The sequence below is a fragment of the Ananas comosus genome, linkage group 11 (assembly GCF_001540865.1).
Source record: "Ananas comosus cultivar F153 linkage group 11, ASM154086v1, whole genome shotgun sequence".
Lineage (NCBI taxonomy): Eukaryota > Viridiplantae > Streptophyta > Magnoliopsida > Poales > Bromeliaceae > Ananas > Ananas comosus.
In genome coordinates, this window is record NC_033631.1 from 6,310,251 (window position 1) to 6,382,339 (window position 72,089).

The 72,089-nt window shown below is 39.0% G+C and overlaps 2 protein-coding genes across 2 annotated transcripts; one reads left to right on the forward strand and one right to left on the reverse strand.

Annotated features, from left to right (window-relative positions):
- LOC109717112 lies at window positions 26,157–26,687 on the forward strand. Its single transcript, XM_020242788.1, has one exon. It carries the CDS (start codon window positions 26,157–26,159, stop codon window positions 26,685–26,687), a length of 531 nt encoding a protein of 176 aa, XP_020098377.1.
- LOC109717113 lies at window positions 49,950–50,507 on the reverse strand. The gene has a single exon (XM_020242789.1). The coding sequence runs from the start codon at window positions 50,505–50,507 to the stop codon at window positions 49,950–49,952; it is 558 nt and encodes a 185-aa protein (XP_020098378.1).

Here is a 72,089-nt window from a genome sequence, read left to right on the forward strand (position 1 = left end):
TTGCTTCTCCCCGAACCAAATGATACCTAAAAGAATATAGATACAAATTTTGCTTCCTACGAGAATATGTGCTCCTATTTAAAAATTTAGTTCTATTTATGTTGCACTATCTTTTTGGAACAAGATAGCTCATCAAATACTTCCTTTGAATTGATAGTTGTTATTACTCAACTTATAATGATCAAAATTTGTTTCCTATATTAGATTAGCCTTTTAGCAACTTAGACTAGTGCTAATATCCTATTTGAGCTTATCCAAATTACAATATTGGGAGTTACTTTATTTCTTATGAACTAAGGGCATGTTTGTTTCAACGTAAGTAGGCTTTGGGTGGAAGTGGACTTTGGGTTGAAGTGGAGTTTAGGTGAAAATTAATTCACTTCCGCTGTTTGTTTCTAACTGTGGAAGTGCAGTTCTGTGAGTTCTGTTGTTTGTTTGGTAGGAAATAGATGACGTAAAAAGTATAGCTCTCCACCCTCGGTATGTTTACCTTCGAAGTGATATTATTGTCTATTTTGTAACTTAGTGAATAATAAATTATAATAAATAAAAATTAATATAATTATATATCTATATAATTATATATTATAAAATAAAATTTTAAAAAATTATATTATTTGTTTGCATATAAATTATAATAATGTAACAAATAAAATTCTAAAGTTAAAAAATTATTAACATTTAACAAATTCATTTTTCATCATTTTCTAAATATACAAATTAGACAAAAAAATATATTAAAACTTACTTAACCAAATTTGATCACATTACCTAACCAAATTTAACAAGTTCCTTTGCCTCTTTGCACTTCACTGGAATTGACTTCGCCCCGTAGGAGGGCGAAGTCAATTACCCTATTTTGGGTGAACTCGACTTTCGGCCGTAATAAAATTACGGCAAAATAAACAACGGAAGTAATAGTTTACGGCGTAAACAACTTCCCCCCTCTCCACTTCCCCCTCACTTTCACTGAAACAAACACACCCTAAGTGCTGTGTTAGATATATTGTACGTCTATTAGAAACTCAATCGGAACATAGTAAGTGTCACACCCCAATAATCCCACATCGGATATGAATAGAGATGTGTTTGGGTATATAAGAAACTTAGACACTAGTACGTAATAATAACCGGACTTAAACATTTTAGGCCTGTGTTTGGGCCTAACGAGTTATTGTTGCTAGTGGACTGGGTTGTTACATTTGGTATCAGAGCCAATTCACCAACTGAAAATGTGTGACGAGTCTCGAGAGAGCCAGGGTATGAAAGATAAGGTGATAGGGGTGATAGGCTATGCCGGAGTCTGAATGATAAGGTGACCGGCTATGTCAAGGTCTAGATGACAAAGCTAGTGAGACTCGAGTCTGAATGACAAGGGACCAGCTATGCCAGGATCTTGATGATAAGGCTAGCGAGACGAGTCTCACATCGTCTGGTGATCTTGGGCTGTGTGTGTGATTGGACTGATGAGGACGTCAGGGAGTCTGTCACACTCCAATATTTCTATATCGGATATGAATGGGGATGTGATTGGGTATATAAGAGACTTAGACACTAGTAATAATAACCGGGCTTAAACATTTTAGGCCGGTGTTTGGGCCCAACGAGTTATTGTTGCTAGTGGGCTGGGTCGTTACAGTAAGTTTTGGCTATTTTCATGTTTTGTTTTTGCAATGATATTTTTGTTCTTATATTAGGTTTCATTTGTTAATTTAATACCCGGCATTTTACTCATCAATATTCAGATTAATTCGAGGTAAGTGATCTAACGCTTGTTAGTTTATTTTGGCAAAAATTCTAGTAATATGTTATAAAAACAAAAGCTCTTTTGTTTAGATCCTTTTTTTAAAAAAATGGGTTGAGTGTGTTCACATAAATTACAAATTGTTGAGAGATTTCAAAAAGGCTTTGAATCTTATTACTATATAATTTCTAAAAGTGTGTACTTTTGATATTGTCCTTATTTGATAAAAATTTAATATTCGATAATTGCTCTATTTTAATTGACTGGGTAAATAATTTTAAAATATGATGTATCTTGGTATATTGCTATGACTATTGTTTACCATGTCGACATGAACTTTGTAATAGAAGCTAGCTTCAATTTTGTGATGCACCATTAAGTGCAATTTTGTAGGGCGTCTTTAGGTACAATTTTGTTATACGCCTGCGGGTGCTATTTGGATACACCTTCAAGTGATTTTGCCTTGCGATCGCGCCTTGGGGTGCCTTTGATGTGTATTTAGGATCTTTGCGAACAGGTCGCTAGTTACCAGAGACTTTTGTTTAATTTAAATTCTAATAGAATAAGAATGCTTTTGTTTAAATTTTATTATTTCTTTATCCTTTTGTGAAATATATTTATAAAACTCAAAATTTTAAATGAGACTTTTGAATTTTTCTAAACTCAGTCATCTTAATATTTTTGGTAATGAAGTTATAACTGAGTATTTATTAAATAGTTTGTTTATGTACTCAATTCAACCAATGTGGTGTATGTGTCGCTTACCCATGCATGTATGGAGTTCGATCAGCTTATAGGCGATGGGACCGAGTGAACGCTAGATGCTGAGATTCGTTTATTTTAGAATTATTGTTAAAAATTAGATAATTTAGTTAGCTTAAACTTAACTTGTGATTGACATTTAATATTTTAGTTTTGTTAGAATTATTACTAAATTTGGTGAATTTAGTGATTTATTTGTGGAACTTTCAATTATGCATTTAGTTTTGTGGATTCAAATCGGATTGATATTTAACTTAAATTCGTGATAGATTATTTTACTCAATATTTGCATGATTTGTTGCCTTGCATAATTACAGATATGCGGTGTCTGTTATATCTCAAATTCGGAGCGTGACACTAAAGGTGTGTTTGGCTTGAAGTCGGACTCGATATCGGAATAGGAATGAGAAAAAGCTGGAAACAGAATCAGAATGATTTATTATCTCATTTTGTTTGGCTTACCACCTGAATTGGAATCGGAATGAACCATTCCTATTGTCGATGTTTGGTTTAAATAGATATCAGAAACATAATCAAATTAATATGACAATTTATCTTTATAATATATTAGTTTAAATTCAAACTGAAAATTAAATATTAAAAATTTACATCCAAATTTTAAATGATGTCAAAATTTTAAATATATGTTTTAAAAAAATTAAAATTTGAAATTGAATTGATAATTCAAAATATAAAAAAACAATTTCAATTTATTCAAATTCAAACTGAAAATTATAATTTAAATTTCAATTTGAATCCATAAATTTAATTTAAATTTTAAATAAAATTTGAATAAAACTTTAGATTTTAAATTAAATTTAAATTTAAATTTATAAATTAGATTCGAAATGCTTGATTGAATTTTTAATTTTTAATTTAAGTTCGAATTAAAATTTAAATTTATAAATATATTTTTAAATTTAAACTTATGTTTTAATTAAAAAATAAGTTTAAAAAATTTAAATTTAATCAAAACAAATTCATTCCGTCCTAGGCCGGATTGGAAAAAGGAATAATTAGGGGGATTCCCATTCACACGAGAATAAGAATCGGAATGAGAATTTCACATATCAAACACGAATAAATGGATTCGTTCATTTCGATTCCGATTTCAGTGTAAAAAAGGAGCGAACCAAACACGTCCTAAGTATTCTTGCAAATTCCACTTCCAGAAATTCTCAAAAAAGTCATTTAAAGTGTGACACGAAAAGCGACTAGTGCTGCCAAACTTGATTTTCTTCTCTCTCTTGGAACTCCAAAATCATTCTCGAACGCATGCAATTTCACACGTAAACCCCTCATAAGCCAGGATTATAATTGAATCCCAAAAATAGATCATTTATTGCATTTATAGAGTCGAATTAATAAAGTAAGCCCCTGATTTACAAAATTTTGTATTAAAAGAACCTCAAGTTATACATTATAACATCACTCCCTTCTTACATGAGTTTCATCCCTTGAACTTGCTATATCATCCGAAAACAAATTTGGGTATTGCTTCCATATAAAAGACCCGAGCTCCCAATTAGTCGCCTTACACTTTTTGTGATCTTCTCGTTACACCTTCACATCAAAGCTCAGATCCTCTTGAAGCTGAATCGAAGTAGATCGACCTCTATCTTAATTAACTTGTTTCTAGGGAATAGTACTACTCAAAGGATATACTCAATAAACTCTGCAGGAATTGTCACAAGAGTAGGGCGTCGTTGCTCCTTGTATTTTCACACATGGCTTTAAAGTGTGATAGATGCTAATCAGGGTTACTAATGTCAATGAATAACTTAAATTTAGACGCTTGATATCCCTTTGAAAAAGGTACATTGCCAAATTCTAACAAGTAGGGATAGGGACTGAGCCAGGATTTAAGCTGCGAAGGGGCCAAGAACACACAATACATTAATCTTAAAAAATTATTATAAAATAAATTATAACAAAAAACCGATGTACAAAAAATAAAAAATGTTTAAAAAATTTGTGTGCCGGCTCAAATTCAAATGTGCTCGATGTACTAGATTTTTTTTTTTCCCAATATGTATGATTATAGAGAACTTCTCAACCCACAAGTTTTATGAGGAGAAATTTTGTGTTAGACACACAAGTTTTATAAAAAAAAGTATTTTATCCTGGTAAAGACAAAAAATTATAATATTTTAATATTTACTATGCCTAATTATTAGGAACTGATATATAATTTTTAAAAATATGAGGGGAGCCATGGCCACTATGGGCCTCAATATAGCTCCTTCACTGGGTAGGGGGAGTCCATTTCTTTTTGACTTTGGGCTTTACTCCACTATTGTTTTAATTTTATTCCTAAATTCATTTATTCCAAAGCTTTGTGGGCTTTTTTTTTTTTTAATTGAATGAGAAGAGAGTTGGGATGTCAATGGGTATGGATTACCCGAAATATTATCCGAATCCGAACGGGACGGATTTATTCGAGCTAAATGGGTATGGATTCGATTATGGGCATAAAAAATAAAAAACCCGACGGATATGAATACGGGTATGGATTTTGTATTTACCCGACCCGAATCCAAACTCGACCCAAACCCAAACCCAAACCCGAACCCGAACCCGAATAAATTATATATATACATACTTTATTTTTATTTATTATATAAAATGTAAAATATTTAATAATTTTATCTCTTACATCTTCATTCAACGGAATGGATTTTAAAACCCGCCGGGTCCGGGTTCGGGTTTCGGGTTTTTGGTCAGGTACGGATATGCGTATGGATTTTTAAAATCCGCCGGGTTCAGGTCCGGGTACGAATTTTAATTTGGTTTTCGGGTTCGGATTTTTAAAAATCCGACCCAAACCCAACCTGTTGACATCTCTAGAAGAGAGTTTAGGATATTTCAGAATCATGTCTTCCCTACCTATCCCTATCTCTTCGTATCTAATTTTCTATCCACCCTTCTAATTTCTTCACAAATAGCTTGTAGAGAAGTTCACTTATTATTACTTTAAATTGTAAATTTTTGCCTTAGATCATGCATGATCATATCTTAAAAATTACAAAATGAAGTAAATTATATTAGAAACTAAACTAATAAAAATATAATTGTTATACTTTCGTGCATCGCATGTCACTACAACAGAATTAGGTTATAGGGACGCATGTTTGGGACACTTTTGAGTAAGTGTCCCATTTATACTAAAACTTAAAAACACATCTACTAATGCCTAAATATAAAGCCCAATCCAACCAAAAATAAAAGATTACTCTACTCAACCCACCACACCCAGTCCATTTGGCCCGATTACAAACAGAAAAGAAAAAAAAAAGAAAAATTAATTACCATCTTTTCTTCTCTCTTCACTCAATCCACTGAAATTCTAGACGAAGAGCCTTTACTGTCGTTCTCCTCTGCCACCGCAGCCAACGAGATAGAGTTTCGGCGGTTGCTAAATACTTAAATAAGTGTTGATAAATTAGCAGCACTCTTTTAGGTTATAGCGACACTCTTTAACTGTCACTATATACCTAGCGACCCCACATATAGCAACACTTTTTAAAAGTGTCGGTAATTTTAGCTAGCAGCACTTTTTTGACATGTACCTATATTTAAAAGTGTCACTATAGACCGTTTTTGTTGTAGTGTGTCTTACTTACTAGTATATATATTTGATTGACTTAGTATCATAAGAATTCTAAGCAATATGAGACTATAACCTGGATTTGAATTTCTCATGAGGATTAACATACCAAACAAAGGTCTGATGCTTAGCAACGACAACAAGGGAGCCTTTTCGTTTATATAAATATAAGAAAACCTTTAATTTGCCCTTATGTGATTTATGGTATTTTTATTTTGTCATCTTGTAATTTAATAAATTTTACTATTTTACACTCTAGTTTTTCTTTGTATTACTGTAAAAACCTGATTTTTAGTGAAATGCCATAATACTATATATAATGTATGAACCATACAGTTGAGTATGCTTTCATGTCGGTTAGTATATAGGAATAAATTATCTAAACCTCATATTTTACTAACACGTATAATAAGAATACCATCTCGATGTTAGAAACAATGCTAATGATAATTAGATTAGGATTTGATTATTTGATTTTATCTATTTTTAGATTTGGTTATTTAAATTGTGATTAAGATGAAATCTAATTGGAGTAGAATTTTGTGTAATTAGTTATATACAGAGAGGCCGGGATCATTGTGGCTAACGAAGCCAAAATTGTCTTAATTTATTAGTGCTCCCCGAAGGATGCCAGTACAAACGCATGCATGTATTATGGTGTGCTCGTTAACTTTTTCTTCAAAGTTATTTTAGTTTGCTTCCACCAAAACATACAAGATATTTTTATTTCTCTTTTTCTCTTCTCTTGATCTCTATATAGCACAGCAAATATATAAAACGTATTTGTCGGAGGCCCACCACCGTAATAAGTGGTATTCGAACTAAGTTTTCGAGAGAAGGTATTGATGGCGTTTAACAGCGCTAACGGAGTTGCACGAAAATTCCCGATATTTAAAGAGGACAACTATAATTTTGGGTGCATAAAGATGTAGACGTTGCTGCGATCCCAAGATTTATAGGATTTTGTAGAAAAAGAATGTAAGGAAGCAACGGGAAAGAATCTAAAAAAAGGATGCTTATTTTTTTTTTATTCAGCAACTAGTTGATGACTCGATATTTTTTCATATTGTCAATGCTACTCGATCGAAGAAAGAATGAGATATATTGCAGAAGGAATACCAACGTAACGAAAAGATACTCAGAGTTAAGATTCAAACTTTTTAAAAAAATTTGATACTTTATTTATGCAAGAAAATAAAAATATTCACTTTTATTTTTCTAGAGTTATAGAATTAATTATTTTGATGCGTACCTATAGTGAATAGATTACTGATCAAATAATAGTTGAAAAATTTTTAAAAAGTATGACAAAAAAATATGATGATTTAGTTTCTGTCATAGAAGAGATAAAAGATTTATTTAAATTACCTTATAGTGAACTTCTTGATTTTCCTTTAGCATAAGAAAAATGAAAAGATAGAATTAAAATTTTTTTTGAGTATTCTTTTCAAAGCAAATAAAAAACAATGAAAATGGTGGTGCACATACTTCCAATCGTCAAGCTTTAGCATCATGCGGCCGTGGCAGAGGTCATGGTCGTGGTCGTGGCCGTGGTAAAGACTGTGGCGGTAGGTTAGGTGGTTTCAACAACAGAAACGGTAAAGAATCAAGTAATCAAAATCAGAGAACCTACGGAATAACAATCAACCCCAGAATCCTAAAATTATTTAACGCTATTATTATGAAAAATTTGGCCATATCGAGCGGTTTTGTCGATTGAAACAGTAAAACGCTGATTTTGCTTATAGAAACAATGAAAATGATAATATACTTTTTGCATGTCGTTTATTATAAAAGGATGTTAATAATATTTGGTATGTTGCTAATGATTATAGTAGTCACATGACAGGAAAAGAAGGTATCTTTATTTATTTGGATAAATCAGTTAAAAGCCGTATGGTGATGGGTGACAGCTATGTCCATGACTTGCAGGAAAGAGGTACAATTGAGGTACATATTTTTGGAATGCAAAAAATAAATAATATCTTATATGTTTCAGGATTAAATTCCAATCTTTTTAGTGTGGGTAAATTTTTTAAAGAAGGTTATTTGTTTATTTTTTTAAATTCTAAGTGCACAATTTATAGAGATAAAAATAAAAAAAATTTACTTTTTGAAGTTACAATGACAGAAAATAAAGTTTTTTTTTTCTATTCATGTTGCAATGAAAGTAGTGCTAGATGATGATTAATTATGGCACTATAGATATGATCACTTCAGTTTTAAGGGGCTTAATCTATTATATAGAAAGAATATAGTTGATGGTTTATCTTTGGTGCATAATAATGGTTCCGTGTGTAAAAGTTGTGTGCCAAAAAAGCATCACATGGACTCTTTTTCTAGAAATAGCAATTAGAGAGTCAAAAAACTATTAGAATTGATATATGAAGATGTATGTGGGCCGATGCAGTGTGACGCCTCGATTCTATAGTAGAAGCCCAATGGGACGTCAACAAACCCACTGAAAGGATAGAGTTTTCCCTGATCGATTGAAGTATCAACAAATTAGAATAGGTATTCAAATCCGGTATGCTACATGCATATACCATCGCTCAGCAGCAATTACTACTTTGTGGCTTTTATGGATCACTATATGTGAGGACTGAGAATCTTTGCCGAGTAGCTAAATACTCTATTAATAATGTTTCTATGTGTATTTTAATTTCTTAATCACTCATCAATTTAAAGAGGAAAACGAGTTAAGATGAAACCGTTACGCGATTATTACTATTCACTTAAGTGAATAGTAACTCGCGTTTGCGGTTGAGGCTATTGGATGTAGATGGCTTCTGATATGTAGCGAACTCTATTTCATGTGATCCAATAGCTCGTTTTCGATGGTTCAACTGTGCCGGAATTAATGGCACTGACAGATTTTATGTTCGATGAACGATTTTTTAGAAAAGTAGCTTTTATCACAGATAAGGCAGTTTTTACTCATTGTTTTTGCTTTTTAAAAGCAACTGGTGCTCCGTTTTACGTGAAAACGCACGGGCAGGGACCATTCTATGAGAAAATTATATTGGAGAGGGATTAGGCTGCGATTATTGAGAATTGGGGGATTTTTGGAGATTTATTCTTGGACATATATATATATATATATATATATATATATATATATCGCATAGTTCAAGTTTCTGTAACATCTTCCTCTGTAGTCTGTATGTACGTTTCAAGTGAGAACAACACACGAAAACTCACACAATAGGAGCCTCAACTGAAGAGGTAAGCAAACTTACAGTGAGCATCCAAGTAGCATTCTCGACCTCCCGCGGGTTTGATTTCACGTACCGATGGTTGAAGGTGCAACCCGAGTGCATGTCCACTTTGTGATCGTCCCTCAAGTGCGCGACCAAGAAAGGGATATCCCCGACAACAGAGCATTCGGATCCGGCGTAAGGGCAGTTGTACGGCCTGAAGTTGCACTGGGCCTCGTGTTTGAGCTTGCTGTAGTACGGGAAAATTTCNTATATATATATATATATATAAAATTAGGCTGGAATACTTTTAATAGCACCAATGACTTGGTGCTGTTAAGTTTTCTGCCCTTTGATTAAAAGATGTGTGGTTAGAATGATGTGGGTACCCTAGGGTTGAGTAGGTGGTTGGTTGAATAGTATAATTAAACGGATGAAAATGATAAAAAGAAAAATCTAATGGCAGAAAACTTGATAGCACCTGTAGTATCCCTGGTTTTTGGGTTGCCCGTGGATTTCAGCATCTGAGGCTTGTCGACACATCTGGAGAGTGTCGGGACAAGTTCGAGTCGTTTTGGCGCGAAATGGACGCAAAACGGACTCAGCATGACGCAAGAGCAGAGTTTTGACATTGGAATTTACAAAGTGCAGATTTTCAGTGCTGAGTACCGGTACCACGCATGGGAGTACCGGTACCCCAGTGTATTTCCTGAATAGACTACTCTCGGGTTTGCCAATTTGGTGCTGAGTACCGGTACAGCATCGGGCTAGTACCGGTACCCGGTGTGCGAGGCTGCGGGCTGAGAGGCCGAGTACCGGTAACTAAATATGGTACCGGTACTCCAGTTGTATATTTGAGTTGGTGAGGGGCCTTTTGGTCATTTGAAGTGGCGTTGATTTCTATCTTTCCCCACTACTTTATATACGTGTAAAGAGGCAGGGAGTGAGCATCTAGTTACTACTTCCTCTCTCTCTCTAGGTTTGACCCGAGCGTGATGGAGGCCACGGCTTGAGCTCGAATCGACGTCGACGTTGCGCCAGGGAGCCGTTCGAGTGCGCGAGCGTGGCGGTTGCATCGTTTGGAGGCCCTGCGAGCGCGGGTTTTTCCTTCTCTTGACTTCGCACCATAGTTGAACTAACTTTTAGAGGTGGGCTGAAGTTTACCGAAATCGTCGGAATATTTTCTAAGTTTTAGCATCGTCGACATGTATTAATTGTGTAGTTTCTTGCTAGTACTCAGATTCATGGATTAGTGTTTAAATCTGAATTTGGAGTTAAGCTAGTAGTTTAATTTTACATGTTGGACTTGGAATTGACTTAGGAGAAAACTATTAGATTCTACACTGTCACTTTCTGAAAACTACCAAATTTAGCTTTAGGAGCTGTAGTTTGTTTGTATCGCCGCAGTTTGTACGCGGTGGATACTCAGATTAGTGTTGGATGAATTTACACTTGTGCTGGGATGCCGAGCTTATTATACAGTTGTGTGTAGACTATTTCGGACTGTCGGGTGCCGTCGCGGTTGACGGTAGACCCAGATTTCTGTTTTTGCATCAGATTGTGCCAATGGCACGTGAGCTTTGATTTGGTTGTTAGACCAATTAGACCCATTTACTTTGATTAGAGCCTGTGAGAGTCTGATTGAGCTCGGCAGAGACACGCTTGCATACTCGGTTGGGTAGCGCCCACGAGTGCCACTCCGGAGTAAGGTTTTGTGCGTCTGCGTTGATGTCGTAGTGTCCTGGTTGGACTTGCTCTTCACCAACAACCCCACGTGGTGGTAGTTGGTGTAGCTTGGGCAGGCGGGACGGGTGCGTTCACAGTCCCTAGTGAGATTGGGTCAGAGTTTGTATCATGTTTACATCTACAGATAGCTAGTATTGATTAGCGATCGTATTGTGGCATATAGCTGTAGGATTTGTATCAGCTTCCTTTACTATTTTTCTGCATACTTTCTGTAGACTTAGTGCTGGAGCCGTTGAGGTCGGTAGCGGTACCTACTGAGAACTACTTCTTTTTGCAATAGTTCTCACACCCAGTTGGTGACCCCTTTTTGCAGAGCCATCTTTTGTGGCTGCTGCTGTTCCTAATACTGATCGTGGAAAGGGAGTTGCGAGTTAAATTTCTTCCAGACGAGTTGCAGGGCTAGAGGAGTACATTCCACAGGTAGTTTTGGGGTATTTATGTACATATGGTTGTTGTTTGGATCCGACCTCATAGGTCATCAAACGATAAGAGTAACGAACTAACTGACTAGGTCACAAACATGTCAAGTAGTGGATCTGAGTAAACTATAATCATCCGTCGACAACTAGCCGACAATCCTACCCCTCAGGGTATACCGAACGTATAGGTCATCGAACAACAGAAATCATGGAACTGATCGAATAGGTCACAAATACGGGATACTAGAATCGATCGACTAAGTCACTGATCTCACAATCAATCATAATTCTGCTCTACTCCTACTCATGATACTAGATATGAAAAATAATCGAGTAGAGTAAGATATAAACAATATGGATGCAAGGTTCAACATATACTATGCAATAATAATAACAGAAGAGTGAGGGTAAGAAACCATCACCGAGCGTGCACCACTGTACTGACGTCGGATCGAACTACCCACCTGTACAAATACGGTGCCTGTCTCTCGTCTGTGGAAGAAGTATCAACCGGACCTAAGAAGGATCCACCGGGTTAGTGTCTAACCCACAACTAAGAAATACTAAATCATAATCCCACTAACAAACCCACGGAGATCGGTTTCCCAAACCGATCGCCGTAACACGCCGAAAGTCCCGTAAACCTCACTGGAATTCCGCCGGGACCCACGGACTGTCCCGGAACTCACCGACTCGTACCACGAGTCACCCGCTGCCACTAAATACAAATTTACGTGTGAGTTGGGAGCAAAGACCTTAACTCACTCCAAAATGATTATCGTCGGATAATCGTTCTGATCCGGGTTCCCGGAAGTGTCTATTTCGACACCGGAACCCACCGTCGCTCACCTGTCATTCCTGAACCCTCGAAATGACACGGGTGACCAGCCAACTAGGCTCAGCGACAAAATAAATCATCCTGAGACACCGTCGGAAGGATTCCGAACCGAGCACGCGTTCCGTCGGCGGATTTCGCCGAAAAACGTGCCGAAAATGCATTTTCGATCTTCGCAAAGGTCTCCGGCCTTGGACAATCAGTCCAGAGGTCACCCACAGCTCATCCATGCTGCCAACAGCAGCCGCAACAACCCAAAATGCATAAAAGCCCTCCCGATTACCCAAAATCGCATTATTTCATGCAATTTCGGCGCTTTTATGGTCCGTCTACACAAACTAGAAGTCATTCAGCCAAACCGAGACACCTACTGACAGGTCTCGGCGTGCCGGAGGCCGTGCTCACCTTTCGGAGCACTGCCGGCCACTGTGGCATGCGCACGAGCGACACGAAATTCAGCAAAGCAGCGCGCACAGCGCTTAAATCACGTCAACTACACAAACAAGGGCATGTATGACCCTAACGGAGGTGAGCATTGTGTTCAGAACGAAGCGAGGATGATCGTGCTCACTTCCGGAGTTATTGGAGTGTCCTCGGATCACCGGAAAGGTGACCGGAAACTCCAAACTACAGTGCTGGAGTGAAAACAGTGCATACTGGAGTTGTGGGAGCTAGGGTCGGTCGCCGGCGGCCGGACGGCGAGCACTCCGGCGGGGAATGGGAGAGGTCGGTCCGAGAGGTTCGGGGAGGGTGCTGGCCGGCGGCGGGCGGCAACCGGTGGCGCGGCGGAGGAGATCCAAACCCCGAACTAACTCTCGGGTTCTACGTTCACGGCGGCGCCGCGGTGGTCGGAGGAGCCTGGGACGGCAATGAACCGTCGCCGGAGGTCGAGGGGGAGGCGGCACGCGCGATAATGGGCAGCGACGCTCGGAAGCCGTGGGGGCTCGGTCTCGGCCCGCACCGACCCAGGGCTGCCGCAGGGTGCACGAGCGGCGACAGGCGGCACGCGAGGACAACTGGGAGGCGCGCCGGAGGTCAAGGGGAAGGTGGCGCTCAGACTTAGATGACATTCCTGGGTTGCCCTCAGACAGAAATGGAGGAGGTTGGTGGATTGGTTGAGAGAAAAGAATGGAGGGGGTGGCCGGGTTCTAGTTTTCCGGCGGCCGGGCACCTTCCGGCGGCCGGGGTGAGAGCATGGCTAGGGCAGGGCTACTCTGATGTCGGCAGGGTAAGTTTGGCTAAGGAGAACGCCAAAAGCTAGGGTTTCCTCATGAAACCCTAGTGCAACTACTATATACATATGTGCATTTTGCAAGATAGTCCTCCCAGGGGTAGTATTCTCAGTCAAGTCCCTCACAGCGCGCATATTTTACACATACGCACCTCTATGTCCGATCTCACGCGATTCGGCACATAAAATATAAGGGTTTCGCGCGAAATACCAAAAATGCCGCTTTGACCTCTTAGCGAAAACTTTGTGATTCCCGAAGATCCGTCCGTCAGATTTCCGAGCGGATTGCGCCAGCGCGATCAGCACCACGGAGACAATAAACCTACGATTTTGGTTCACATCGATCGGTGACGGATTCGCGACGAAACCCGTCCGCTCTCCAATTTCCAAAAACCACACACATATACCAATATGTAATCCCACTAAATCCTAGATTCAAATTCAAATTTGAATCTCCTACCTAGTAGGTACATGTAACATCCCTCACCTTACTCTAGGTCACATACACGGAGCACGAGGAGTCTTATTATGCAAGAACAGCAAAGAGCGAAAACCCTCTTTTCAATAAAATCCCTTTTTCTCAAAAATCATGCATCAAATCTGAAATCCGTCAATGCCATTGGTTCCAGAATAACTGAACCGGTCGAAACGAGCTATTGGATCGCTATGAACGGAGTCCGATACACGCTGAAAGCCAACTCTACTCCGTGGCTTTACCGAAAAACCGGGTTATTATTCACTTTAAGTGAAAACTAATAATCGCGTAACTTCTCCGTTTTAGCTCATTTTCTCCTGAAAGTTGACGAGTGCTTATGTAATTAAATTACACACATAAACCTCATCAACAGAAAGTTTAGTAGCACTGTAAAAATCTCAGTCCTTACATCATTCTTCTCTCTCTTCTTTCTCTCTGGGATTTCCATCTACGTTTCCGGGATTTTGGAGTGTGGATATAGAAGAGGACTCTGGTAGCCCTATTTGATTTGCATCTGATCTGTGTCCGACGCATCAGATTCGCAACGCAAGGCGTAGGCGTGGGAGAAGGCAAGATAGTTGGGAGATCGAGAAGCATCGAGATAAGGACGATCTAAGCAGGGTAGTAAAATAAGCAACTCGATCTGATTTCGGTTCCTAGATATGTTTGATATCCAGTTTGTAAGTTTTCGCTGCCATCTAATTCCTACAAATACAAAGGAGACTCTGTCCGTGTAGGCAGAAGAACTTGTATTTGCGGCAGGTCTATACGTCACGTGGGCCGAACTATTTCAAAAAAAAAAATTCACAACTCTGATTTATAAAATGGTATTATTTTATGTAAAAGCTCTTATCAATTAGAACCTGGGGCGTGACACTATAGCTGGATAACTTGAGTATATTTTATTAAAAATAAATTCCAAGCTTTTGATGCTTTTTAGAAATTTAAAAATTTGATTGAAAACAAATCTAGTTATTATTTTAGGACCCTCTGTATAGATCGAGTAGGAGAATTTATTTCTAACAAGTTTGAAAATTTTTTTGAAGTTAATGGTATCCACAGGCAGTTGATAACCAGTTACATGCCTCATCAGAGCGGTGTTGCAAAGTACAAAAGTCAAACTTTAGTGGAGATGACAAAAAGCATGTTGAAAGTAAAAAGGCTCCCGAACAAATTTTCGGCAGAAGTGGTATCTACTATACCACATATTCTCAATAGAAGTCCAATTTCGCCGTTGGATAATATTACACCTTATGAAGCATGGACAGGTTGGAAGCTGAATGTAAAACATTTTAAAATTTTTGGATCAGTTTCTTTTGTTTATATTCCATGGCAAAATAGGCAAACATTGGATCATTATAATTGAAAGTGTATTTTTGTGGGTTATAGCGAAAGAAGTAAAGCCTATTGATTTTATAATCTTGCTACTAATTCTTTAATTATAAGTCGTGATGCTATATTTGATGAACAAAAAGCTTAGGATAGAGCACAAAAGTGTAGGATAATCCACTTCCGATACTCGAAAATGAAACTGCAACTAAAAACAAACAATGGTGAAAGTACGACAAGTACAAAAACAACACCGCCAGCTTCACCACAGAGTTCACTAGAAACTTCTCTAGAGATAGCACCAAGAAGAGTAAAATCACTTACTAAAATATATGAGCAGTACATGTACTCACAATTTGGTGAACTACAAACCTTCGAGGAGCAGCAAAATTCGATGATCGGTGTAAGGCCATGAATGAAGAAATTGCGTGAAGAAATTGCGGCGCTAGGAAAAAAATAATACCTAGGAGCCTGTTGAGCCGTCCGCAGAAAAAGAAGTTATCGTGTTGAAGTGGATATACAAGGCAAAATATAAACAAGAAGGATTGATCCAGAAAATAAAGGCGCGACTTGTTGCAAAAAGTTATTTATAGCAGACAGGTATTGATTTTAATGAAACTTTTGCACCCGTAGCTAGATTTGATACTATTAGAACTATTTTTAGCTTTAGCTGCACAAAATAAATAGAAAGTTTTTCAATTTGATGTTAAATCAACCTTTCTTAATAGATTTTTGGATAAAAATGTTTTTGTTGAGTAATCACAGGGTTACACAGTTAAAGGATAAGAACACAAAGTTTACAGACTACGGAAGGCATCATATGGATTGAAATAGGCTCCACGAGCCTGTATAGTCGGATTGATTCGCACTTTATTCAACACAAATTTTTTAGAAGTGAGAGTGAACCCACACTTTTTATTAAATCTCGAGGTATGGAGATTTTGATTATTTGTCTTTATGTTGATGATTTGATTTATATCGGAAATAGCACAGAACTGATCGATAAATTTAAGTATGATGATTGATGAGATGATTGATTTTGGTCCCTTGAGTTACTTTTTAGGCCTAAAAGTAAAATAAGGAGATAATGGAATTTTTTTTGTCGAAAAAAAAAAATCTGGGTGATTTGCTTGAAAATTTTAATTAATATGAAAGACTGCAATCCCATGCAAAATCAACTACGTACAAATATGAAGCTATTATTGGATGATAGAGAAGAAAAGATAGATGCAAGTTTAAACAGAAGTTTGATTGGAAGCTTGCTCTACATTAGTAACAGTAGACTAGATATGGTGTATGCGGCGTCCTTATTGTCGAGATTTAAGCCCAAGCAAATACATTGGGGAGCAGCGAAAAGGATATTGAGATACTTAAAAGGAACAAGACACCACAGGCTATAGTATACCCATTTTTACGGTGCGGGTACAGTATATCAACTATTCAAACTCGATCCGATCCACGGACACCTTTAAAATAAAGAATAAAATATCCCAATACAAGAAAGGTACATCACTTTTCATGAGCACAAGAACCATGAAAAAGCTATCATACTCCATTAAAAGTACAAAATGGCATACCAAGCAATATATAAGACATCTTGGGTGGATATGATCCATATATTATTACAATACACATGGGTCGAAAACATACGTAACTATCATAATGTAATATGAACTATACACCACTACACCGACCGTTCCTAACGCAAGTGGCAAAGGGCTTGGTCGTTGATATATACCCACCCGAAATCCTAAATTTGAATCCTATTTAATTCACATTTTCAACTAAGTTTATTAAAAAAAAAAAAAAACGAAGCGAATAGCATGCTACCTTTCTCTCTCTTAGAAGAAAAAAGAAAAAAACTATTGCAATACTCATGGGTCTGTAAGTCTTATTGAAATTGATCCCTCAACTTCACCGCGTCCGCTTCCGCGTCCAGGTCCGAGTCCGAGTCCGGATTTAAAAACTATTTTGGATCCTACCATTAAAAGTTCAGATTCAGGTTGAGTCTAATTCAGGTATAGGCATAAAAAATTCGGATTCATCCACAAAGCTTTAATGGGTAATATTTTTTTATTCATATACTATCCGGGTAGGGTTCGGATAAGGTATGGAATAATATCGGGTATTTTAGACAGCTTTTAGTCCACACACACTGGGGCCGAAACGGCTGGCCGGCTCGGTCACAAATCTGGGTCATGCTAGGTCGGGCCTAATTTTTGGATTGTTGGCCCAGCACAGTACCCCAGATTGGATAGCATGGACCGTACAATGCCAGTCCAGGTCCCGTGCAGTATATACATTTGTTTATTTTATAAAATTGTATTTTAATTTTATAAAATTCTAAATAATGAAAAATGGCCAAACCCAGATAGAAAAATCTAAATACTGGAAGGGTATTTCAATCCAAACACAGAAAAAGGAGTTAGTCCGGCCCTTGGGAAACCCCAGCTTGGATTCTCAAGAAAGTTCAAGAATTAATTTGATCAAAGATCCCATTTGGCATTCACACTTATTTTACCTAATAAATAAATGGAGTTGGACTTAGAACATATAGAAATATACTTCTACGCTTTTCGGTAAAACCGAAAAAAAAAAAAAAATTATCTCGTAACCAACAGACTCTCATATGCACAATACGATATTATATATGAAAATAAACAAGGTACAATATCTCTGCAAATCCCAAGTGAATCATAAAGCTTTGTTTGGCTCGGGAATTAGTAGAAACTAGTTATTCCAGTGATAGGTATAAGTATGGATTTTTGCAAGAATAAGGGTATTCTTTTATTTGGATGAAAATGTGAGTATAAACTGAAACTAGAAAAATTGTGTTTGGATGGTTATTGGGAATAAGAGAAATAGTTGATAGTTATAAATAGAAAATAATGATATTACCTCTATAATTGAATTTAAAATTTATAATTTTAAATTAAAAATTTTAACTTTTAAATTTTAAAATTTGAAATTAAAATTTAAAATTTTAGTTTTTAAAATTTTAATTTTAAATATCAAATTTTAAATTTAATACCAAATTTAAATTTGAAATATATAAAATCTCAAATTTAAAATTTAAAAATTAAAAATATCAAATTTAAAAATTAAAAATTAAAAATATATCAAAATTAAATAAATTTAAATTTAAATTTATTAAAAATATTAAATTTAAAGTTTAACTTTAAAATTTAAGAAATTTAAAATTATAAATCTTTTAATTTTGAGATTTATAAATTTAAAATTTAAATTCTATTTAGAAATCTCTCTGTGTGGGGGGGGGGGGGGGGACAAGTCTTGTTCCCACTATACCGGATTTTACCAGTACAAATCCAGGTATGGTGGACAAGTGTTCCACACACCACCACCCACCCAAATTTTCGTTTGGGTACAAGAGGGGGAATAAGGGAATCCCATCTTTTGTACTCAATCCAAACGCCCTCTAAATTTATAAAGGGGTTCAGCCCAACGAAAAGGAGAGATCGGGCTTGTTTTTTTTTTATAAGTCTTTTCTAATTCTTAAAATTTAATTTTAATTTGTTAATATTAGTATATTTTAAAATAATTGTTTAAATTTGAATAATTAAATTATAATTGTAAACAGAAAAAAAAAGAATATAAAGTATTGAAGAATCAAAAATAGTGGTCTCAAACCGCGCTAGCCCATTTGAGCCATGGCGTGTACCTGATTTAGAGTCTACTTCCATTGCTTAAGTAGACATTTTTTGAAGAGGCATTTAATGATAACTTCATCGGGATCATCCCTCAACTACAATACAAATAACCAATCGTCCCTAGAGCAAGTGGCAAAGGACTTTGTGGTTGGTACCCGAGACTCAAGTTCGAATCCTATTTGATTCACATTTCCAGCTAAGTTTATTTCTAAATGAAATAAACGAAGTGGGTAGCATACTACCTAACTCTCAAAAAAAAAAAAAAAAAAAAACTACAATACGTACAAATAGAATTTTTCAACTAGAGTTTTGTACTTTTTGTAATGTTACAGGAATGACGGCTAAAAATAATAATAATAACTCCAAAAGAGTTCTTTTCTACAACAGTAAGCAGAGATATTAAATTGGAGTTTGTACCTTAATTAGGAATTTGTACTCTCATATTATAGTTTTTTTGTAGAAAAAAAATTCAGAATTTTTCTTCTTAAGAGAGCTGGTTTTGAAAAACCAACAGTAAAGAGATCAAAGCCATAAGATTTGTGTGTTTATTTCACATGATTTTCATACATGTACTCTTTTGCGTGTATGAGTGAGTGTTAAGTACAATATTTAAATCATTTCCTACCATATCAATTAACATATTTTTTCAGAAAAAGATAGCATGATGGACACAGATCAATTAAGATATTGAAAGAAATAGATAATTTTTTGTATATATTTTATTTCTTGATGAATAATGTTTCTTGTAGATGAAAGTTACAATGCAGCAACTCTCATATAGAATACTACTTGTATATATGAGTGATCATAGGTGGTAGATTATTAGTTACACATGATTGGAAAATTTGGTCAACTAAGATATGAAAACAATCACGGTCCATTATTAACTATCCATTATTAGAAAATTTGATCAATTAAGATATAAAAATTATCACAATCTATTAATAGAAAGGAAGTATGATAATCAGAATTATAGTAACTAAAGATAAAATTACTGTAAGCATAACAGGTATTTCATCCGCATCATGCATCTTAATAAATACTTGATCCATATTATCTCTACGTTAAGAAGGCATTTGGTTCGATAAAATTGTATGTCATTAATATAGATAAAATTGGATGTCATTAATATAGCTACACGTATTTTGTTTAGTAGAATAAACTAAAAATAGTGCAACAACAAATAATTTGTTTGGTTTCATGCAGTTAGCTAGGAATTGTATTTATAAATTTTATCAATTTATCTATGTAAGCAGTGAGATTTCCCTAATATCAAAGTAAAAAAAACTTGTTTTCATTTGAAATAAAGGTGATCACCAGGTGAGTAAGCTTACATCTTCTTTTAAAACTACAGTTGGAATTATGATCAATTTGCGTGCAGTTCCAACTAATTTAGTTAAGCTGCCTCATGCATTTCTAATAACAGTAGTAGAATTTAGCAGAGCCAAATCAAACACCGTAAGTGAATGTGCATACGATCATAAGTGTAATGCAATAATTATAATGACATGCAACCAAACAGATTCTGAATTTGAGTGCGCTCTTCATCGAAGCAGAACTGCACTTAATCAAAAACTGGCGTAGAGCTGCCGCGAGTGCGGGCCTACCACTGCTGTCCGCACCGCGCTGGTGGCAGTCGTTCCTTTCTGCCAAAAGGTTTTTGGTCCACTAGAGCTATCCTTATCTGAGGATATTACGCAAGAAGCACACCCTTCCAAAAAACGTCGTCAACTTCACGCATGTTTAAATATCTAGTTCGATTCTTTTTTGCTTTTCATATCTTAATAATTGCATCTACTTACACTGTATATTCATATTATTGTCGTTGTTATTTTTGAAAGATAGTATTAAATTATGTGTTTTTATCCATCTCTACACGGTATTTATGCTTTTTTATATATATATATATACTTCCATGCACTATATTTTACTCTCAAAGACATCATTTATACCATACATGATAGGAAAACCTAACAAGTGTACGGCAGCCTCCTTCTCACTTCAGTAGGGCTGGCAAACGAGCGAGCCGGCTCGCGTTCGACTCGTGTTCGGCTCGATATTCGGCTCGCTCGAGCTCGACTCGAAATTAAATGAGCCGAGCTTGAACAAAATAAAAGGCTCGAAATTCATTTCAAGCCGAGCTTGAGTATTACTCGGCTCGTTCGAATTAGGCTCGAAAAGCTCGAATATATATATATATATATATATATAGAGAGAGAGAGAGAGAGAGAGAGAGAGAGAGAGAGAAGAGAGAGAGAGAGAGAGAGAGCAAGGCTACTGTGTTATTAGGAGCACAGCAGTCTGTGCTCCTAACTTTCTAAACATTATCAAGTTTGATGGATAGTTAGAATAGAGAGAGAGGAGATATTGAGGAGAAATTGGATGTTCAATTCTTTTCTTCTTGAATTTTCTCTTCAAATCTCTTTCCTTTCTCATTCTATACATCCATCAAATTTGATGGTGGTTAGAAAGTTAGAAGCACAAGGGCTGCTGTGCTCCTAATAAGCAGTAGCCTACTATATATATATATATATATATATTTATAAATATAATGTATTTTAATTATATATAGGCTTTAATTAATTTGGTATTATAGTTGGCCATAAATTAACCCAACAAGTACAAGCCATACAATTGAGCCCAACTCTTAAATTTACATAACACTCTCTCTCTTTCGACTTTCACTGTTGCACATATCCTAAAACATTATAACATTCAAATTCCAAATCCCTAATTCCCCCCCCCCCCCTCTCTCTCTCTCTCTCTCTCAAGACCTCACCCAGTCAGGCAGTCACCCTAGCTCACATTTCTTGCAATTATTTTGTATTATTGAACTATTGGACATGTTGCATCAAATTGTAGGTAAGTTCTATAAAATTAAACTATTGATTATATATAATGTCGAGAATTTCAATCGGGCTCGTTTAGAGCTCGAGCTCGGCTCGACTCGAAATTAGCTCGCTCGAGCCTCGGCTCGAATTAATTTCAAGCGAGCTGAGCCTAGATTTTAGGCTCGAAATTAATTTAGCCGAATTTGAGCTCGAATAAGCTCGCCGAGTCGGTCGTTTCCACCCCTACACTTCAGTGGGTCCGCTTTTTTTTTTTTTTTCTCTCTCTCTCTCTCACACACTCTCTCTCTCTCTCTCACACACCCTACATCCTTTTTTTTTTTTCTCAACATTTTTTCTTTTTTGTTTTTGTCACTACCAAGTATAAAATTTTATCGCATGAACCAATTCTATTTTTTAATAGTTAATATAACAAAATTAAAATTTCATATGGTGTAAAAAAAATTATATACCGAATGTATAAGGCATGCTTATATACCACCCCTGTGGTTTCACACTTTTTCACTTTAGTACCTTGTAGTTTAAAGTGCATCAAGTTTGTATATTGTGGTTTCATTTTCTCTTTTCATAAGCTCCTCCATTAATATTTCGTTAAATTATATACAAAAAAATTTCAGATGCTCCACTTAGGTTTATCGAATATTCACTTTAATACTCTTTAGTTTAACTTTGCCCCTGATTTAACGAAAATTAAAAGATAGTAGAATGAAAAATAAAAAGAGAAAAATGAAGCTACAGGGTACTAAATTGATACACTTTACACCGCGTGATATTAAAGTGAGAAAGTGAGAAACCACATGGTTAGTATTTGAAGTTTTTCCTAATAAAAATTCATGCACAAAATTTAATAGATTTTTACCTTTATTCTATATCCTCAGTTTTACATTTGTTTGGGTCTAACAAAATAGGGACATTTTCGAAATTATTGCTGCAGTCTAGAGACAAATTATTGTTTAATTTATTTTTTAGATATGTTTTGCAATATATATTTGTTTGGCTCTAATTGTTCTATCGCTAGCTGGTAGACAGAAATTATTGCTACACCCGGTGTATAAGACATTCTTATATATATTCTTTAATTTGATTTTAACTTTAATATAAATATAGTTTAGCTTTAACAAGTCACAACTATCTAATATAAGACCTCCAACTTTAGCTTTTTAGTAAAAAAAAATTATTTATAAAATAGGTATCAAAACTATTAAATTTAATTAAATTTTTAAGTAAAATTATTAGAATAATTAAGTATATAAATATTAAAAGTTAAAAAATATTAATAAAATAATTATTTTTTAGAAAAATTTGTATATTATATTACAGTACAACAAAAAATCTATTCCAGATACGAAGAAATGATGATCGTGATGTGGAGCAGTTATATCTTCGGTTACGAGAATATGAAAAAATAGATATTGTGAACTAAAATATTATTTTTTCTGCTGCATCATGCGAGCCCTTAGCTAGTTAAACTATGAAATCTCTATAATACTGCAAATACATTTATTATTTTAGAAAGAAGCTCCTGAAGGGACCGGCCCTGGAGTTAACAAGCACAACTCAAACCCACATAGCACACGAGCGCAGCAAGAACAGAATCTTTCATAGACGTAAGAGACGAGAACAATCGTAGGAAAAATAAACATGAAGATAACAAAATAATAAAGGAAACAAGAGATGATAAGAACACAAGATTTACGTGGTTCGGCCAACCATGAGTCAACTTACGTCCATGGGCAAGACTATTAGGATTTCCATATATTGTGGCCCAATTAATCATATTTAATTTAGGATTTGCTATATATAAAGGTCAATCCTAACAGATTTAGAACTACTTGATATGGCATATTTTATCCCTATCCCATCTATTTCAAATTTAAATAGAATCCTAATCAGACTTTGATGGAAAGTCGATTTGGGCTCTATATAAAGGGGTATTGGTGCTGCCACCTTCTCATACGTATTCTGGTGAAGAATTATCATCGGTTCCACACCATACGGTAGAGTGCCTGAGATAGGAGGAGAAACCAAATCACCCAAGTTCGGTTTGTGACTTTCAGATCATAGCCGGACTTCACGCTTCTACAGATTGATTAGGAATTTCTTCTCTATGGCGCTCTGTGAGTTATTTATCGTATTTGATCCTGGATTTTGGTATGTATTTAATTTGTTTCGTATTTTACATATCTTGAAATTTTATCAATTGGTATCAGAGCAAGGTTGATAAATTAAATATTATATGTATTAAATAATTGGATCAAATTATGATAAATTTTGAGTTTTCGTAATAAAAGGTTTTACAGTTTTTGATCCTAATTAAGATCACACAACCGTATAACTTGTGTATGGAAGGATTTATGTAGTGATTCATTCTTTAAAATTTTATAAAATATTACACATTACGTGATCTTAATTTGTGGGCCAATTAAGTTTGCATCCTTCTTGATCACATGAGGCATGGTCGACTGCGGCGGTGACATGATACCGTGATCGTTAATCCTTCGGAAATTAGGTTAATATTAAGGTGCGGCTAGTGTCTACCCAATGACAACCCCATTCCCATCCGATGTGGGACTATTGGGGTGTCACAGACTCCCCCCGTTAAGGCCCTGACGTCCTCGTCAGTCCAAACACACACACAGCCCAAGATTACCAGGCGATGTGAGACTCGTCTCGCTAGCCCGTCATCCAGACCCTGGCTCAGCCGAGACTCGCCACACGTGTCCAGCTGGTGAACTGGCTCTGATACCAAATGTAACGACCCAGCCCACTAGCAACAATAACTCGTTGGGCCCAACAACCGGCCCAAAATGCTTAAGTCCAGTTATTATTACTAGTGTCTAAGTCTCTTATAAACCCAATGACAATTCCATTCCCATCCGATGTGGGACTATTGGGGTGTCACAGCGCGGCTTCGTACATGCATAGTGGTCAAGATTTATTAGTTGGCTTCCTTAAACTAATATTCATTAGCCAATTACAGATTGGCTCTATTTATTTATATGCATTATTAGAGCCCGTTCTTGTTTTTGAACCTGTCATTGGTAGTCTCGTTAATGAGGTGAAATTATTTTGTAGATGGTCGAGTCCGACCAATTCAAAATTTTCTTTGGTTCCGCATCGGACCTCAAGCATTATTAATTAATTGCAAGGCTCCTTTTGCAAATTAATTAATTAAGGATCCGTTTGACTCTGTGGTTATATAACCTCTTTTATTCATTAGAATTTGTATACATCAAAATTTGATCATCATGTTTGTTAAAGTATCGTGAACATAGAGAATCCGTTCACATAAGGATTTAATTTTGCATACAATATTTAATTTATCATTTTATTTATCTTATATTTGTGGTCAAATTAGAATATATAAAGTTTAAATTTGATTGCGATGTCATGTTTTAAATTATCGCATCTATATTCTTATTTTGACCGGATGAACATGAAAATTAAATAATCATAAATATTTTCGATTATTTAATGTTTGGCGCTGAGTTAAATTAATTTATTATTTCGATTGGTTAGGTGCAAGCCAAAGCGACCCTAATTAAAAGAAATAATAATTTAATTTACTTTAAAGTAGTGCTTCCAGATATTTTCATGTTAATCATGCAGCATTAAGTCAGATTAATTTATTGCTTCAACTGTTTGGGTGCAAGCCAAAGCGGCCCCGATCGGAAGAAAAGATAAGTTAATTGCTTTAAAGAAGTGCATGCAAAAATTGCACCATAATATTATGTTTAGTCTGCTCCCAAAGGAGGTCTAGACATGAAAGTACATGGGTGGTGTAGGATGGTAATTTTCTTATAACTCGTTTGGAGAAATTTGCCTGGTCAAAGCTAACGATTTTTTCATATGAAAATTTGAAATTATCAAGACCTACAAAAAGGTTTAAATTAGTCTCTGATAAAGAGATTGCATATTTATGCTTATAACTCCGCTCCCAAAGGAGGGGTTGTGATGTCATATAAAGTATATGCGTAAGGAATGATTGCATATTTATGCTCAGAACTCTGCTCCCAAAGGAGGGGTTGTGATGTCATATAAAGCATATGCATAAAGAACGAAAAATACTTATGCTTATAACTCTGCTCCCAAAGGAGGGGTTGTGATGTCATATAAAGTGTATTTTTCTAATTTTGGTGTGATAATTTATGATGTGGTATTTTATTGATAAAGCATGTATTTTATTTTTCAGCTATGACTCCATTTTCTGTTCCTATTGGTGAATATGTTTCTATACTTATATGGTTCTAATTATTCGGAGTGGAAAGAACAGATCATGTTCATTTTGGGCTATATGGATTTAGATTTGGCACTGCACGCTAAACAACCACCTAAGGTAGTGGGGCCAATGAGTCCACAGCAGAAATTCGCGCAGGAAAAGTGGGAGCGATCCAACCGCTTAAGTTTGATGCTCATAAAGTCAAGGGTATCAAAAAGCATGAGGGGATCAATCCCAGAATGTGATAAAGCCAAAGACTATCTAAAGGCCATTGAGGAGCAATTTGTCAGCTCCGATAAAGCCTTGGCAAGCACCTTAATGAATAAATTGTCTTCCATGAAGTACTCCGGAAATGGCTCGATTCGCGAGCATATTATGGAAATGCGAGATATTGCAGCGCAACTCACCGCACTTAAAGTAACCATCTCTGATTCATTCTTAGTGCACTTTATTTTGAACTCTTTACCATCTGAATGCGGACCATTTCAGATCTCTTATAATACACATAAAGATAAATGGTCAATTAATGAATTGCTGACCATGTGTGTGCAAGAGGAAGGCAGATTAATACAAGAGAAACAAAATGCAGTAAACTTTGTTTCTTAGAAGAGACAAATAAAGCGTGCTAAGAATAGCAAGGGCAAGTATGACTCAAAAAGAAAGAACAAGAAAGTTTCATCTGGTTCACAAGGCCAATCAAGTAATTAGACTCCCAAGTGCTTCTTTTGTAAGAAAAAGGATCATATAAATAAGGACTACCAAAAGTATTAGAAATGGCTCCAGAAGAAAGATAAATTTCTGGTTTTGATGCATGAGTTGCATTTAGTTTCAGTTCCGTCTAATACTTGGTGGATTGACTCTGGTGCCACATGCCACGTTGCGAATTTCATGCGGGGATTTCAGAATCGGAGAAAACCCAGTAAAGATGAAGCAACTATCTATACAGCTGAAGGAAATCCAACTAAACTAGAATTTGTAGGAACATTTAGATTAGTTCTTTCTACTGGTCACATTTTCGATTTAGTTGATACATTTTATGTTCCAAATTTTTCTAAAGAATTTAATTTCTATTTTGAAACTTGTTGGATTGGAATATAGTTTTAGTTTTAATAATAAAATTTTTTCTTTATCCTATAAATCTCAGATAGTTGGCTCTTGTATTTTGGAAAATAATCTATATAAAGTATTTTTAGATGATTCATTTAGTGAAATCTTTTTTACCATGCACGAAAATGTTGGATCAAAACGTGGCATTAATAATGAAAGGCCATCCATATTGTGGCATAAGAGGTTAGGACACATCTCAAAACAGAGAATCTAAAGATTAATTAGAGAAGGCATCTTAGATGATTTGGACTTCTCTGATTTTGGAATGTGTGTGGACTGCATAAACGGAAAGCAGACCAAAACCTCTTCTAAAGGTGCTAAAAGATGTGATGGAACATTAGAGTTGATTCATACCGATATATGCGGACCTCTTCCTTTATCAAATACTGGCCATAAATATTTTATCACATTTACTGATGACTACTCTCGATATGGCTATCTCTACTTGCTTAAAGAAAAAAACTGAAGCATTAGAGCCTTTAAGGCATATAAGGCTGAAGGAGAGAATCAACTCGAGAAAAGAATAAAAGTAGTCAGATCAGATAGGGGTGGTGAATATTTTGGTAGACAAACAGATAAAGGCCAAATCCCTGGGCCTTTTGCTCAGTTTCTAGAGCAGTGCGAAATTGTTCCACAGTACACCATGCCAGGAACACCTGATCAGAATTGTCACGCCCCGGAACCGGCGGAGGCCCTCCCGGTAGCGTGCCCAGACCCACCATATGTCAACACATATAAGGCGTCTACAATAAAAGCGGAAGTAAAAGCAAGTAATAAAACAAGTAGATGAAGTGAAATAACTAGCAACTAGTGATATCAGAGCAAATATAGTTCTATCATCTATACCAAGGTAAAGAAGTAAAGCTAGACAGTGAAAGGAGTCATAAGAAGTACAATATCTGTCTCAAATGTACAAAAATAGTGGTCTCTAGTACCCAGGCAAAACACTCAACCTCTCGCAAAACAAAACATAAATCGAGAGGTGGACCACCTAGCGACTCGTCCTCGAAGGAAGCTAGCTCGAAGCAACTCCCTTCCCGCGATCCCTGGCCTCACCCTGCGTGGAAGGCTCTGAAAAATATCGAGAAAAAGAGGGCGTGAGAACTATAATTTATAGTTCCCAGTGGGTAATTACTGACCTCAGCTCTATGCACCACTAGGCCCCAAAAGAAAAGGGTAAGTACTATAAGCAATAAAGAGAGTAATAGCAACAACAATACGAAAGCATAATTGAAGAGCTAAACTGCTGTATCTCAAATAAACATGATGTTCTGGTGATGTACATCTACGCTATCAAGAGATAATATGTCCAATGCATAAAGAGTAAGCTCTAACCAAGCAACCGAGTATACTACGATGCAACAATGAAATCGGCATGTGTGCTATATGTACCAATGCTATATCATGAGCATGTCAAAGTAATCCAACTACTAACCCTATCTAGTAGTGATTATTCATTCTCAACACTGTGTCGATTTCCGTTTCCAATTAAGAACCCACCCAAGGTAGTCCAGCTTGTGCCGCCTAAGTGCCTGTGGTAGCCCGACATTCCTACTCTTGGAATGTGTCTGTCCCACTCGACCCCGTAGGCTTCTCAATACCGCACGAGCGAACATTAGTCGCATAGGCCAACTCCGGAGTGCCGGCTTGTGGGGAGCGACCCTCACAAGCATGTGCGAATGAGCACAAATGGCAAACAAGCAAAGTCACTGTCTCAAGTATCCAATCCTCATGTCTCTAACATGGTATAGTCACTAGCATCCCGAAATCTATTCTCAAAGTGAGTAATGGGAAATCACCACACTGCTTAGTGCCTCTTTATGAAACTTAAGCTTCACAACTGGTATGTTTCAAGTAAGAATTAACATTAACGCTCGCTATTGCCCCGGCCCCAATCCTCTTCATACATTGGCCCAATCTCACATATCTCTAAATCTCTAACCTCTTAGCTTCAATAATCCCTAATGTCACAACTGGTATATAGTTTGAATGCATGAAAGCAAGGTTCGTTTTCATAATAGGGAGTAATTTCAAGTCTCAACTAGAATGCTAGCCACATATGCATCTCTCTACTATATAGAGTCCAAAATTTACTAAGCACATAACCTATCATCTTAAGCATTCTAAAATTCATATTAAATACATTTAACATGGAAATGCATGAATTTCTATTTTTACGAAACATATTTGCCATATATGACATTTCATATCATAGGCTAGGTCAAACCGCACCACCGTCGCGTAGGGTCTCAATTCGCCAAACAAGTTGTCCACGAGTCTCTAGATACCCTAAAAGTGATCAGCGAAGAGATCGAGAGTATTAGAACCATTTCGAGAGATCAACATTAACCTAGAGCAAAAATGCTAAAATTTACTCTAAGTAAAATTCCCCAAAGCAAAAGAAGCTAGAACCCTTCCAATCAAGCCTAGGAAGGTTCTAAACAATCGATTGGGTCAAAAGCCTAGATCAAAAATCCCAAAATAAACCCTAACATCAAATCTAGGGTTCATCTCAAAAACTAGCAAAACAAGGTCTAGAGGAGGGAAATGAGCAACCAACCTCCTTAGAAGCTCAATCCTAGCTCCAAGGTTAAGATCTCCTCCTATGCAAGCTCCAACAACTCCAAGCACAAGGAAAAGAGAGGTGAGGAAAGCTCCAAGTCCTCTAAAAGCTTCAATCTTCTTCTCCTTGCCTTCCTTCTTCTCCTTCTCCTCTATCAAAGGTGTGAGAGAGTTAGAGAAGAGAAATGAGAAGTAGAGAGGGTGAGGGGTCATATAGACCCTCTCATTGTAAAAATCAGCTAGGCGCACTCCAAAAATCACAAAATTGATCTAGCCCGAACTGGCAGTTTCTGCGCCAGAGGGACGTCTCTCCCAAGGGACGGCTCTCGCTAGGCCGAAAACGCAAGCGTTCGGGAACCGTTCTCCCTGCGACGGATCGTCTCTACACTGCAAGGCGTTCGGGAACCGGTCTCGCCCTGCAGGGGACCGGATTGCCACTAGGCTGCTCAACACTGTCACTTGAGGGACGCTCGTCCTTCAGGGCGGTCCCAGAGTGAAATACTCTCAGGACTTGTCAGATTACCAGTTTTCGGAATCATTTGCGTGACGCGGAACATTACTACGACCTCCACCAAGTTGTGGAAGCTCGAAAAACATCCAAACACATCGAACCTCGCAATTTTCGCAAAAGTCCAGTGTGTTTACAAGAAAGTGTTGCTGCAAGAAGTTGAACCTGCACATTTAATTGATAGTCCAGGAGTATGATCTAAGTAATTCACTCTCGATATCATTGTGAGATGAGGCACTCAAACTGCATGTTATCTTAATCGGGGTCCACTAAGGCTGTCCTACAAGACTAATTTTGAGCTTTGAACAGGTGCAACTAGTTTAAAGACATTTTCATCACATGTGGGTTGTCAACTGTAGGCCCAATGTATATAATCACAAAAAAGAAGTGGATCCTCGAAACCCATATCAGGGATATCTTTATTGTTATTTTAGAAAGATCCAAAGGGTATAAGTTTTTACTAGTCCATCCTTTCTATAAAAATTTGCATAAAACTAAACAGCTCGGTTTATTGAGGATATGCATTACGAGAGTTATGAACTTGATTCATTAATTTGAGGAAATTCAATGACATATTGGATTCTTGTACATGACAGATCACTATTATCTTTCACGATTTGAGGGTTCTTATTCCAGTAAAACAACAAGTCGTTTTTGGACACAAAATGATGTGAACCTATATTGAAATTCTACATCAACGATGCACAAATGGAGTAATCCACATCAGATGTATCAAGTTGATAATCCAATAGCATTTAAGAGATCTCAACAGAAGAAAGCCGGCTATATCTATGATTATATATCTAGCTTTATGAAATGAGCCAGAGTTTAGATCGATCTCTCTAGTTTTCGGAGCTATAAATACAGTAATTACAGAATGTAACAATTCATGAATTGATGATTTGAATTCATGACTCACAATAAGGATGGAATCTTGTGATTATCTATAGGAGTCAAACCCGTAGTTCAGTGGTTATAAAATCAAATAGTTCACAAAGATAACATAGAGATATACAAGGCCCGACCTTGATGGCGAAAAGATTCACTCAAAAGAAGGTATTGACTATAAAGAGACTTTCTCTCCATGTATCAAAAAGAATTTTCTGTATTACTTATGCTCTGGTTGCTTCATTCGAATGCTGAGCTACACTAGATAATGTCAAAATTCTTTTTTAAATGGAATCTTTATAAGAGTGTTATATTGAATCAACCTGAATGTTCTCGCAATAAGGAAAGGAGGCATTTGGTATTCAAATTAAAGAAATAATATATGACTAAAGCAGGCCTCCCGACAATGGTATTTAAAATTTAAACAAACTATTTTGACCTTTAGTTTTAAGGAAAATATTGTTGATCAATGTATTTATCTAAAGGTTAGTGGGAGTAAAATAATTTTCTTAGTCCTTTATGTTGATGATATTTTGCTTGCCAGTAATGATCTTGGGCTATTGCATAACACTAAAGAGTTTCTTTTCCAAAATTTTGAAATGAAAGATTTAGGTGAGGCCTCATATGTTCTTGGTATTGAAATAAAAAATGATAGACATAAAGGTTTACTCGGTCTATCTCAAAAGGCCTACATAAAGAAAGTTTTGGAAAATTTTGAAATGCATAATTGTAAGCCCAGTGTTGCTCCTATCCAGAAAGGGGATAAGCTTAATGCTTTACAGTGTCCCAAGAGTGAATTAGAAATTGAACAGATGAAAATCTACCCTATGCCTTTATAGTTGGTAGTCTTATGTATGCACAGACGTGCACACGTCCGGATATTGCTTTTGCCGTTGGATTATTTGGTAGGTATTAAAGTAATCCAGGTATGGAGCAAAGGGCCGGCACCTGGATCATATACAGATCGTATTAAAAGTATGGGTTTGATTAATTCTTTCGATATATAAAATTGTAATACTTATTTTCTTTCAATAAAGTTAAAGTTTAATGCAGCTGTATTAGACCATTTAATAGCATAAAGCTTCGCCTATTAACGAATGAACATACAGTTTAAGTTCATTCATAAAGTTTTGCCATATAAAGTACTCGGCTAGGAGGTGAAAATGATACGGTAATTATGGAAGGAAATTTTGTTATGAAGAGGTGGACCGCCATAGTTCCTATCATTGTAGTCTTTTAGTTTGAGCTAAATATTAAGTGAGTTTTAAGGTATTTGACCATAAAGTTTTCAGTAATGCGCAATAAAGATTGGAGTATAGAAAATCCGTTAATGGAATATGATTAATATGAGCCAAGTGGGAGATTGTTAGGATTTCCATATATTGTGGCCCAATTAATCATATTTAATTTAGGATTTGCTATAGATAAAGATCAATCCTAACAGATTTAGAACTACTTGATATGGCATATTTTATCCCTATTCCATCTATTTTAAATTTAAATAAAATCCTAATCAGACTTTGATGGGAAGTCTATTTGGGCTCTATATAAAGGGTTATTGGTTCTGCCACCTTCTCATACGCATTCTGGTAAAGAATTACCATCGGTTCCACACCATACGGTAGAATGCCTGAGATAGGAGGAGAAACCAAATCACCCAAGTTCGGTTCGTGACTTTCAGATCATAGCCGGACTTCACGCTTCTACAAATTGATCAGGAATTTCTTCTCTATGGCGCTCTATGAGTTATTTGTCTTATTTGATCCTGGATTTTGGTATGTATTTAATTTGTTTCGTATTTTACATACCTTGAAATTCTATCAAAGACCACCTCAATGCTTTCTTCAATTAATCCACCGTACAAAAGTAAAGGACTAGATAGGATTACAAGAAACTCTCTCTCAGGAGCTTTCCACATTTTTATTTCAATTAGGATGTCTACAACGAAACTCATACGAGGAACCTCCAACAATAAGACTCTAAATCTAAAAGATTAATTACAAGGGTTTATATAACCCTACAATTTTAATTCTAGTAGGAAATGATCTCCGCCTTCCATCTGAGCCCGATTTACATCTAGCCGTCGATATCCTCTTAGGAATCCTCTTTAAAGTGATCCTGAATTATCCCTAATCTTTTGGAACAATATTAGATCCAATTAGAGTCAAACTCTGTATATCGACTCGCAACATGTCTTACATAATCCAACAATTCTCCTACTTAAAGACATGCACCGAACACCAATTTAACAAAAAATTGGAAGTTTTGCCAAACTCCTACTCTCCTCATGTAGCTCTAATACCAAGAAAAGTAATGCTCCAATTGAACTTCTCTCGAGTCACCGGCTTCATCAAAATATTTGTTGGATTTTCATTAGTATAAACTTTTAACAGTGAGATAAGACCCTCATCCACCACATCTCTTAAAAGTGATAGCTAATATCAATGTGCTTCATCTGGGAGTGAAATGCCGAATTCTTTGCCAAGTGTATTGCACTTTGACTATCACAAATTCACTCCTAACACATCTTGCTTCACCTTCAATTCTCCTAGAAGCCATTCTAACCAAATAGCTTCCTACAAGCATGTGCAACTACTATGTACTCCGCCTCTGTCATCGACAAAGCGACCACCGACTGAAGCTTCGATTCCCAACTAATAACACCACCGTCCATAGAGAAAACATAGCTCGTGGTAGACTTTCTCCTGTCTCTATCTCCTGCAAAATCTGAATCCACATATCCGATGCACTCTAAACCCACAGAATCATAATAGAGTGAGAAATCTGGAGTGTCCCTCAAATACCTAAGGGTCCACTTCACTTCATTCTAATGTTCACAACCTGGATTCGCTGTATACCGACTTACTACTTCCACTACTTAAGCATTGTCGGGTCTCGTATACAACATGGCAAATATAAGGCTTTCTACTGCCGATGAATATAGTACTCGAGCCACGCTGGCCTTTTCTGCTTCCATACTCGGTGATTGCTCGACCGACAATTTTTAATAAATAGGAAATGGGGTAAAAACTAGCTTTGCGTTCTGCATATTGAAGCACCACAGAACCTTCTCCACATTACCCTTTTGTGAAAGCCAAACCTTCCTATTCTCCTGTAATACTTCATCCTGAGCATTTTATTCACTGCTCCTAAGTCCTTCATATCGAACTCATCGGTTAATTGAGTTTTCAGGGTAGATCTCTGGCCCTTACTATTTCCCGCGACCACCATATTGTCGACCTATAATAGCAAAATATAGAAGCTTCCGTCATCATATTCGCAAAAATATGCACAATGATTCACCTCTAGCTTATCAAAATCCAAACGCACAATGAAGTAATCAAATTGCTTTTATCAACACCTTAGTGCCTTTTTCAAGACGTACAATAATTTGTTCAACCGACAAACCAAATGCTCTCTATCTCTTTCGACGAAGCCTTTCGGCTATGACATATATATCTCCTCCTCCAAATCACCATGCAAGAAAAGCTATTTTTACATCCATCTGCTCAAGCTCCAAATCCATGACCGCCACAATGGCCAAAACAACCCGAATAGTGGTAAGACGAACTACCGGTGAGAAGATCTCATCAAAGTCGATCCCCGACTTTTGAGCATAACCTTTCATCACCAACCTTGCCTTCCCCCTCTCCACATTCTGATCCATATCTTTTTTCACCTTAAATACCCATCGACATCCGATCGTGTTCCTTCCGTTTGGCAAATCAACAAGTTCCTAAGTCCTGTTCTTCGGAAGTGACTCCATCTTCTCCTCTATCGCACATTGCCTGTAATACCTGAGTTTCTTTTTAAAGGAGAATTCAAATTTTGAATTTGAATTTAAATTCTCTTATATATATATATAAGCTATATATATATTATGGTTTTGTGGAGACGAAGAGAGGATGGATTTGTCGTGAATCTATGACCGATTCAAGCAAAAAAGAATTGTGATTTTCATGGGTCGGCAATACCAAAAGCGCCGGCGCAGACCGTTCGCAAATCCGACGGACGGATAGTCCGAGATCGTGCGATCATCGAGAAGGGTCATATTTGGAAAAATGGTCCACAAAAATCCCCTATATTTTATGTATCAAATCATGCGAAATCACACATGGAGGTGTGTGCACGCGTTTTACATGCGCTGTGGAGGGCTAGGCTGCAAATTTTGAGAGATAATGGAATTTTTTGCAATTATACCCTCTTGTATAGAACTAGCAACTAGGGTTTCCTCGTCTAACCCTAACCCTAGTCTTTCTCCCCTCCTAATCGAGCCCAGCCGCCCCTTCTCTGCCAGGGAGGTGCGTTGTGTGCTTCCCGACCGCCAACGATCGAAATCTGGCTGGCTAACGCCGCCCACGATCGTCATCTACTTTTCTCTCTCTCCTTCTCTTCCTTTGCCATTAAACCTGTGAGCAACTACAGAAGGTCATGCCCCTTCTTTAACCTCACCTGCGGTACCCTGGGACTCCGGCGATCGCCCTCCTACGACCTCTGTCACCTTCGATTGCCCCGGAGTGCCACCATGCTCTATGTGGTCTCCCTAGTGCGATATAGGGCACAGGCAGCCGAGCCGCACTGTGCCGCCTCTTCCGCTGCCATCCCTAGTGAGCCCCCATCGTCACCCCCGTCCTTTCCGACTACCACATGTGTCGGAAGAGGCCAGTGAACTCGAGCCAAGCCTGAGTTGGCCTCGGGTTGGTCCCGCGTGGCCACCGCTGTCTCCCGCCGTCGGATGGTGCGCGCCTCGACCCCTCCCCTTTGAGCGCACCCCTTCTACCGCCGACGTGTGTGCCGCCGACCTGCCGGCGGCCAGCTGAAGCCCGTTTGCTCCCAGCAAGCCCAGTTATGGCTTTTTCTGCATGCCCTTCATTGTTTCGACGAACCGGGGCCATTTCGACATCTTCGAAGGTGAGCACCATGATCCCGAGGCTTCACTGATCACAGTACTCACTTTGTTCTCTGTCGGACAGACCCGCATCACTGTTTTCGCTTTCATCGCTCTCGGGGCACTTTCTTCACTGAACTTCGTCTTGCTCCTATGTGCTCCATAGTGGTTTGCTATGCTTTGAACGGTGAGCACGGCCTTCGCCTCTACGAGACCTGTCAGCCCATGCCTCGGTTGACCTTGAAAATGCTAGGATAGCGGTACAAAGCCCTAAACTCCCTTAATTTGCATGTAATACTGTAATTATGGTTTGTGGTAGGGGTTTTTGTGCAAATTGTTGCTTTGTGGCTGCTGTGGGTAGCGTGTAATCATGGTAGGTGACCTCTAGATTGATCACCCAAGGTCTGAAGCCTTTTGCGGAGACCGAATAACTATTTTGTATGTTTTTCGATGAAATCCTCCGACGGAATGCGGTTTCGATTGGTTTCACCCGACGCTGTTGGAACGCCTTAGATTTTGCCACTGAGCCTTGTTGGCTGGCCACCTACATTGTCTCGAGTGTTAGGAGATGACGAGTGAGCGGCGGAGGGTTCCGGTGTCAAATTTGACACTTTCAGGAACCTAGATCTGAACGATTATCCGATAATAATTATTTCGATGTGGAACTTAGTGTTTGCTGCCGGGACCCCAAATGGGTGTGTTTTGAGTCAGCGGGTGACTCGTGACATAAGTCGATGTGTTTTGGGACACTTTGTGGTTCCCGGTGACGCCCCTATGTGATTTACGGGACTTCCGGTGAGTTACGCGACTTCCGGTGGGTACTTCGATCCGAAGACGGTCTAGTGGTGCACACTCGGTGATGTTCCCTGTAATACACTGAACTCTTGCAAATTGCGGAGTTCGAGTGCGCGGGATGAAGTGTGGATCTATCCTACATGTTCTAAATGACTTGGACAAGTTTTTGACCAAGTTAGAGGATGATTGGAATGCTAAAAGTGAGAAATTGCATTGGTCTGCGAAAATCAGCCTTTTTTTGCTTGCTGTACCGGTACAGCATTTACCTTGTACCGGTACAAGCTGGCAGAATAGTGGCAGCAAGGCTATTTTGGTCTTTTCACATTTGATACCTATCTATTTGATCCCAACACGACTCTGGGACTTCAGTGGAGTGTGCTAGAGTGCAGAGGAGCTTCCTCCACCTTCTCTCTCTCTCTCTCTCTCTAGGGTTTTTCTCTCTCTACATAGAATTCGACGATTTCGCTCGTTTTCGTCGCAACGTTGGTTCTTCGCTGTTCGCAAGTGTCGCTGAGCCTTGGTGGACGTGTGAGGGAGTATTTTGGAGAGCTTTTCGCAGCTCTGAACCAGTGAGGTGCTGGTTGGAAGCTTGAGAAGGTTATCGACTCGATTTTTCCGTTATCGACATTCTAGTAATCGATTTGAGTATTGATTTCAGATTTTTGCTTCCAACTGTTTTAACCTGAGTTTTCAGCATGTAAAAATGAGTTAATTAGCTGTGAATTAACCTTCTTAGACTAGGGATAAGCTACTTTGAAGCTTAATTGGAATAATTAGCCATTTATGAAGCTATTTCGGACTATACACGGGTTATGCGATCGAATTGATGCAGTTTGGACTTGTTCCTTCGCAGCAGGTTCTCGAACCACTTGGAGTTTATTTGCTGACCTTGGAAGCTAGTTTAGAAGGTGTTCTAACCTGAGGTAAGCAAGAATTTCAGTTAAGAAGCTGAAACTGCAAGAATTCGACTATTATAGCTTATAATCGACTATATTGATGTCGTTTCGGAATTGTTCGCAACGAGAGGGTATTTGACCCTTGGACCGCCTTCGTGTGGCCTTAGAGGGCCTTCTGGAAGCTTAACGTGAGGTATTGAACTAAGCCAAAATAGGGATTTAAGCTATTCCTATGTACTAAGTGCAATTGCGCCGAAATTGGACGTTTCAATCGTGATTTGATACGATCTTTGTGCTTCGTGTTTAGCAGGATTNTTTTTACAGAGCCATCTACAGGAGAGGCTAGGGATCGTGGCAAGGGAGTCGCGTCTAGCTAGACTTTGCTAGGAGCGTGCTAGTCGATCACCTTGCTACTCGGGCTACGGCCGAGGGTGATGTCCATTGTATAGAGTGACTACCATTGTACAGATTTTTTTTTTGTGTACCCTGTGTTGTATATGAGTTGTAGATCCAGATGTTATAGTTCATACTTTTTCTCCTTTTGCTGAGATTTTGAATTGTATACTCTTTGTTCTTTTACTGATAGTATATCGACTTGTACATTGCTCTGATATCAGGATAGGACTCTCTTTGTTTTACTTCCTATCGACTTGCTTTCATCGTAGACGCCTTATATACTGCAGGTGTATGGCGGGTCTGTGCACGTACCGGATATGCTTCTGCTGGTACCCGGGCGTGATAGTGTAATATACTAAATCTGGGCCTATTGACAAGTTCAAGGATCGGAATGGCTTTTGGAACTGATCTACGACGCTTGATAGACCTTAGAAAGGTTTTGACAAGTTACTGAAGTGAGAAAGTAACTGGAATTGAAAAATTGCATCGTAAATGCATTATCAATTGCAATGTTTCGAATTTGGTCAATTGCGAAGTTCGAATGTGAGAAATGGTATGTGGAACTACCCTACATATTCTAAAGGGCTTAGATAAGTTTTTGGACAAGTTAGAGGGTGATTGGAAAGTTAAAAGCATGAAAATGCTTTGATCTGACGAAAATTAGCATTTTTCTGCTTGCTGTACCGGTACAGCCATCACCTTGTACCGGTACACAATGGCAGATGTGTGGCAGCAAGGCTATTTCGGTAAATTCATATGTTGTCTCTATCCATATCACCCCAGCACGACCCCTGGACCCTTGTGGATGATGCTAGAACTCTGAGAAGCAGCCTTGCACCTCTCTTACTCTCTCACTCTAGAAGTTTTCTCTCTCTACATAGAAATCAACGATTTAGCTCGATTTCGTCGCCTCGCTTGTTCTTCACTGCTTGCGAGTGTCGCTGAGCCTTTGTGGACGTGTGAGAGGGTATTTTGGAAGGTTTTTCGCAGCACCAAACCAGTGGGTTGCCGGTTGGAAGCTCGGTATGGTAATCGACTCAATTTTTCCCTAATCTAAGCTCTATTTGTAAGGACTGAGATTTTGACAGTGCAACTAAACTCTCTGTTGACGATATTTATGTGTGTAATTTAGTTACATAAGCACTCATCAAGTTTCAGGAGAATATGAACTAGAATGGAGAAGTTACGCGATTATTAGTTTTCACTTAAAGTGAATAGTAACCCGGTTTTTCGGTGAAGCCACGGAGTAGAGTTGGCTTTCGGCGCGTATCAGACTCCATTCATAGCGATCCAATAGCTCGTTTTGATCGGCTCGACTATTCTGGAACCAATGGCACTGATGGATTTTGGATCTGACGCATGGTTTTCGAGAAAAAAGGAGTTTTAACAAAAAGAGGGTTTCCGCTCTTTGCTATTCGTGCATTTTAAAACTCCTCATGCTTTGTACAAGTGATTTGGAGATGGGTGAGAGATGTTTCAAGTACCTACTGGTGGCAGGGAATTCAAATACGAGTTTGAATTAAAGGATTTCGGGTTTCCACCAAGGCCTATGTATGATATATAGGTTAGTTGNTTGTTCTTTTACTAATAGTATATCGACTTGTACACGGCTCTGATATCAGGATAGGACTCTCTTTGTTTTGCTTCCTATCGACTTGTGTTCTTCGTAGACGCCTTATATACTGCAGGTGTATGGCGGGTCTGGGCACGTACCGGATATGCTTCCGCTGGTACCCGGGCGTGACATTCCCTCTACTTTCTCCTTCTATATTTCTTGCCTTGTGATCGTTGAGCCTAACACCATACGATCCTATTGCATGTTGCTCTATTTAGTTAGTTTCGTATTTGCTTATCATGATCTAGAAGTAGAGGGATTGTTTACTATACTCGTGGATTGTGACATCTGTTGTTACCTAGTTGGTCCGTTATGTGACTCTCGTTGTTCAATGACCTATCCGGTCGGTATATCCTGAGGGGTTTGATTGTTGGCTACTTGTCGACGGCTATTGGTCATATTTGCATCGATCGCCATTGCTCATACGCATTTCACGTACACTAGCAGTTTGGCTACCGCAATGGTGTTCTTTTTTAAAAAAGTGGTCGCACTTCCGACCCGTGAGCCCAGGAGCTTATGCTAGGGTTATATGCTATTTAGAGTGGTGTGGCACTTGCCTGACGTCTTTAGACCGACACGGTGGATCTCGATTAGGTACTTTGGGACTATTGTCTGGTTAATACATTTCACTTACAGTAGCGATAGTTGTACATGTATCTTACTTCATCTTTTACTTTGCTACTGTATTACCTTTCATAGCTATATTTTTTGTTACCAGTAAGTACACTCGCCCTCGTCATCTTGCGGTACCCACTGGGAGACCCTTGTTGGTTTCTCACCCTCCCCTAATTTCAGGTGATCTTGGAGGTATAAGGCATGAGGTGCGTATCTAGCGAGCATTAGAGGTCCCGACCTAGCGGCAACTTTGGTTCTAGACTTGCCCTTTCTTTTTATGAATAATTAGACTATTGCGGTTCAGTTTGTTTTGAATCGAAGGTAATTTCGTTTTGAGATTTCAAATAAAGTTATTATGGAAATCAAGTGGATTTATGAAAAATAGTTTTCTATCACTCGTGGTAGCTCGCTTTTAAAGATAAAAGACATTCGTGTAGAAAATAGTTTTTAAAAGATTTTTCGCCTTTTCATGATCCTATATTTCAAAATGAGTTTCCGAGTGGGAAACACTTTCAACTAGTGTGGAATCTTGTGAATCTTGTGATGTATCGTTGTGAATGTAATTTGTGAGTGGATGTGGTTATGACTTATACTATGTGCGACACCATGCAAATACAGGAGAGGCTCTATTCGTGTGGACAGAGAATTCTCTGTATTTGTAGTGGGTCTGTTATTCCTTGGGTCAAGTTTTTTTAAAAAAAATTGGGCATTTTTTGCTGATCCATTGGCTTCGAATTGGCCTTCTTTTCAAATGGCTTTATAATAAGGGACCCTGGGACGTGACATAGCCACTTTTTGGCGTTGGTCGACTCACAAGCCTCTTTATGTGAAGTTGGCTCATCTTCCTCCGCCAAAGCAATATATGCGCTAATATGGTTAGCAGAAGGAGTAAATGAAGTAGTATAGTCATCATACCTCGCAGGAGATCTAATGACCCCCCTAGGACACCTGGAATATGCTGGTGGCTCCACCGGTGAATTTGTTTTCTCAGATGATTGCGTAGACTCCAAGTTTGATTCATTATCAACCTCCTCGTCGTCCTCTTGTACTTGCTTAGCTTGCACCTCATTGCGTGCTTCAAAGAGCTCAATTGGAATCATAGCCTCATTATCTTGCTTTTTCTTGGTGCCTTGAAAAGACCCTAAAGACCCTTCATTGATGACAACGTCACGGGTTACAATAATCTTGTGGGTAGTAGGGTCCCGCAATCGATACCCCTTAACACCTTTCGCATAGCCAAGAAATATGCACCTCCGAGAGTTCTTGTCTAATTTTGATCTCTTCTCCTTCAGTATCCATGCATAAGTGTCAAATCCAAAGACACGAAGATAGGAGTATTCAATGGGCTTGCCACTCCAGACTTCTTTAGGAATTTCTAAACCAAGTGATTTTGTCGGCGCTCGGTTGATCAAGTAACCAGCCGTGCTCACGGCTTTCGTTGAAAATCTCTTGTCAAGTTTTGAAATACTGAACATGCTCCGAGCCCTCTCCATGAGTGTTCTATTTAACCTCTCTGCTACACTGTTTTGCTGCAGTGTACTGGGTACTGTGAGGTGCCACTTAATTCCATGTTCACTACAAACTCATCAAATTCTCTTGAACAATACGATCCCCTCCGCTATCGAAATGTAGGCACTTAATTTTTAAACCATTTTCATTCTCCATGAGAACTTTAAACTTTTAAAAAGTTTCAAACACGTCGCACTTCCACTTTATGATAAACACCCAAGCCTTTCGAGAATAATCATTAGTAAAGGAAACAAAATAAGAACACCTACCCAACAAAATGTCGGGCAACTCCTAAGTATCCAAATGAATCAACTCGAGATGTGACTTACTTCTCTGATGTGATAGAGAGAATGATAACCTCTGTTGCTTCCCGTAGATGCAATCTTCACAAAAATCTAATGGCACGAACTTAACCTAGAAGAAGTTCACAATTAGATAATACCTACAATCCGCGCTCGCTCATGTGTCCCAAACGGCGATGCCACACCATCGGAGACTCCAATTTCGTACTTGCAACAACGCTTCTCCCACTTGAGTCTTGCCTACCAATCTATATAGGCCACCTATTTGCTCTCCCTTCATCAACACCAAATATCCTTGACATACTTTCAAATGATCCTTCTCGTCGGCGGAACTAAACCCTTATTTGCAAAACATTCCAAGTGATAGAAGACTTTTCCAAAGCGCAGGAACATGCCGAACATTAGGAACCGTCCGAACAACACCATCAAACATCTTGATTCGAACGTCTCCCACTCCAACCACTGGACATGCCGTGTTGTCACCCAAATAGATAACTCCACCATCCCATGGTTTATAAGTATAAAACTACTCCCTACAGGGAGTCATGTGGAACGATGCTCCTAAATTCAAGATCCAATGATAAAAAAGATAGGATCTATCCAAATACGGACAATGCATTTCCGTCCTCCGAACTAGCCGACTTAGCATCCGCTTTGGTTATATTACCGTGGAAGTTGCTTGAATCAGATTTACTATCAACTCCTTTAACCAGGCAATTCTTCTTCACGTGCCCCAACTTTTCACAATTCCAGCACTTTACTTTTCTTTTGCCCTTGGACTTTGATCTCTATCTCTCTCAATCACCACGCTCCCTCTCGAAGGGTCTTTCCCGTGCTATCATAGCCTCCCCTGAAGAGCTTCCATAGCTAGACTTTTGTCTCATCTCCTCGGTAAGCAATGATACAACAATCGACTCCATTTTAAGGGTTTCAACATGGCTCAAGTTCATAATCAAATTAATCCAAGATTTCGGCATAGAACAAAGTAAAATACTTGCCTTTTCTTCTTCACCAAGTCTCACATCTAGGGTCGCATGCTTGCTCACAATGGAGTTGAATGAACATAGATGCTCTTGTATCGGTGCCCCGTCTTTCATCTTTAGATTGTACAATTGCCGTCTCAAGAAAATTTTATTCACCAATGACTTCCCTTCATAAAGATTCTTCAATTTATCCCAAATTCCTTTTGCTGTAATCTTGGTTTCCATAGTGAATAACACCGAATCATGAAGTGCCAAATATAGATTTGCTAAACCCATCTTCTCTTTCTCTTCAAATAGCTTATTCGCCATTCCTTCCGCCTTTTTCTCCTTTCCTTACAAGGCGATCTCACAAGCAATTTTAATCAAGACTGCTTGCATATTAAGTTTCCACAACGAAAAATTCATTCCATCAAACCCAGGAACCTTATATTTTATCGCTGTAACTTTCCTAACCATCACTTCACCATCAATGAACTACAGAGACCAAACACTCTGATACCAATTGAAAGGATCGGCCGTGGGGTTACCAAGCACACCTCAAACCCACACAGCACACGAGCACAGCGGAAACAGGATCTTTCATAGATGTAAGAGACGAGATCATAGGAAAGATAAGCACGAGAAAAACAAAGCAATAAAGAAAATAAGAGATCACAAGAATATAAGATTTACGTGGTTCAGTCAACTATGAGTCGACCTACGTCCATGGGCAAGACCACCTCAACACTTTCTTCAATTAATCCACGGCACAAAAATACAAAGGAATAGATTGGATTACAAAAAACTCTCTTAGAAGCTCTCCACGTTATTTCGCTCAATTAGAGTGTCTATAATGAAGCTTATACGAGAAACCTCAAACAACGAGGCTCGAAATCTAAAAGATTAATTATAAGAGTTTATATAACTCTAAAATCTCTATTCTAGTAGGAAATGATCGTTGTCTTCCACCCGAGTCCAATTCACATCTGGCAGTCGATATCCTCTTAGAAATCCTCTTTAAAGTGATTCTACACAATCTCTAATCTTATGGAACAAGGTTAGATCTAATTAGAATCAAACTCTACATATTGACTCGAAACATGGCTTTACATAATCCAACAGCTACAAATCTATTAAGAGGAATTGTTTAGGTAGTAAAAGAAAGACAAAATAAGTTTCCAAGATAAAATCTATCAAATTTTTTTTCCTTGTCAAAACAGATCGAATTGCTAGCTTTGTTCCTTTCAACTGGTGCTTTTTAATGACATTGCTAGCTTTCATCTACAATTATAAGTTTACTATTTATAGCGTAGAGCTTGGTTAAAAAAAAAAATAGTATAGTTGTCTTTCAGAAAAATAGTACAGTATTCAAAATAAAAGGGCCTCAAATAAAGTATGGTATTGTGCAGTATGGTTTTTTTTTTTTTTTTNTTTTTTTTTTTTTTTTTTTTTTTTTTTGAGAAAAGGGTAGCATGCTACCCGCTTCATTTATTATACATTGTTATGCATTTTTCTATATGTATGTGTAAAGAGAAATCCTAGATGCCTCATAGGTAAACTTTGAAATTTTTGTCATTATTGGTCAATAAGCTTACAACATATGATGGTCGGACGCTAGAGGGAAGCACATCAATATGTAAATAAAAAAAATATTTTGACATGAAATAATTTCGCCGCCCATCTACGGTAGATGCATCCAAGCGAAAGAAATTCACAATACAGAATAATCTCATAATACATATTTGGCTGAATGCATTCGAACCGTTGAAATCAAACAGCCAAAATGCATGATATCCTATAGATGGAACTCCATGCCCATTATTACTTAGAACGTATATTGTTCATACAAAAAAAGAAAATATAAAGAAACCTTGAGGCATTCTTTATTATTCTTGCCTTTTTTTCAATGTTTTTCTAATTAAAAATTTATAGCTAGATGCTTCATAAGTAAAGAAATTTTATTATACGTTTTCTATATCTATATGTAAAGAGAAATTTTATATATGTAATAACCCGAACTTCTCTAATTATGAAATTTTGGTGGGAACCAGTTTAAAAAGCTATTAAATAAGTTCCAGCGAAGTTTGGAGAGCATTTAAGTGTTTTCAGAGCAAACTAGACTCGAAAACGAGCTCCAAAAGCTGAAATCTGCCTAAGTTGCAGAATTTGTATTGGATATCGGTACTAGAAAACTAGGTACCGGTACGCAGTGTAAAATTGAGAATATGAGCTCTCGGGTTTTGAGGTACTGGAACGGGGTACCGGTACTGGACTGGCCGGGTACCGGTACGCGAACCCGAGTACCGGTACGCAGCCTCCCAGAACGCTGTTTTTGAGGGGTAAAAGTGTAATTTCATTATGGGCTTATATAAGGGGGTGCCCACCCCTTCCCCTCAGCCCAGAACACACATGCACACATGCAGAGAGAGAGAGAAGAGGAGTTCATCTCTCTCCCTCTCTTCTTCCTCCTCTCCAAATTGGAGATCTTGGTGGAGATCGAGCTCGGGAACGCGTGGGAAGCGGTGGTTCGAGCTCTCGGGCGCTTGGTGGCTCGGTGCGCTTCCAACTTGAGGTTCGTCTTCGGGTCAAGAGGTTAGGGTTTTGCTAAATCTTTTGGTATTGGGGTTCTAAGTTTCCCTAGATGATTCTAACTAGGTTAATCAAGATTTCACCATGAGTTTTGGGGCTTCTTGTGGAAATTGGAAACCTCAGGTTAGAATTGGGGATTTTAGGGTTTGAGCTAGGGTTTTAGATTTAAACCTTCTAGATGGATTTCTAGCAAACCCAAAGCTAATCTAAGCTACAAATGGTAGAGATTAGCAAGTGGATTAGAGTTTTACCGTAAAATTTGGAAAACCCTAGGTTAAAAAGAGGGATTTCTTGGTAAAGGGTTCTAACACTATTTTAACCCTTTGTGTCATGCCCCGCTATCGCCAACTTGATCGATTCGAGCCCGTACACAGACGCCGAACGGACAGCATCTCCCCTGTCCGGCCAAGGCTGAACAACAACGAGTACATGTATAAAGAAAGAAACAATTCCCAGGATAACATTTCAATATACATGGCTTGCACGAGGGCAAGCAACAAGAACAAGTGAATGTAACTAACTAAACATGAATTCACTGTGTTTCTTAAAAGAAATTTAAACCAAAATATAAAACTAGATAACTACTACATTTAGTTATTTACAACATTTACAGGCTCATCTATACATCATTTTTACATGTTTCTATTTCATCAAATATATACAACATGAAACCAAAATGGGTGTACAACTATACTTTGGAGTCCACTAGCTAGGATGCTGGGCTCTTGCCACGATCCTCGACTGCTCTTCTCGCGCTAAGATCTGCATGGTTAGTGGTGTGAGAACTACTAAAAGTTTCCAGTGGGTTCGGCCGCCGACCTCGCCGACTCACCCACTAGATCTATTCAGGCATATGTAGGCAAGAAAAGAGAATAGATAGTAACCAGTTATAACATGTAACTACTACAATGTCTGTATAAAACTGAAAAGAACAATATATAACATATGAAAGTTATGCGTGCATGCTACTAATAATCATTATCCAATCAATCTGGTTAACCATTTGGTTAACTATAGCTCACTAATCAAATCCCTTCTTATCGGGGAGAATTTTGCTACAACCTGACAGGACCGTCTACTGGGGAGAATTTCGCTTACCGACCCAGTTGATGACAACTCCGGAGCTCATCGCCCAAAGAGGAGCGACCTTCCTCGAGCATTAGACTAATATGAGTATAATCTGATCCTCATTTAGAGTGTCCAATGAATAACAATGCCACACTTTAAATTCTAACTAGCTCTTTATGCTAGTTTTACAATTCCAATTTTCGATGCTAACCTACTTTTCTAATCATAATGTCACCAAATTTACTATTGTCATCTTCCACAGTAAGTTCACATATTCATAGGGTTTTCTATGTTCATAATCTATTGGCCACAAGTTCTCTACATTGAACATATTCAATTACTCAATTCATATTCACATAATGACATTTCCCCTATAATGCATGAATACAATGCAATTCATATATATGTATACTCAATAAGGCGACATAGACATAAAGAGAGATTCGAAGATTTCGGATAGCACCACCCACCTCGTAGGGATGCCGAAATATTAGAACCAACGTCTCGGAATTTATAAGCACCTAGTCCTCGCGACTCGATGCAAATGAAGCTAAAACGACGTTTATCGTAATTAACGCGTCGTAGATCCGTCGGAATGTCAACTTGAGCCTCTGAACAAGTCAAACTTTCCTTCATAGAGGATTACAAGAAATCAAACTCAAGCTATGACATCAATCCCACAACTCGCATACCTAACCCAATTTACATACATATTGCCAATATAGCATAGTTCTTCTCTAGGTTTCCTTTGCTAATAACTTAGAATTACAAGCCAAACCTTTGCTCTTGGTTAATTACAAGGATTCCTAACCAGGAATTTCAAATAACCTACTCAGGTTATTTACTACATGGATATACACATACACAATATATATATCACTTGTTCTCTAGGTTCTCATAGCACTTAGAAGTTTTAGCAGTCAAGATCTATAACCCAAATCTAATTAGAATGTAATTATACAACCTTCAAACCAGGAATTACATAGCCTCTCACCAAATTTTATCTCTAATCCAGTAATTACACACATGCTGCCCATAATACAGCTTTCTTAAGCTTTCTATATGCTTTAACTATCGTGGAACTCTAGCTAGATTCCCTTAAAGGCAAGTGACTCAACTCTAACAAGGATTTGATCAAACTTACCTTACTTTGATGCTCCACCAGGTTGCTCGCAGCTTTTTAAACCTTTCTTTCAGCTCCAACAGCAAGAAATCCACTTCAAAAATCTACTCCCCCAACCTCTCTTTCACAACCACTACCTAGGGTTTATAGAGAAGGAGAGAAGGAAAGAAATGAAAAGAAGGAAGAGAGAGAGTGTACTGGATACGTTTGCAGCTGCTAGGGACCTGGGATTAAGAGATAAGACCGAAAAATTGCAACTTAACCCCTCTAACGACCAAAAGTGCATTGCAGTTCAGCTGTTTACACTTTAGTCCCTGTAGGTTTTCTGCACTAATAGCAACAACATCAACAGTAATTAGTCCTACATCCTCTACAAAAACTGAAATTGCTGTTTACAATTTGGTCCCTGCAGTTTACTGCACTTGACGGCAGCTGAAATTACTGTTTATGAATAGGTCCCTGCAGTTTTAGTGCAGAATCTGCACTAGGCAGCAGCAGTAGTAGCAGCAGCAGCTGCCAGCAGTAGCAGCAGCAGCAGCTACTACAATCAGCAGTAGCAGCAGTTGCAATCAGCAGTAGCAGCAGTATTCAGTAGCTATTGTACTTAAACCCCCCAAAAAATAGAAATTCTTCTTTACAAAACAGTCCCTACAACTTTTACAAAACAGTCCTTGCAGCTTTTTAGTACAAAATCTGCATTGGCAACACTTGTTTCCAAGGTGATTTCGCACTTCCACTTTATTCTGAACCCCTTTAAACCCTTCTAACTTGTAATTAGCTACCCTCACACGACCAATTTAGCTCGGGGACTAACTAATTTATATTCTTGCATTACTTTGATCACTTTGATCAAAGTTAGCCTTTTAGTTGGAGATTCGATACATTGCAATCTTTCCCCTTTAATTTAGTTTCGTCGACGAAACTTAAACACATATCTTAGTTCTCCTGATCGAGTAGGTGAGGATAGGACTCGTGCATAGGTTCTTCCAATTCCCACGTGGCCTCACGCCCAAGTGATTGCTCTATTGCACTTTCACATAGGGAATAGTGCAATTTCGCAATTCCTTCACTTCGCAATCTAGAATGCATACCGGGTGCTCTTCATATGTCATATCCTCTAGTAAGTCCACTGGCTCATACTCCAGAACATGCCTAGAATGATGTACATACTTGCGAAGGTTCGAAACATAAAATACATTGTGTATTCCCTCGAACTTCGGCGGTAAAGCCAATCTATAAGCCACCGCTCCTACTCACTCCACGATCTTATAGGGTCCGATGTATCGAGGACTAAGCTTTCCTCGAATACCAAATCTCTTTATTCCGCGCATCGGTGACACCTTTAAGAAGACACTATCACCAATCGTAAACTCCAAATTCTTTCTGCTTTTATTAGCATAACTTTGCTGCCGTGATTGTGTCGTTGACAACCTTTGGCGGACTAGGCGTACCTTCTCCTCCGCTTCTTGAAGCACATCAGGACCAAGAACAATCCTTTCTCCTACCTCACCTCAATGAATAGGGGATTGGCATTTCCTCTCGTAGAGGGCTTCAAACGGTGCCATTGCAATACTTTCCTGGTAACTGTTATTATAGGCAAATTCAGACATCGCTAAGAAATCATGCCAACCACCCATGAAGTCAAGTACACATGCCCGTAGCATATCCTCCAAAATCTGAATCATCCTCTCCGACTGTCAATCAGTCTGAGGATGAAACGCCGTACTAAAATTGAGCCATGTGCCAAGAGCATCCTGTAAACTCCTCCAAAAATAAGATGTGAACCGTGGGTCTCGATCAGATACAATCGACGTCGGAACCCCGTATAACCTCACAATTTCGTCGAGGTACACCTGTGCTAACTTGTCCCACGACCAAGTAGTATGAATCGACAAAAAATGCGCCGATTTCGTCAATCGATAAACTATCACCCAAATAGTGTCATGTCCGGCCTGTGATCGAGGTAATCCAACTATGAAATCCCTCGCAATATTCTCCCTTTTCCAAATAGGAGTAGGTAGACTCTGCAACTTTCCCACTGGGAATTAGCGTTTAGCTTTAACTTGCTGACAGGTCAGACACTGCGCCACAAACTGTCCAATGTCCCTCTTCATCCCAGGCAACCAATAATGTACTTTAAGATCCTTGTACAGTTTAGTGCCACCTGGATTTACACTATAAGGCGATTGATGAGCTTCCTGCAATATAGCCCTCTGAATCTCCTCGTCTTTGGGTATGCGCCAACGGTTTCGAAACCGAAGTGCACCGTCAGATCCCATTGTAAAATCATCACCACGCCCGCTCTCAACCTCACACCACACCTTTTGGAGATATGGATCTAAAGATTGTCGATCTTTAATTCTTTCCAACAAAGTCGGTTGAACAACTAGAGTGGCGAGAATAGCTGGCATCTCTGGAGCTACAACCTCAAGATCAAACCGCCGTATTTTATTCCACAACGACGGTTGATGTGTAATCGCCATGGCCAAGTTCTCCACAGACTTTCTACTCAGCGCATCTGCCACGACATTAGCCTTTCCTGGGTGGTATAGAATAGTAACATCATAATCCTTTAACAATTCTAACGACCAGCGTTGTCGCATATTCAGCTCTTTTTGGATGAACAAATACTTAAGGCTTTTATGATCAGTATAGATCTCACAATGCTCGCCATAGAGGTAATGTCTCTACAACTTCAATGCAACGACGACCGCAGCCAACTCTAAATCGTGTATCGGATAGTTCTTTTCATAACTCTTCAACTGGCGAGATGCATAAGTGATAACCCGACCACCCTGCATAAGCACACACCCAAGTCCATTGTAGGAAGCATCACTATAGATCACAAAACTTTCCCCCGAAATCGGCAAGGTGAGAATAGGAGTTGAAGTCAATCTTTCTTTCAACTCCCGAAAACTACGATTACATTCTTCACTCCAAACATACCGGGCTCCTTTGTGCGTAAGGCGTGTTAGTGGAGTAGTAATCTTAGCAAACCCCTCCACGAACCGCCGATAATACCCCACAAGTCCAAGAAAATTACGGATCTCAGCTACACTCGTCGGACGAGGCCAATCTTTAATCGCCTCTACTTTCTTTGGGTCAACTGATATGCCACCCTCAGAAATCACATGCCCAAAAATGCGACCTCTCGCAGCCAGAAGTCACACTTCTTTAACTTGGCACAACTGTTTCTCTCGCAGAATTTGTATCACCGTTCTCAAATGTTCATCGTGCTCCTCGTTACTTCGAGAAAAGATCAATATGTCGTCTATAAACACTACGACACACCGATCCAACAGTGGCTTGAAGATCCTATTCATTATATTCATAAATGCTGCAGGGGCATTGGTAAGTCCAAACGGCATCACCGTAAACTCGTAGTGACCATAGTAAGTGCGAAACGCTGTTTTGTACACATCCTCTGGCTTGATCTTCATGGTGATAACTCGATTGGAGATCAATCTTCGAATATACCCGCGACCCTTGCAACTAATCGAACAAATCATCAATTCGGGGCAACGGATATTTATTCTTAATTGTAACCTTGTTCAGCTCGCGATAGTCAACGCAAAGCCGAAGCGTTCCGTCCTTCTTCTTTACAAATAGCACTGGAGCTCACCAAGGTGACACACTAAGCTTCACAAAGCCCTTGTCCGGCAAATCCTGCAACTGAGCTTTTAATTCCCTCAACTCAGCCGTGCCATTCTGTACGGAGCCTTCGAAATTGGCGTCGTCCCGAGAACCAAGTCAATGACGAGCTCCATCTCCCGGTCCAGTGGCAATCCCGGCAACTCCTCCCGGCAACTCCGTAGAAAATACATCTGGAAACTCTCGAACTACTGAAATATCCCCAAGTGCCAGAAGTTCCTTTTGATTCTCCACAACTGTCGCCAGATAAGCTATGCATCCTCTATTAATCAACTTCCTCGCTCTCGACATCGACACCGTCAAAGCAAAGAGCAAACTCTTACACGCCCGATACACAACCTCCTTTTGCGCAGACACGAAAGGTGATCACTTTACTTTCACAACCAATCGTAGCGTAGTACTTTGAAAGCCAATCCATTCCAAGGGTTAAATCAAAGCTTTTCATACGGCTCAGCACTAGCAAATCTGCTGGCATAATCCAATCACCAACTTGTACTGGACAAGCCGTACACTCCTCGTGGACACTAAAAGTGTGCTCAGGAGCATAAACCCACCAGGCATCCGCACTATCCGAAATCTCGATATCATGAGTTTTAGGAAATGATCTACTAATAAACGAGTTCGATGCACCTGTATCAAACAATGCACGAAATCTAGTGCCTTTAATTAAAACAATACCTGCTACGACATCGTCGACCACTGCAGGCTCCTATGCCTGGGGAGCAAAAACACGACCACTCGGTGCAGGTCGGGATCCCTCGGACTAACGCAGCACAGATGAACGTCCAGTAGACATAGCGGGTGGAAGACCCACACGTTGTCTCGGGGTCGACTGAACCGACACGGCTGACGGGGCAGACGATGCTCCACTCGGGCATTCCCGACTCAAGTGTCCTGGCTGGCCACACCTATAGCATCTCCCCTCACGCTGCGAACAACTCGTTGGTCGATGATTCCTGCCACAAATAACACATATAGTGGGTCCCTGATACCTCGACTGCGATCGTGGATACCGAGGGGGCCATTTAGAACTCGACTGTCCTACGGCACCAGTGGTGGTCCGTTTCTTTCCTTTTTCCCTTTCCTTTTTCCTTTCAAACGATTCTCGTTCATCACGTGCAATTGCATTTCCTCGCTCCACCCAGAAAGCACGATCCAAAACTTCTTCAAAAGTCTTTAACTTAAAAGCATGTATCACCTTGAATATCTCGGGTCACAACCCCCGTCAAAACATTCAGCCCAGTCACGATCCTCGTGAATCATACCCGGTACACAGTTCACCAGATGTGAAAACTCCCGTTCATACTCCCGTACCGAACAGTTTCCCTGTCTCAACTTGCAAAAATCTTCTTTCAGTTTTCTTTTATCACTATCAAGAAAGTATTCCATAAACAATAACTCACGAAACTCATCCCAAGTAATTGGAGGAAGATTTGGAGACCGATTTTTCTTAACCCTTCTCCACCAAACCTGAGCTGCCTTCTCAAAATAGTGCGCGGCTAAATGAACATTGTCTGTAATATACCGAACTTCTAATTCATGAAGTTACGATGTATGTTAGCTTAGAAAGCCATTGGAATCGTTCCGGCGAAGTTCGGGAGCATTCGGGTGCTTTGGTGCGCATAGGGCGCGAGAACGGGACCCGAAAGGCTATGTTGGACCGTGGACTAAATCCGGCATTAGCGTGGATGAAAAGATGATGAAAACATGTTTGAAAACATGTTTGGAGAGTCTCGGTTCGATTTGAAAAGAAACGGAGGTCAAACGAGTGAAAACGAGCGAAAACGGAGTGAAAAAGGATAAAGGCTGAAAATGCTGAAAAATTGGCTAAGTCTGGAATTCTGGCCTTTCGGGGACCGGTCTCTCACCGCAAGGACCGGTCCCAGAACCCCGAAAATGCCCAGTTTGGGCTTTTGCGAGGGAAGCATTGTGGAGGGGCTTAAGTGTAAAATGGCACTTATGAGAGTGTATAGAGGGGATCCTTTCTCCCTTTCTCTCATTTCTCTCACTCTCCCACACCAAAATTGTAATATACCGAAAATTCGGAAAATAAAAGTGCCGAACTTTAGTCAAATTGACCAAAGTGCGAGGATGGTACACTTCGAAAAGTCCGAAGGTGTTAAAATGATCAAAAGTGAGTTGTGGAAGGTTTTCGAGAGCTAAAGAATCAAATTCTGCTAAACTGCAGATTTTCAGCTCTCGGGGACCGGTCCCTGGTGGGAGAGACCGGTCCCCGAACGCGTATGAAATGAGACAGCCGAAAAATCGGCAAAGTCCTGAGAAAGTAGCTCTCGGGAACCGGTCTCTGCCTGAGAGACCGGTCCCCCAGAGACCGGTCCCATCGTAGGGAGACCGGTCGCATCGCGCGCAGCGACTCTGGCTGCGCAGGGTGGACGTTCGGGAACCGGTCCCTGCTCGGGGAGACCGGTCTCTTGCCCGCGAAAACTGCCCAGTCCAGGCAGTGTCAGAGTAAAGTTGAGGGCGTTTATTAGCATTTTTGCAAACCCTTGAGCTATGTTAGTGGGTCGAGGGTTTTCCCCTCTCATTTCCATCTCCTCATACACTCTCTCCTCTCTTTCTCTCTCTAGAAACAAAGAAGGAGAAGAAGAAGAAAAGGAATGAAAGGAGGAAAAGAGAAGAAGAGGTGAGAAGAAGATTAGAGTAGCAAGCTTACCTCTATCCTCTTCCTCCTTTGGAGCAACCTTGGGAAAGCCTTTGAGTAGGCTTTTGATACCAATGCTAGTAAACCCTAGAATGGGTTTGAAATGAAGGTAGAAGATGGTAGTTTTAATGGAATATCTAGTAGTTTTTAAGGCTTTCTTTTTGATTCTAAGAGATCAAACCTTGGTTTGGCTTTAGAGGTGAGCCTTGGACCTCCTCATGGTGAAATCCAAACTAGATTTTGAAGCTAAGAATGGTTCTAATGAACTACTAGAGTATAATGAAGCTACTTTTGTTCCATGAGATCAACCCTCGTTTGACATGTGTATGGAGCTAGGGCCACCAAATGGGCCTTTGTGCTCATAGGTTTTCTAAGTGCAATTGACCCTCTAAAAGATCTAATTGGGGGTTTTCCGACGGCGTTGTTGTGGCGTCGATTAACGTAGCGAAGTCATAAGATAAGTTATGAGCGCAAAATGGCGCTAATAAGGGGTTCGTTTTGCACCAGTAATTAGAACGAAGGGATCTAAAAATACCGAGGAAATCAGTCGGAAGCACCTTTGAAAGCTACGAGGTCGGGTGGTGATTCTCAAAACTCATTGAACTTCTCTCTATGCCTAATGTGTCATTCATTTGAGCATGGTAATATATTGGTTGCATGCATATTAGGGTAAAGTGATTGATAGAGATGTGATGATAGCATGATTGTGAGTACAACATTGCTTATAATGATGGTAGAGCCAAGGATAAAATGTCAAAACCCTAAGTGGTATGCTTAGAGAAAGTGAACACACCAAAGTATGAGCAAAGAATAGTAGTGACACTATGACACTAGATTCGAAGTGCCATTTGAAAATGTAAGTAAAGAGGACACTAAGTTAGTGTGATGCAAAGAAACCAATGTAATGTAAAGAATGATTGAAAATGACAATGTTTAAAGTTAAAGTAATTGGGGGAATAAAGACACACAGTGCTAGAGGTAGCCAAAAGTAAAGAATGTAAGAATATAATTGTAGAGTTAGCCAAAAGTAAAAGAAATGTAAAGAAATGTGATTGCATGAGTTTGCAACATAAAGTGATGTAAAGAGACACTAGAGCTAGTGTAAAGTCAAGATTGAACTATAAAATCCTTTGAGTTAAGGATAGATCATAATTGCTATGAGTTCCGTGCTCGAGGATTCGGTCGCTCCCTCGGGCGATGCGGCTCCGGAGTTATGCATCTGGGTTGGAGTAAACCGTAAGGACGGTCTTAGCTGGTGAGTTCCTGCGATGATGGACTTAATGTGAAGCAAGTTAATGTGGCGAAACCCGGCTAGCCTTAATGATAAAGGCAAAGAGTAAAGAACAAAAGAGCAAAGAACAAAGTGTATAAGTGCAAAGAATAAAGAACATGCATAACCTGCATTTATTAATGTTAGCATAATTCTTGCTATTTGTTCAGGCATATTAGCATCATTTTACTAGATTGGTTACTATATCTATACTTATCTTTCTATTATGCCTTAGTTAGTCCTAGTGGAAAGTCGGTGATGTTGAGGCCGAACCCACTGGGAACTTTGTTGTAGTTCTCATCCTACTATTTCCACAGAGCCGGGACGAGCGAGCCGGCGAGCGACGAGTAAGGTATCGCGCCTTAGTCAGAGGCCACCAATGTTGGATTTCATTTTGTAGTAAAGTACCTTATGATCATCTTTTGTATTTGATGATTTAGTGATGTAAAGAAAGAATGTAAAGCTTATTTTGAGGTAATGTAATGTAAGAAGAAATGATGAAATGATGTAATGAATGTAAGAATTCGATAATTACTAGATGGATGCAATGTATATGCATTAAAATGAATACATATTACTTTGTTGAATGTTTAGTTTCCTTTTTCTTTCATAATGGCTATTGCTTACCTCGTGTAAGCCGTTTGTGTATGTTTCCGCTAGTGCTTTTCTCTATTGATGAAATTGTACTATGTGATGACCTTGGGCAGATAGGGAAAACTCTGTCCGTTCGGCGCTGTTTGACGTGCTCGGGTCGGGCCAAATTCGGCATCGATTCCCGGGGCGTGACAAAATCTCTCCTTCTCTCTCTAGAAAGAAAAGAGGAGAAGAAGAGGGGAAAGAAAGGGAAGAAGAAGATGAAGGAGATGAAGGCAAAGAAGATGGAGCTTATCTCATCTCCTTCCTTGAGCCATGTGAGCAAGCTTCTTGAGATAAGCTTCTTGGAGCTTTAATGGTAGATCTTAAGGGTATAATTTTTATACTCTAAAGATGATTTTAATGAAATCTTAGCATGCTAAATAGATGGTTATAGTTGATTCATGAGATGAGATGGGGCATTTGCATAAATCGCATCTAGAGCTCCAAAAAGGGGTTTTTGTAAATAGGTTGAGTTTGATCTCAATTGACCCTATACAAACCTAATTGGGGTATAACGAACGCGTTGGTGCGCGCTCGTTCGACAATCCGACGAGCGTACCGCGAAGTTATTGACAAACAATCTGTTTCTGGTACAGATAGCGCGCAGCGCGGGATAAGCCTCCAAAAATTATGAAAATGGATCGGGAGCATCGTGGTGTCGGGGAATAAACTCCCGAACAGACGGATCGGCGGATTGGTGGCCGTTCGGGTGGTCGCGCAAGAGTTCGAGCCGAACCGGTCACGGGTGCCGCGGAGGGATTGCAAGTGACGACAAGCAATCGGAACGCGTTAAGAGGTGGGTTGTGTTTACCGAAGCGACTAGGTCGCCTTCATGCAAAGTGTAGTAGTGTGTTTCACTATTGATGCATGATAAGAATGTTAAGTAAGAATGCATGATAAGAATGCTAAAGTAAGAATGCACCATAATGATACTAATAAATGCATATAATGCATGATAAAGATGATAAGAAATGTATGCATGTGAATATGCTAATGAATGCTAGAGCTAAATGCTAAATGAATATGTAAGACATATGTTAGATAAATGCATGAGTTAAATGCCAAGTAACATGAGTAGATGCATGTTTTGAAATGGATGCATGAGAAAATGCTTAAAAGAATGTGTAATGACATATGTAAGAATGCTAAGTGAATTCATATTGATATGAAATAGAATGCTAAAGTATACATGATAAGCATGGATGCGGTTAATGCTAAGAATGTAGATGATGACATGGTAAAAAGGCTAAGTACAGGTATGATAAGCACGATATAGGGATGCTAATGTGAGAAATGCTATGTAAAGGACATATGTATACATATAGATCGAGTGGCATTGAACCTAGAGTCGTGAACCTAGGTTTTAAACAAGAGTGATATTTGAACCTAGTGTCATTGAAACATTGGTTATTCACGAGTGGCATGTCAAGGTTAATTCCTAGTGTGTGGACAACTAGGAAAACAAGAACATGAGTGGTATTGAACCAGAGTCAGATAAACCTAGGTTTGTAAATGTAATGATATAGAACTAGAGTCAGTGAACTTAGGTGATAAAGAATGTTGGACCTAGCGTCAATGAACCTAGGCTAAGAAGATAATGACGTTGAACCTAATGTAATTAACATAGGTTGAGTAAAGGCTGGACCTAGTTAGGTCGATAACATAGGGGGGAGACCAACCTTGAGTAATGTAAAGTGGATTCCGGAATCCTGCTGCTAGTGCAGCAGGCTGCTAGTGCAGGCATAAACTCGATAGTTCTGGCCGCGGGTGATGTGGCGTGCTTCCTCTCCCACCGGAGAACTTCGAGGCTTGTCAATGACAAGAACATGAGCGCTAGGTGATGTGGCATGTTCGTCTCCTATCGGAGATCTCGGCTGCGGGTGTATGCGCAGTTCCTCTCCTACCGGGGGGATCCCTGACCACGGAGTGTACGCCAGCTCTGGGACCCGTTGGGCGATGTGTTTGTGATGAAGGCTGAGGTGTATGTGAGAGTCCTTCACCTCGAGCCGGACAGAGCGCGGACTATCCGCCAGTTGATTGACTCAAGACCAAGTGGGATGGCAAAGTTGGCTAAGGCAAAGAAACCTTAGGAAGAAAGGCTAATGTGTGTTAATATTACTAAGGTGTGAGTTACCCTTAGTTAAGCGCGTAAAGAATAAAGAAGGAATAATCAAGAGTAAGAAAAGGCCTAATGCTAAAGAATGACAAGTAATTAAAGAATAAAGAAGGGTTAATGCTAAAGAAATAGCTAGTAAAGTAAAGAATGAGAAAAGTAAAGATGGATAAGAATAAATGGTAGAAGCAATTAATCTACTATATGAGTTGCATAATTTGCTATGCATGTTGTGAGGCAAAAGCATGGTAATGTTAGTTGCATGATTTATAATTTCATATCATCTATTGGACTAACATGTTGTTTGTGCCTCCTTTGACCTGATGGTCGAGCTCTTCCCTTGGGTGGCCGTACCTACTGGGAACTATGAAAGTTAGTTTCTCACCCCACATTATTTCGGGGTGTTACAGGTTCACACCGTGAGCGCGCGCGGCGCGAGGAAAGGGCGTAGCTCCGTAGTTAGCGCCCTACCACAGAGACCAGATAGCAACACCCTGAGTCGGCTACTTAGGGATATGGAAAATGAAAGAACAAGATGTATCAAACTTGTAGTAAATTTATAATAATTGGATTGTACTTGGAAGTTAAGTGAAACCTAATGTAAGAATGAAATGAGAATTGTGATGTAAAAATGTATGAATGTGAATGCTTGTAATAGCAAGTAGATTTATGTTTTTGATACTTCCTTATGCAATCTTTGGTTGAAATGTGTTCCTGGTTGGAACTTCGTACATTGTATTGATTGCGACGCCTTGAACGTACAGGGGAGACTCTGTTCGCGGTATAGGGGAAACCCTGTCCGTTCGGCGGTCTGTTGGCGTGCCTGAATCCGACCAAAGAGGTGGGCTCGGGGCGTGACATTGTCCTTCTCTAACGTATAAATGTCCTCAAATAATCCCTCCATAGAAGTAAGCCACGACTCCATCACCCAAGGATCTGCCTTTTCTCCGTCAAACGTAGGAGGCTTGAACCGCATAAACGCCGTTAATACCGCAAGCGATCGCTCATGCTCGGCCTCTATCGTAGCTGAATCAAAAACAGAAGAGCCAGAACCCACCGGAGGAGTAGTCGTCGGAATAGGGGATGCTGTCGCCAGTGCCACAGGTTCAGGCACATCCTGATCACAGGTGCTGCCGCTGTCGCCTGCTGCGATACTAGATCCTACAGCCTCTCCATTCGCTCATCCTGCCTCTGCATTGCCCTAACTAACGCACTCACTTGAGCACGCAGCTCACGAACTTCATTAGATCCAGACTGCTCAGGCACCCCAGAAGGTGATGCCGGAGTGGATCTCGTCAAACGCCACGGTGCCATTACTCCTGAAACGTAACATTCAAGTTAGTAAAATAAAACCAATCAGGCGAAAGCAATCAAGCGTATTTGTACTCATCCCTCGGCTTTATGTTGTTGGCCACCAACATAACTCCCCAGGTTGTGTACAAATAATCACTTGGATCAGCCCCTAATTAACATTAGAAACATACTAACAACTAACCCAATTCATTCAGCTTTCGCTATCACTAGATTCACATCACTCACGTTCCTAGTCCTTAGACTTCCAACCCTAAAGTCCCCTAGGTCCATCCTAAACTTTCACTTGTCACTTGCTCTGATACCACTTTATCTGTCACGTCCCGCTATCGCCAATTTGGTCGATTCGGGCCCGTACACAGACGCCAAACGGACAGCATCTTCTCTGTCCGCCCAAGGCTCAACAACAACAAGTACATGTATAAAGAAAGAAACAATTTCCAGGATAACATTTTAATATAGATGGCTTGCACGAGGGCAAGCAACAAGAACAAGTGAAAGTAACTGACTAAACATGCATTCACTGTGTTTCTAAAAAAAATTTAAATCAAAATATAAAACCAGATAACTACTACATTTAGTTATTTACAACATTTACAGGCTCATCTATACATCATTTTTACATGTTTCTTTTTCATCAAATATATACAACATGAAACCAAAATGGGTGTACAACTATACTTTGAAGTCCACTAGCTAGGATGCCGGGCTTTTACCGCGATTCTCGACCGCTCTGCTCGCGCTAGGATCTATATGGTTAGTGGTGTAAAAACTACTAAAAGTTTCCAGTGGGTTCGGCCGCTGACCTCGCCAACTCACTCACTAGGTATATTCAGGCAAATGTAGGCAAGAAAAGAGAACAGATAGTAACCAACTATAACATGTAACTACTACAATGCCTGTACAGAGTTGAAAAGAACAATATATAACATATGAAAGTTATGCATGCATGCTACTAATAACCATTACCCAATCAATCTGGTTAACCATTTGGTTAACTATAGCTCACTAATCAAATCCCTTCTTATCGGGGAGAATTCCGCTACAACCCGACAGGACTGTCTACTGGGGAGAATTTCACTTACCGACCCAGTTGATGACAACTCCGGAGCTCATTGCCCAAGGAGGAGCGACCTTCCTCAAGCATTAGACTAATGTGACTATAATCTGATCCTCATTTAGAGGGTCCAATAAATAATAATCCCACACTTTAAACTCTTAACTAGCTCTTTATGCTAGTTTTACAATTCTAATTTTCAATGCTAACCAACTCTTCTAATCATAATGTCACCAAATTTACTATTGTCATGGTCCATAGTAAGTTCACACATTAATAGGGTTTTCTATGTTCATAATTTATTGTCCACAAGTACTCTACATTGAACATGCTCAATTACTCAATTCATATTCACATAATGACATTTCCCCTATTATGCATGAATACAATACAATTCATATATATGTATGCTCAATAAGGCGACATAGACATAAAGAGAGATTCGAAGATTTCGGATAGCACCACCCACCTCGTAGGGATGCTGAAATACTAGAACCAACGTCTCAGAATTTATACGCACCTAATCCTTGTGACACGATGCAAACGAAGCTAGAACGACGTTTATCGTAATTAACGTGCCGTAGGTCCGTTGGAATGTCAACTTGAGCCTTCGATCAAGTCAAACTTTCCTTTATAGAGGATTACAAGAAATCAAACTCAAGCTACGACATCAATCCCACAACTCGCATACCTAACCCAATTTACATACATATTGCCAATATAGCATAGTTCTTCTCTAGGTTTCCATGATAATTCAGGTGCTAATAACTTAGAAATTATAAGCCAAACCTTTACTCTTGGTTAATTACAAGGATTCCTTACCAGGAATTTCAAATAACCTACTCAGGTTATTTACTACATGCATATACACATACACAATATATATATCACTTGTTCTCTAGGTTCTCATGGCACTTAGAAGTTTTTGCAGTCAAGATCTATAACTCAAATCTGATTAGAATGTAATTATACAACCTTCAAACCAGGAATTACATAGCCTCTCACCAAATTTTACCTCTAATCCAATAATTTAGCACATGCTGCCCATAATACAGCTTTCTTAAGCTTTCTACATGCTTTAACTACCATGGAACTCTAGCTAGATTCCCTTTAATGCAAATAACTCAACTCTAACCAGGATTTGATCGAACTTACCTTAATTTGATGCTCCACCAGGTTGCTCTCAGCTTTTTAAACCTTCCTTTCAGCTCCAAAAATAAGAAATTCACTTCAAAAATCTACTCCCCCAACCTCTCTTTCACAGCCACTACCTAGGGTTTAGAGAGAAGGAGAGAAGAAAAGAAATGAAAAGAAGGAAGAGAGAGAGTGTACTGAATACGTTGGCAGCTGCCAGGGACCTGGGGTTAAGAGATAAGACCAAAAAATTGCAACTTAACCCCTCAAAAGACCAAAAGTGCATTGTAGTCCAACTGTTTACACTTTAGTCCCTGTAGGTTTTCTGCACTAACAGCAGCAACAGCAATAGTAATTAGTCCTAAATCCTCCACAAAAACTGAAATTATTGTTTACAATTTGGTCCCTACAGTTTACTGCACTTGACAGCAGCTGAAATTGCTATTTACAAATAGGTCCCTGCAGTTTTAGTGCAGAATCTACACTAGGCAGCAGCAGCAGTAGCAGCTGGTAGCCGCAGCAGTAGCAGCAGCAGCTGCAATCAGCAATAGCAGTAGCATTCAGCAGCTATTGCACTTAAACACCCCAAAAATATAGGATTTTTGCTTTACAAAACAGTCCCTGTAGCTTTTACAAAATAGTCCCTACAGCTTTTTAATACAAAATCTACATTAGCAACAGTTGTTTCCAAGGTGATTTCGCACTTCCACTTTGTTCTGAACCCCTTTAAACCCTTCTAAACTTGTAATTAGCTACCCTCACACGACAAATTTAGCTCGGGGACTAACTAATTTATATTCTTGCATTACTTTGATCACTTTGATCAAAGTTAGCCTTGTAGTTGGAGATTCGATATTACACTTTGGAACTCTAATTAAGGGTTAAGAAATCATATGAGGCTATTTGATTTCAAGTAGGGAGATCATTTAGTGGTTCGAAAATAGTAACGAAGAATTTCTTTTATAGGGCAAGAAAAGCTTGGGAGAAAGCTTGGAAGTTCAAGTAGTTGGCCTAATTGCAAGTGTCTACAAGCAATTAGAAAGCTTAAAATGTGGGTTGTGCTTCACTGAAGTGACTAGGTCGCTTCCATGCCAAAGTAAAGTATGATTTTGTTTATTGATGTATACATGTAATGATAGATTAATTGGTTAAATAAGTAGACATAAATTGTATGCCACTTAGGGTAAATAATCTATCATTGACTAGAACATAGGCATGTGGAACATATAGGATGTATATATATGTGTATGCCTAGATGTGGTTAGTAAACATAGGTCGATGAACTCTAGGATGATTAGAGAATTTGACAAGTGTGACACTAAGGACTAGATGGCATAAAACTATGAATCCTAGATGTTGACAACTAAAATAGAAAACAATTGGTTGGATATTAAACCTAGTGTTATTAAACATAGGTTGGGCATTGAACCTAATGTTATTAAACATAGGTTGGACATTGAACCTAAAGTCGAATGAACCTAGGTTGGAAAGGGCATTGGACCTAGTGTTGTAGAACCTAGGTTGTGAACATAGTGGCATTGAACCTAGTGTTATTAAACATAGGTTGAAAAACAAAGTGGTAGGATGGCCACATGGACGTGAGAACATAAACCTAGAGAGGTTGACTTGAAAATGGAGGGATGTGCACATCCAGTGAGCTTGGTGACCTTAGAATCAGAGCTTGGGCGTGTGCGACGAATTTCACCACCGGGCTTGATGCTAAGGGGGCGTGTGCGACGATTTCACCGCCGGAGGCTTGAGCCATTGTTCGGCGTGTGCAACGATTTCGACGCCAGATGGCTAAGCCAGGTAAAGGATTACGCCGCTGTTGACTTGAGCCATTGTTCGGCGTGTGTGACGATTTCGCCGCCAGGTGGCTAAGTCAAGTAAAGCAGTGAGCTGTGGATAATTGACTCAAGACCGAGTCGGGTGGTATAGCTTGGCTAAGATAAATGAACCTTAGGAGCAAGTGGCAAATAGTATGGATTGTGGAATGGAAAGTATAAACAGTAGATCTACTTATGTAACATACCACATCCCTCGTAAGTCGTGCCGAGTTCCGTCGAAACGAGCGGAACGCGAAATTGAACGAGTTACAGTGGACCCTAGATGGATTTGGAGCTTTGGAGGTTCTAGGAGCTCTCCAACAAGAAAAACCTTGGTGGAGCTTGGACTAGAGGTATGTTTTGTAAGGTTTTCCTCTAGGGTTTGGATTTTGGTTAAGAGATTTGGAGCTTTGTGCTCCTTAGAGGTTTTAGAAGCTCCTTTGAGCCATGGACACCATGGAACCCATGAGAGCTCAAGGTGCTCTCATGGTGAATCCTTGGAGATGATGTTTGGAGCCCTAGGGTTGGTACCAAAGGTCTAAAAACTTCATTAGGATGCTTCTTAGATGATCCTATGCTATTCTTTGCGTAGGGTTGGGATCGATTTATGGGAAAACCCTAAATGGCAAGATTAGGGCTTGAATTTGGGGTTTTTTGCCCTAGGATTTTTCGGGGACAAATTGACCCCGTAGAAACCCAATTGGGGGTGCCCAAAACACGTCGGACAACTTCGTTTAATATTTCGAAAATGTAAGAGTATAGTTCGTGTACAAAATGGCCTAATATGGCACTATTTGATTATAGGGCGCGGAATCGGCTTTCGTAAAGTGCGGAGGCCTTAATATTCTACACCCACACGACTTATATAGGTGGGGGGTGCACGCCGGAATCGTTGGATTCCCCTCTATGTCTATTTCTCTATTTTTGAGCGTATATATATATCCATTCATGCATAGTAGGGTAGCTACATGTGAAACTTGGTTTGATTTCATTTTTATGCTTCTAACGTAGTTGAATATAGAGAATGATTGAACCTAAACGGACATGTGTGATTGGACCCTCGAGATGTGTGAATGTAAGTATGGACTTGACATTAGAAAACAAGGGTGTCATTGACATAGAAACAAGAATTGCATTGAGAGATGACCGTTGAAAATAGTTTGACCCATAGTGACATAGTCGAAGATAAGGCCTTGAAAGTGGCAAAAATAAATAGGTAGAGACCTATCGTGATATTGGCATTGTGACTAGTGGCTATGGATCCTCAAGTTGAGGATTAGATCGACACTCACCTTTCGTCTTGGCTTGAGGGAGGTCGCTCCCCCTCGAGCGGTGCGCTCCGGAGTTGGTCACCACTGGGCGTGGTAAAGTCCCACCAGTTGACGGTCCCTAGGGAGGTTCGAGTCCCCCGTTATTAAGGGATTTTGGGTTGTGAGTCATTGGGGTTAACAGAGTTAACCGGCAAGATTGGGTAAGAGCCAAAGTTTGATTATGATTGGAGCATGCATACATTTCCATTTTGGTATTGCAATTGTTTATCTACTGACTCTTCCTTGCAGGCATAGTATTAGTTGCATTAGTAATGGTTACTTTTCTTCCTTTGAAATACTTATGCCTGGATAGACCTAGTGGGTAAGTCGGCGAGGTCGGATGCCGAGCCCACTGGGAACTTCGTTGTAGTTCTCACACCACTAACCCTACAGGTCCTAGCACGAGCGGGGCGGCGGAGGACCGAGGCAAGGGTTTGGCGCCGTAGGTAGCGGCCACCGGGGACTTTATGCATTTTGTAGTCATTCCCTTTTGTTATACATGTATCAACTTTATTTTGTTGATTTAGGTATGTAAAGTGAAAACAATCATGTATTTGGTGGATGACTAAATGTAAAAAGATATGATGGTTGAATGGAATGTAATAGTTTTACATTAGCTTTGTTTACTTGAATTTGGTTTAAATGAAATCAAATATCATGTGTAATCTATATTTAGCTTAGAGCTTTCGCTTCCGTTGATGCTTGCCCTCGAGTAAGCCTTGTATTATATATGCAATTCTCTTGTTAATTGCTTAATTATATGTATTGTTAGAGCCTTGGGCGGACAGGGGAGGCTCTGTCCGTTCGGCGTCTGTCGACGCGACCCGAACCCGACCAAATTGGCGGGGATTGGGGCGTGACAACTTACATGAGTTGCATTTATGTTGCATTATTGCATGTTTTGAGGCATAAGCATGGATTTATTTCTCGCATAAAAACTATATGTTTAATTGTTGGACTAGCTTGCTTTTGATGCCTTCTTTGGATTTGTGGGTCGAGCTTTTCCCTTGGGTGGCCGTACCCACTGGAAACTATTTTTATAGTTCTCACCCCACGTTTTTCAGGTCCATACGTGAGCGGCGCGGCGGCGCGAGGAAAGGCGTAGCTCCGTAGATAGTGCCCTACCACTATGACCAGAGATAGCAGTATCCCGAGTTGATCTAGCTTAGGGGTGGAAGTGAAAAGAAAGAACCAAATTGTAATAATTTGTAGTAACTTGATTGTATTTGAAAGTTGAATGTAATATGTAAAAATTGAGATGAATGCTTATAATAGCTTAGTATTTATGTTTTTGATACCTTCCTTATGCAATCTATATTTAAATTCTGTTCCTGGTTGGAACATAACGAATTGTATGGATTGTGACGCCTAGGACGTACAGGGGAGACTCTGTCCTTTCGGCGGTCTGTCGGTGTGCCCGAATCTGACCAAATAGGTGGGTCTCGGGGCGTGACGATATAGCTAGATGCTTTGCACGTAAACTTTGAAATTTTTGTCATTATTGGTCAATAGGCTCTTGCAATGTAAGATGGCCCGCATGCTAGGAAACACAATATGAGTTTAATCTTATACGTCAAAAAAAAATGATAATACAAACATGGAATAATCTCGTCGTCCATCTATAGTAGATGCATTCAAGCGGTAGAAATTACAGCATAGAATAATCTCATTATAGATATTTAGCAGAATGTATTCGAACTATCAAAATCAAACAACTCAAATAAATGATATCCTGTGTAGATGGGACTGGCCATTATTATCTAGAAGATAAATTGTTCATACAAAAAAGAAAATATAAAAATCCTTTAGGCACTATTTATTATTCTTGCCTTTTTTTCAATGCTTTTCTAAAGAAAATTTTATAGCTAGATGCTTGGTAGGTAAAGAAATTTTATTATGCATTTTTCTATATCTATGTGCAAATTAAAAGAAAATTTTGTTGGAAAAACTTTCTGATCTTTTATTACAATATTCTTTAAAAATCAATTCGAAAATTTAATTACAGGTTTAGGAAAATCCTGAAACGAAATTAAATAACAAATACGGTAAAGAAAAGGTTTAGATAAGGCCTGTGGATCGAGACGTGCAGAGCACTATCTTAGAAGCGAAATTGCCCCTCCACGTGCGAGGCTCCCCGGCAATTACTCCTCGCGATACAACGACCACGTTCCACCTCGTCAGCACGCTTCCAAGGTGGCGCAAGACAAACCCAACAAGCTTCAGATCCAGCAAAAGAAAACTCGGCGAAAATCCAGAAAGCAGAAAAAGACGAGAGGCTTTAGGTATGCTCGGGTTATTATTTAACTCGTAGAACCTCGCCCTGTATTTATAACCTAGGCGAGAATCTTGCTTCAACGCGTCAAATCCGTGTAGAACAAGATAAGCCTAAGATTAACGGATAAAGATCAGGATTAGGATAAAGATAAATATAGGGATTAAAATAAAGATAAAACTGAAAAAATAAAATAAAATAAACCGGGTGTATGAACCACATGCGCTGCCGCCCGCCCGGCCCGTGCTCGTGCCGTGTGTGTGTGTGTGTGTGTGTGTGTGTGTGTATTTAAACGAGAGCATTACTCTCACTTTCTTCCAAGCAACTAGCTTGAGAACAAAGGAATATATACAAACGACAAACACCCTTTTGGTTTCCAATATGGGACTAAACATCACACATGAAAATTTTAGTTGGGCTCCCAAGCGGCCCATTAACAATTATTGGGCTCTCAAGAGGCCTTAACAAATTTTAAATCATAACAAACCCAACAAAATCCAATATTCCCCCATATGATTTAAAACTTGAAATAAAGAAAGCAAATAAACTGAAATTCAAAATAAATTAAAAGAATGCTGGATCTTTTATACCATGTATTCAGTAAAGGTACTTTTCGGGTTTAAACCTTCACTTAGCGCTTGTCAATGTACATCCGAGGGCACAATGGTGGACTACGTCTTGAACCAAGACCGGTGAATCAGATTTCCACGAACAGCACATATGGTACAGCTGTTTAGGTTCTAAACGAGTGAGCGCTTTTATGGCCATGTGCTAGTATCGCTTATTGTGTGTTTTAGGAAACCGCCCTCTTCCCATAGTCACGGCCTCACGACTCCACACATATAGTAGGTCCTCAAAGGGTATCTGCAAGGTCATACCCTCCCTTATAGGTTTCAGAGCCATTCAGGGTCAATGCCCTTCCTATCCACTTGCAAACATGAGCACTGTCGCCATAGGGATGAGGATATAAAAACAGTGCTTCTCACAGCTATTTGTTTGACTTGTTTCTACCCATTGAACCTGCAGCAGGTTGGGTTGCCGTCGCCGGTAACTTCTATTGTGGGCTAAGCCCCATCCCCCTTGATGATTCTAGGATCATTGTCCTAGATAATCCCTTCGTAAGCTGATCCACCAAATTCTTTGTAGATTTCACAAATTACAATCCAATCACATTTTTCTTCAAATTTTGCCGAATGAACTTATGTCTCACTTTCATGAATCTATTCATCTTCGTCTCCACATTCTCTTGAGCACACTTATCTATAGCAGATCTGCAATCACAATGAATACATATAGGTGCTAAAGGTCGCTCCATAAGTGGTAAATCATAAAGAAACTCTCTAATCCACTTAGCTTCTACTACAGTTGTATCCAAGGCTATGAATTCAGATTCCATAGCACTTCTAGCAATCAAAGATTGTTTAGTTGATTTCCAAGAAATAGCTACTCCTCCTAGAAGAAAGACAAATCCAGTAGTCGACTTTATATCAGCAGTATCACTAATCCAATTAGCATCACTATATCCTTCCAATACTGCAGGAAAATCAGTATAATGTAATTCATAAGATACAGTCCCCTTCAGATATCTCAAAACTCTTTCTAAGGCATTCCAATTCTCTCTATTTGGATTATAAGTATATCTTCTCAATCAGTTCACAGCACAAGCCAAATCAGGTCTAGTGTAATCCACCAAATATCCTAAAGATCCAATAATCTGTGAATATCTATATTGACCTATTGGATCTCCTCTATTCTTTTTAAGATGCACACTAGAATCATAAGGTGTCACTACAGGTTTAACATCAAAGTAACCATACTTTTTCAATAACTGTTCACTGTAGTGGGATTGGCTCATAATAATTTCTTTTGATTTTCTAATGATCTTCATGTTGAGAATAACGTCTGTTTGCCCAAGATCTTTCATATCAAAATTTTCATTTAATAATTTCTTCACATCATATATCACATTCATATTAGTACCAAAAATCAAGATATCATCAACATATAAGCATAAGATCACTATCTGTCCATTATATTCCTTCGAATACACGCATTCATCAGACATGTTCATATGAAAACCATTTGATATAACCAAAGAATCAAATTTCAAATGCCACTGCTTAGGAGCTTGCTTAAGTCCATATAAAGACCGATTCAACTTGCACACTTTGTTCTTATGTCCAGAAACTATAAAACCTTCAGGTTGCTTCATATAAATCTCTTCAACCAAATCACGGTTCAGAAAAGCTGTCTTAACATCCATTTGATGAACAATCAAACCATAAATAGAGGCCAAGACAATCAACACTCTAATAGAAGTAATCCTAGCAACAGAAGCATAAACATCAAAATAATCTACCCCTTCTGTGCAAATTCTTGTGCCACTAATCTAGCCTTATACTTATCTACAGATCCATCGGGTCTCAACTTCTTCTTAAAAATTGATCTACAACCTACAGTCTTACATCCTAAAAGTAAATCAGTCAACTCCCAACTATGATTCTGTAGAATAGACTGCATCTCCAGATTAATAGTCTCTTTCCAAAACGATGCATCTACAGACGTCATAGCTTGGTCATAGGTAGATGGAGTATCTTCTACTAGTAGGACACAAAAATCATCTCCAAAATTTTTCGCTACTCTAGGACGCTTACTTCTCCTAGGTTCAGTCTCTTCTATAGGTTCACTAATTCTAGGTCTACTAGAACTACCTATAGGCTCAGCTGGAATACGTCTCTCTACTCTAGTTCTAAAAGAAAAAAATCCTCAAAATATACTACATCTCTAGCCTCAATAATAGTGTTGTTAGAAATCTCACTAATTTCAAAATTCACCACCAAAAATCTATTTACATTGCTATCATGTGCATAACCCACAAAAACTATATCCACAGTCTTAGGTCCAATCTTTCTTTTCTTATTCTCAGGTATCTTCACTTTAGCTAGGCACCCCACACTTTAAAATAATTCAGATTAGGCTTCCTACCTTTTTAAAGCTCATTGGGAGATACATTAGAATTCTTGTGGGGAATTCTATTCAAAATCACACATGTAGAAACCAAAGCTTCCCCCCACAAGTTCTTCGGTGTGCCTAAACTAATAATCATCGAATTCACCATATCTATCAAAGTCCTATTTTTACGTTAAGCAACTCCATTACATTGAGGTGTATAAGGAGCAGTCACTTGATGCACAATTCCAAACTCTTGACAGAAAGCAGTCATCTCATTTGAAGTATATTCACCACCTCGATCAGACCTCAAAATCTTGATTTTCTTGTCTAATTGATTTTCAACTTCAACCTTATAAATCTTGAATCTGTTTAAAACCTCATCTTTCGATTTGATCAAATAAACATAACAATATTTTGAATGACCATCTATAAATGTCACAAAATATTTATTTCCACCTCTATTAGGTCTATTTCCACCACAAACATCACTGTGCACCAATTCTAAAAGATCGCAATCTCTATGCACAGATTTAAATGGTTTCCTAAGGTCCTTAGCTTGCACACATATTTCACATCTATGATCAGGTAAATCAAATTTAGGAATCAAATCGAGATGCATCAATTTTTTGATAGTGTTAAAATTCACATGTCACAATCTTCCATGCCAAATATTAGGAGAAATAACATTCATCACAAGAGCACTTTCATTAATAAAAGGAGAAGAGACAGATAATTTAAATAAACCATCACTCAAAAATTCTTTTCCGATAAAATTCACTCATTTTGTTATAACTACCCTATTACATTCAAAAACTAACTTAAAACCCTGCTGAACTAAAAGAGAACTACTAATCAAATTCTTCCTAAGGTCGGGAACATGGTAGACTCCATGCAAGGTTAAGGTCTTCCCAGAGGTAAGCTTCAAGTCCACTCGACCTGTCCCTAGCACGTGAGAAGAGGTTGCATTCCCCATATTCACCAATCCTCTACACGAGTCCTGATAGGTGGAAAACCATGAACGATCAGAATAAGCATGAACATTAGCTCCACTATCTATCCACCAATCAGAAGAACTATAGGTCAGGTTAACATTGGGTAAACTAGATCTTAACCTGATAGTGGAGTCAGAAGGGTCAGACCCTGCAGTCAACATATTTATCTGGCGCTCAGGTGGAGCTTCCTTCTTCTTCTTTGGTACGAAAGGTTGATTCTTGCGGAAGTAGCAATCTTTCGCAAAATGATTCATCTTCCCACACACAAAACAACCAGAATTGCCTCCACTTTTCTCAGGTTTAGGTTTCTTAAAGTTTGGGTTGAACTTCCTACGGTGGAAGGCTTCTTCTTAAAGTTTCGGTGAGGCTGGAAGTTTCTACCCTTACTTTTGGGATTCTCTACTTGGTTGGCTTAGGTTGAAGGTTCACTAGGCTTCTTATCCTTAGCTCAGCTCGACTCTTTTATCCTAATGGATCTTAGGGCATAATTCAGGGATAGCTCTCTCTGATTGTGGTTAAGATCATTTGCATGATTCGACCAAGAGGGTGGCGACTTATCTATAAGGCGGCAACTAAAAAACTTTCATCAAGATCTATACCACTAGATCTAAGCTGCTGAACTATATGCTCAAAATCATGAAGCTAGTCAGACATGGACTTATTATCTACCAATTTAAATTTAATTAGATCAGATGTCTGGTATCTCTTCTGGGTAGGATCAACTTGACTATACTTATTTTCTAAGGATGTCCAAAGTTCTCTAGCTGTCTTAGCACCACAGTAGATGTCATATAATTTGTCAAATAGGGTACTATATAAGAATCCGGTTTAAACAATGATAATTGATCATGATATGGTCAACGGGAGGTACGGTTGTAGTTGCAGATGTAATTGCAGTTTCAGTAGTGGGAGGAGTGGATCCAGTCTGGGCATGGCTTCGAGTAAGCAGTCGATTGACCACATTCTGGGTTGCACCTATAGGTGTAGATCCACTGGCAT

Coding starts and splice junctions, on each gene's coding strand:
- LOC109717112 (XM_020242788.1), top strand. CDS start 26,157: ATGGATTTAGATTTGGCACTGCACGCTAAACAACCACCTAAGGTAGTG.
- LOC109717113 (XM_020242789.1), bottom strand. CDS start 50,507: ATGCGACAACGCTGGTCGTTAGAATTGTTAAAGGATTATGATGTTACT.